This window comes from Sparus aurata, chromosome 4 (assembly GCF_900880675.1).
Source record: "Sparus aurata chromosome 4, fSpaAur1.1, whole genome shotgun sequence".
In the NCBI taxonomy this organism is placed as follows: domain Eukaryota; kingdom Metazoa; phylum Chordata; class Actinopteri; order Spariformes; family Sparidae; genus Sparus; species Sparus aurata.
Window position 1 is genome coordinate 35,843,411 of NC_044190.1, and position 60,948 is coordinate 35,904,358.

At 46.4% G+C, this 60,948-nt stretch overlaps 1 protein-coding gene across 1 annotated transcript; it reads right to left on the reverse strand.

The window, feature by feature from the left end:
* Positions 1-15,077: 15,077 nt before the first annotated feature.
* Positions 15,078-49,598, reverse strand: nkd1 (NKD inhibitor of WNT signaling pathway 1). Its single transcript, XM_030415362.1, has 10 exons — positions 49,364-49,598; positions 49,199-49,231; positions 48,828-48,967; positions 25,978-26,035; positions 21,446-21,549; positions 21,206-21,301; positions 19,179-19,326; positions 18,165-18,246; positions 17,549-17,676; positions 15,078-16,930 (listed from the first exon to the last, which is right to left on the reverse strand). Exons 1-10 carry the CDS (start codon positions 49,386-49,388, stop codon positions 16,401-16,403), a joined length of 1,344 nt encoding a protein of 447 aa, XP_030271222.1. The 5' UTR covers positions 49,389-49,598; the 3' UTR covers positions 15,078-16,400.
* Between the last annotated feature and the right edge of the window lie 11,350 nt (positions 49,599-60,948).

Below are 60,948 nucleotides of genomic sequence, written 5' to 3' on the forward strand. Positions count from 1 at the left end.
AGGCACCCCGCTGAGCACGCGCTGTCTGAGATGGGTCCTACTTGTTGGACATTCATTATCAAACTCTGTTTGCTCCTTTCATCTGCAGCTCTCTGCAGCACTCAACGTAAACTACAGAGGCACCTTGCAGCTTGACATCTCTCCATTCACTCTGTACCTTAAACAGCATGCTGCCACATCAAAGAGCCGCGGCTGCCTTTGATGTTGCAAAAAGAAAGAGCTCCAATGATCTGCTAAAAACCAATGCAACTTTCTGGAGCCTTGTTTTATTCATCTGCTATCTCTGGAAGTCTGGAGTCCGTCTCTAGAAGTCCACGCCGCGCAGAAGTTGAAGTGCGCCCTGATCGGTGCCAAATGAAGATGGATGAGCGACCGGTGAAAAGAGAGCCCGCTGACATTTATATTGCCGCGGTGGGGTTGTGTTCTCGGCGTTACGCGTCCCGCCGTGAATGTCGCATGTTATTAAGCTGAAGGTGAGTCTCGTTGAGGAGCGGTTTTAAAGCCAGGGGCGACTCTAGAAGCATTTTACTGCATGTTATGTTAGAAGACTCGACAGCAATCAATGAAGCACATGTTCTGCGAAAAGTCCAGTAACTGTGGTTGTTGCAGTTCCTCTAATAAGCCCATCAAATCAAGTATGAAAACACTGGACAGAGAAGGTTGGAGGCAGGGCTGAAACACATGCAGGCTGGTCCCTCTGAAAGACATGACCAAACTCAGGCTAGTGGGGTTAACAAAGAAGGAGGCCACCAAGTCAGTCACTGGCGCCGCAGAGGAGGCCACCAGGGGCCTTTGGCTGACGAGGGAGGCCCTGAGGTATACTGCTACTGGGAAGCGGGGGTCTTATCAACACTGTATGACTACAGAAGATGTGCAGTTGCGTAGTTTCCTCCTCCTCCTCCTCCTGATGGTCAGACTTCACCGGGTTCTCCAACCATGCACAGATCGTACTCATCGAGGAATCCATGCTCAGAGCAGTAACGACATTGTGCTTTTTATAGACAACTTCAACAACTTCAATTCGAGTCATCCTGATGTACTGCAGCTGGACAGAGGGGTGGGGTTTTCCCTCCATTGCCAGTGATGCACTTCATGATTTTGAGAATTCAAAGCTCACGGAAAGTCGTGAGGTCAAAAACATCAATGCGCCGGTTCACAGCGGGAAGAAAGTTTAAAAAGAGACCGCTGCAGCAGGAAACTTCGACTGCATGATCAAACATTCAATCCAGAGCACTTTCTAACTGTCTCTCTTTCACACATGCACACACACACATCGCGATGGCGCGCCACCGAGCTCGTCCTTTAATTATTCTGCACTAAATTGCACCCAGATAGTAAAACTGTGCCAGACACATTCATCAAGCCCACACACCGCCTGGAATGATGGCACTTGGGCGGTCCACTCCTGTCTGCCAGATCTCACGACAAACAGGCCGCACTGTGGACAGAATGTCAGCGGAGAGCGAACTAAATAAACCCGAACTGGCCCAGATCTGGTTCAAACTCGGTCCAGTTCTGGTTTATTTGGACTCATGTGCCTACATTCCACGCTCTACATGGGCCCTAATGACCACGCCAGGTAGAGTTTTGCTATCTTGGATGTAAGATGTGTATACCTACCTACATTAACTACATCATGTATAATTCAATTTGACTTGCCGCTGTTGTTAGCATCCTGTGCTGGTTGGTTTGGGACGCCCCTCACACACAGACACAAGGGAAGCAGCCATGCTCAGATTTAAAGATCACTAAAGGTTTCTATAACATCCAATAAAGCGAGGTAACACAACATTGTTGACCCTGAGAGTTCTTGGCTTAAACTTTGACAGAGGTATAAATCATACTGGTGCAAACGGCACCTTCTTACGCAGAAACCTGGTTAATCAGAGGATAAGGCTGGTGTTAGTATTTATTTTTCTTACAGTAAATAAATGAAAAAAATAAAAAACCATCTCTCGATACTATCTCATTTCCCCAGTGTGTGGTTCTCAGTCTCAAGCGTCTTTATTCCTCCTGAAGATGTAAATAATTAAAATGGCATTTAAAGGGGTAAAACTGTCTTGTTTTGTTTAAAAAAAAAAGACGCAGTAAATTCATAAAAACAGCGGGGCGCTGTAGTCTTCAGCTAAATTTACACTAACGTGAATAAACACTGCATTTTTGTGGGACTATTTTAAGCAGTGGAATAATACATGTACCGTATGTAACGGTGTATGAGGGATGAACTACAGCTGTGTTTATTCTAAGGAGGAAACACATCAGCTGGCGCAACACTGTGTCTCATTTATGTGTTGCTAGTCTTGCATAGCCACCGCAGAGCTCGAGAAAGGTGTGGCTGCACCGACTCTCATTCAGGTGTGAATTTGGGTTCTTTAAACCAGTTCCAGTCATCTGAGGGCAGCGCTGAGCCGCGGATGCAGTGACCACATCAGAATAATGTCAGGGGGACCTTGTTCGGCATGTGGGGAGGCGAGCTTTGGCACTAAAATGACAAACTGATGCATAAGAAGAGGTAAAAGCTGCTAGCTTGTTTAGATTTCTACCATTAGCACTCAGGTTAGCGTCAGGGTTGGTTGCCATTTCATGAAGGTCGCACGCCCGGAGGGTGTTATTCTTTCAGACACATCAAACCGACATCACAGAACAATCGGCGATGAAGGACAACTGCATCCAAAGGCATCGTGGGTTCTGACAATAACTCTCCACACCACCAGGTGGCGGTAGTCTGTATTGATCATTTAAAGAAGGAAAACCTCAGGACTGCAGACATACAAACCGTTGTTAAGACAAGTTAAGATTTTTTCACACTATTGGCAATTAGGTTGAAGAATATGTTTCGACAGGCTCGAGGGGTTTTCCCTTTTTTGACCATTTGTCTTCTCGTGCCACCAACAAAGGCCGACTAGTGCCAATTGGGGCCACAGGCGCTCACCGACACTCCAATCATTGGTCGATGAACAACCATCGGTCTGGTTTGTCAGATCCATGACATGCAGAGAGTGGAAGGGAGGAGAATGCCACCTGAAATAGTTGCACAGAGGAACAAAATATATCAGACTTTGGCTAAACAGACAATACTTGGTTGTAGGATGAAGCCCTTGTTGGTTTCAAAAGAAGGAAATGCAACAAAAGTGTTAATAACTGTTAGAGATACAATGTAGAAAGGACAAAGTCAAATTTTGGTTTAGGAATCAGACTCACCATGACGTGTGCACAACTTCTCTTTCTAAAATAAATGGTCTTCAAAGTGATTCTCTTTTTCTTCCCATTCTTGAAGTAACCATTCCTTTTTTTTTTTTTTTTTTTGCAGATGACAAATGTGTTTGTGCTTTTTCCCTTTCCCCAGCCGTCTGATACAAATGGCTGCTGAAAACGCAGCAAGATGAAAAATCTCTCCTGGACACAAACGGCCCTTTTGAGGCTCGGTTGCTTGTCATTAATCTGAGAGACCGAAAAAATTCAATTTGGTGTTTGCGTTTGCAGTGTGTGTGTGTGTGTTGAATCTCCACCATATAACTGTAGCTCTCTGCAAGTTAGGTGGTCGTACGCGTTGCTCCGTCGCATTGTTTGAGGAGACATTTGTCTTTCTCAGTGAAGTTCAGGCATATTTGGAGGGCATGAGATTAATTGTAGCAGCGAACAAACATTGGACCAACAGATGAATAAGTTCTACCCCCAGGCCCCGACCATCGCGGCATCAAGAGCCGAACAAAGCCGCCTCTCTTCCCCTCTCTCTCCGGTGCCAGCTCGGTGATTATTGGGTGGATTTAATCCCGCTAATTAGAATTTCATCAGATACAACAAGGAGAATGGCGACATTTAAAAGTGACATTTAATGCAAATGGCTACCGGGTCGGGCACGCTGAACTTTAGCACTTTGTCAGCTTGTTTCCTAATTGAATGAACTTGACAATAATTGGAGTGTTTTATTTTTGCCCTTCTTTCCGCACATAAAAGACCGCCATGCCAATTAGCTTTAATTCCCCCCCCCCCCCCCCCCCCCTCCCTCCCTCCTTTTCCCCTTCCCCTTCTTCCTTTTCATGCTCTTGAGTAGGAGGGAACCGGCATATTCTGATCATTTGCATTATCCAGAGCGAATCTGCTTTGAAGTTTCCGAGTTACTGTAAGAAAAAGGATCCACTTATCCCACATGAAAAAATGTTCAAAGCTCATAAATTCTCTGGAACAGATGTACATTATCATTGGATTTGCCTTTCTTTTCTTTTCTTTTTTTCCTCTCTCTCTCCCTCTCTTTGCTCCTGTATCGGTAATAGACTACCTCATGTCCTTCTCATCCTTTTTGCGTTTAGCATCTTGCCTTCACAGAAGCTAGCACCCCGCTGTGCCAATCCACACTTCAAAGCTCGCTGCCTATCTGCTGGAAACAAAGCACACAGAACATATTATGGCATCCTCTCATTTCCCCCCCATATTAAAAGGCAATATCAGCAGCACAGAGGTTTGCCTCTACCCCCCCCAAAAGAAAGACCAGCAACACAAATACAACACGGTTTTTTAAATGCACGGGGAAGCTTTATCCCATTTTAGTCCCATCAATTGTTGAATGTTCACAGCTTTGGGAAAAAGAAAACACAGAGATACGACTATTAACGTCTGATGAAATAAAACGTTCTTTAATGCCGAACTCCTCACAACCCCGATGTACTTTGTTAAACACCTGTAATTACACAGTTTGCACGCGCCACAACACAAAATGAATATTCTCACGGGCGCCGTCAGTTATTAAAGCAAATGAATGAACAATTATCAGGTTGTAGTCTTAAATCCCTCCGTGCTGTGCAGAGGCAGCGTGACTCCCCTCGGCGCTGCTCTTAATTTTCCTCAGCGTAGACGGGCGTGCACGTCTCAGGAGGAAGATGATTCCCACAGTAATTACTCGCTGTAATTGCTGCGAGAAGCGTTCACCTATAAATGATCACTTCTGCCCCTGACACGTCGCAACGCTGCTGACCTTTGCTCGCCTTTGCTGAATTTCAGGTAATCAATCAACACCAACAGATGGTACGTTCTCATTTATGTTGCGGCTTTGTAGATAAATATATATAGGAGATAACAGACAGGGAGTACAGAGTGGACCTTCACACTGTACAATATGTACGATGTTTTTGAGTAAACTGTAATAAAAGATTAACTGAATTGTCTCACAGTGCAATAAAACATAGCTCACAGTTGGCAGGTAATGTAATAAATCAGGTCGGGATACCTGGCGTGTGCTTTCTGCTTCCGTGGTAGAAGTTCATGTTCCTTAGCTTGAAGTTCAAAATCCGATAGAAGCTTCACGAGGCAAACCCTCAAACTTCAATAAACTTAGATTTTTTAAAATGTATCTATTTTGTTTAAGCGGCATTAATCTTTATTTCACAAGTTTTATATAAAAAGTTTAAACAGTTATTGAAGGTTCAAGTGACGCAAAATTCTGTATCGTGGCTTGAGGTTAAAAAATAAGTGTTATCAGGAAAAAAATGAGAACTAATTATAAAGAAAGGAGCCTGTCAGCGTTGTATTATTATGTATGATTCATTTGCTTCTGCTGATACATTACAGTGGGCTAAAACCTGCCAGTCACCAGAATTAAATGTTGGCAGTTAAAAGTGAAACTCTCGCCAAAAAGCAACCGAGGCTTTATTTGTGATTGAATATGAGTCAGTAGTTTTGTTTTCGGGCAAGCTAATTTTCAATGGGAGTGCTACAGGCACTTTTACGATAGCATCAAAATCTCTATTTTTAAAACAGTAAGAAGTCTCGACACAACATGAAACTTTGCTTGTAGTATCACCAGGGTCTCTACACATGAACACGAGCATTGAGAACATTGTTTGTGTACACAGAGTTTACCAAAAAAAAAGGTTTTTGGACAGCTCACGTTAGCAGTAGCATCTCCAGCGAGCCGCTGTCATGGCGGACATGAAGCGTTGATCCCCGAGTGCGACCTAACAGGCAGGAGGTCCACCATTACTCTCCTGCCTGTTAGGTCGTACGGTGAGTAGTTCAAAAACCTTCTTTTTAGTAAACTCTGTGTACACAAACAATGTTCTTAATGCTCGTGTTCATGTGTAGAGACCCTGGTGATACTACGAGCAAAGTTTCATGTTGTGTCGAGCCTTCTTAGTGTTTTAAAAATAGAGATTTTGATGCTATCGTAAAAATGCTCGTAGCACCCCATTGAAAATTAGCTTGCCTGAAAAAGAAACGGTAAATCTTAAAAGTGCCTCTTTCGTCGTAATTAAGCATTTACACAAAGGTTTGACTCATATTCAATCACAAATAAAGCCTCGGTTGCTTTTTGGCGAGAGTTTCACTTTAAACGCTGAAAGGCTCACATTTGTACTTGGAACTGATTTTCATTGCTGTATCAGGAGGCGGGGATGGTGGTGGCGTAAGGTGTTTCAACATCCGTAGGCGTCACACCACTGGATATTTGTTCAAGAGAATTCGGAACAATTCCCAGCAGAGTTTGTGCCAATCAACGCTGATCTAAAGCCGGAAACAGGATCTTTTCTGAACCTCAAGCAAGTGGTTTTTGTGCATAAACCTGACCGGACCATAGAAGTTCAACGTTGTCACGACATGAAATTGAAAACTGAACCTAAAGAAAGTTAAAGATGCAAACACACAGAAATGTTTCAACGTATCTGTGGTTTGCAGAGACGGGCAGTGCCAACATTTTGTTTCTCAAGAAAGAGCAACTACCACTTCATTGATTATCAAGGCCAATTAATGGATAACATGTCATGACACGGCTCTTAGGCGACGACAAAAGGAGGAAAAGGCACACGGTTGTAATGGAAAGAACAAACTTTCATATTTATCTGCAAGAATTGAACTGGATGGATGATTTCTCCCCCATTGAGGTGAATATATAGCTCATCTTTCATGCCACAGTTAGTAAGAGTTTCACTTTTTATTCAACTCCAGTTCTTACCTGATATGCACTTGTGACAGCCGCATGATGAGCAAAAGTTTTCACAGTTATCTTCCAATATTTTATGTGCAGGAGTGATCTGACAAGGAGACTCAGGTTTGCTGTCTGTGAAACAAAAAGGAGAGACTGATAGAGAGTAAAGAAAACCCCGCGTGCGCTTCATTAGAGCGCAAATAATCCGATGATTTAATAGCAGGCATTTCCTCACAACTCCAAAGCGAACTTTACTTTGAAGAACTTGTAAAACATGTTCTGCAGCCCGTCACTCTCTCACCTGACACACTTACGAAGAGTCCCAAACCGGAGAGATTGAGCAGGCAGAGACGGGCTTACAGATGAGAGGGAGGACAGTGTCTCCAGCGCTGTCATTTCAAAAGGCGTGAATGCATTATCCAACCGTTACTCTGCACCGCGGAAGAAAATCTCCATGAACACCAAGGCTATTACCAACATATGTGAAGAGTTGAAAGGAGTGCAGATCAAAGTCAAAGTAAGAAGAGAAAAAAAAAGAAATGGAGAAAATGTAAAAAAAAAAAAAAAAAAGAAAGTCTCATGCCGGGCTGCAGAGAAGAGAGGATGCAGGAGGATACAGTAGGAAATGGCCCCTTTGGCTATACGGCATCTCAGACGTGCAATGAAGATGCAAGGGAAGAAAGTTTCCGAGCTATTTCTTTTCTTCCAGAGATCACTGCAGAGGACAAAGAGAAACGCCGGGTTTGTAGTTCAGCAATCTGCATTTCACACAACAACAACAAAACAGTGCGTCGCCAGTTCGACGCGCGCTCAGTCAGAATCCTCTGATTTAGGAAAAGAGAGAGAGCGTCGAGCAAAGACGGTCGACGCTCCGACGTGGTTTATGAGCCGCTGGTTTGTGAACTTGCATCTCATAAAAGTTTCCTCGCGTCGACGTGTCAGATTTGATCCGTCAGAGGACGACGTTGCGCGTTTTCCCTGTAGAATGTGAAGCTTTTACGGCCTTCATTAGTTCTACAAAAATGATTGCAGAGCAGTTTAACGTCGAGCGAGCGAGGAATTTGCCAGACCTGCCAAGTGCTTGTGAAACGGAGCTCCGTCTTTTTTTGTGCTGAGTGACGACGCTCACTTGCGAAATCCTTAAATCGCTTCGAATATTTCTTTTCTATCGTCTTCTTTCAACAATGCTCACACAAAAACGTTCACACTGTCATGTTTTGCGGGTGTGTTGTACACAGAACTTGAAGATGCAATGCAGAGATATGACATCTTCCAACAAAAGGCGATACTGAAAAGTTTTGAAGATTTCACAGTCGATTTCAGGTTTCCTTTGCCGTTTAATAGACTTCATACTTCAGAGACATTTCTTTATTGTTTTGTAATTTGTATGCGATGGTACGAGTCAGACCGGGACTGAAAACTTGCTCTCGTGTCTTTGAAATAGAAAAATCTCCAGGATAAGCACAGGTAAGCCCCTTTTCTCATCAAAGTTGGTGACTTTAAAGGATAAGTGCACCCCAAAAAAAATGAAATAGTCAGTCATGTAAAGTCGGATGAGGTTTCGTCGCCCATAAAACATTTCTGGAGCTTCGCAGCAAAACGGTGTTGCAAGGTTCTCCTAAACAACTGAAGCAGATAAGTAGATTTAGAAAATAAATACATAAATACAAATTAAATGGCTTTTTCCATTCTTGGTCTGGTGTAATCCAAGTCACCGCAACAGTTGCTTTGCCTCAATTCAGGGTCTGCATCCTTCGGAGGAGCATTTGAAGGCCAATTACGTCACTATTCTGAGCGAAGGCTGTCCAAATTCAAAGGCTCCTCCAGATGCAGCCCACAAATGCTCCTTCTTTTCCCTGTTTTTGGAGGATGCACCGCTACTATCCTTCATGGCCTCACACATCCCGAGATTCTTTGCGCGCCCGAAAAAGAAGAAAGAGAGAAAAAGGGCGACATCACGCGGCGTATATCGACACTTTCGCAGGCCTGGGCGGCAGAAATCGTGACGTAAGGGTAAAACTTCTGGTGACGCAACCAGGAAATGCTCCAAAGGCTAGACCGTCACATTTAACAACGGCTGACGAGGTTAACAAGGTTTCTCTGAAGGACTCGCCTTCAAAGACTGCAAAGGCCGCGTCCTTCGAAGGATGCAGACCCTGATTTGAGACAATGCAATTGTTTTCAGCTGCTTGGTTCAAAGCTTGAGCATTCACCTCGTCTGAAGTGGGTGTACGAGCTCGACTACTAGTAGGTTGTAAATATTAACGTCTCTTTTTAAAATATCATGGGCTCGTGGGTCTTCCGGAGAATTGGAGTCGTATGGAGACTTTTTGTGTTCGATCATGTTGATCATGTTTGTTTAGACGCCTAATGTTATTATGTTGACTGAACACTTCATTCAAACGACTCAATATTTCAATTCAGAAGCCTTCGAGTTTGGAGAACTCAAAGATTTAATGTCCAATTAACTTGAAACTTATGTTTCTGGGCTTCCCTCTTCAAAGGTGTCGGCGTGTAGTTCGATAATAAAGGATACTGCGGAGGCAAGGCCGGGTGGATAAATAGAGCAATCTTTATTTAAAACAGAATCTAATGCCTTGAGTCCGATCAGAAGTGGCCGCGTTCTGATATTATCAAATCTGAGCACAAAACAATGCCAAAATGCTTGTCCTCTGCTCCATTAAAACCTCAGCCTTTTGCTCTTACAAGGTTTTTCCAAATGCCCCCCCTGTTCCTTCTGTCAGGGCCTTTTTTAAGAGTCTCGTCTCAAAGTCACCCACTTCTTCTGATTGGTTCCCTTGCCAAATTACTTAACAGAAGAACAAGGAGTTTGATCTGTGCTTAGTCATCTCCTATTATTCGGCATGCAGGTCAAGCTTAGCTAAGCACTTAATCATTTGTTACCTTTGACCCCTTACAGTTGGAAGCTACCTCCTGGACTTCTATTCACACAATGAAAATCAATTGGTCATGATTGAATTCAAACTAAGTGGGTCAGTCATGATTGAATCTAACTTAAGTAAGTCAGAATGTGTTGTCCTCCAGACCCCTCAAAACAAATCAAACTTTTACGTTAAGTCAGAGAGAAAAGATGAGTTTATTCCACACGACTTTCTTCTTACCGTAAACTCAAAGTATGTAACATTTGTACAAAAGCTCACAAACGCAATTGCATCACAGTTCTAATTAGCTATATTAAATATTCACCTTGAGAGTGAAATGTGATTGTAGGCACTCACTTTACACCCTTTAACACGGACGTCTTAAGCCTCTAATAGCAGAAACGTGCAGCAATAACATGATATATGCGGTCGGACAGAAAACCATTTGTAATGATGATACAAGTTCTGTGGGTTACACTGCCCTCGCGTACACAAATAGCCGTGTTCGTGAGAGGAAGGCGTATCACGTTGCCAAGAGGCAGACTCTCTCCACGGTTGCCCCGACCAGAGATAAGCTGCTAAGCTGCAGATGAAAGTGTGAGTGCATGTAGAGAGTGTGGCGTGGTGAGCAGCTGTGGTCAGCCAGATTTGGGAACCCTCTGTGACACGACCGTTAGGAGAAGAGCTTTACTTACACACACACAGAAACACACACACACACACACACACACACACACACACTTCCATGTACCCTTCACCTCAATCCAGCTGGCTTCCTGGAAATTAAAAACAAAAAGTAGATAAAAGGAAAAAGAGTCGCCGCGAGAAACTTGATCAGCACTGGAGAAAAGAAAAAACAGAACGGGTGACAAATGAATCTGGTCCGGATTTATACAAGCATGCCGGGAAACAGTAAACATGTCCCAAATAGTACGGACTGTCTCGTTCTCAAATCCAGTGTCATCTTGTTTTGATGCTAAAGGAAACATATGGTCATCAGCAGAGCGTTTGTCCAGAGGACGCCGCCGTCTTCTTCTTCTTCTTCTCCATGTGCCTGTGAGGGTTTGGTGTGAATATGGATTGTGAATGTTGATTTGTGAACCCTGCACAGATGAATATACAGATATGTGCCGTGTCTCAATTCAGGGTCTGCATCCTTCAAAGGACGCGGCCTTTGCGGTCTTCGAAGGCGAGTCCTTCGGAGAGACCTTGTTAACCACGTCAGCTGTTGTTAAATGTGACGGTCTAGCCTTTGGAGCACTTCCTGGTTGCGTCACCAGATGTTTTACCCTTATGTCACGATTTCTGCCGTCCAGGCCTGCGAAAGTGACGATCTACGCCATGTGATGTCACCATTTTCTCTCTTTCTTTCTTCTTTTTTCGGCACGCAAAGAATTTTGGGATATGTGAGGCCACGAAGGATCGTAGCGGTAGATCCTCAAAAAAGAGGGAAAAGAAGGAGCATTTGGAGGAGCCTTTGAATCGCGACAGCCTTCGTGCAGCATAATGACTTAATTGTCCTTCAAATGCTCCTCTGAAGGCTGCAGACCCTGAATTGAGTCACGGCCATGGTTGGATTTGTAAAGTCGATCTTTTGCCTCAAATTCTAATGAAAAAATATCTGTTGACGTGGAAGAAAATCTTGCATTTGACTTTTCAGGGAGGGCAGGTAAAGATTATCTGGTGACATCACGATTCCATGAGCCAGTTAATTTGTAGATACAGCCTGAAAGAGGCTGAGAACTACGCAAAAAGTGGTTTTAACACACGGAGTAACAGAGATTCTGTTCAATATATAAAAGAAGATCCATTCTGTTAGCAGGAATACAAATCTAGCTGAAGGAGAAGTCTCACTGAGAAATTCATGAGAGGTGAGTTACTGCAGGAAGACAACGGTGGAGACTGCCAGCAAAACTTTCTTTCTGAAGTCACGGCTGAATATTAAACTGATTTTGACGACCTACAGGGGGAACAACTCACCTCAGCTCAGAGCAAGACGTCACCTCGAGCCAGACGTGCGTTTCTGGATACAAAAAGGGTCTCACGCTCTAACAAAAGGTCTAATTTTGTAGGAATTGTTTGTTGTCAGTGGCAAAAAAAAGACATAGCTTTGATGCTCTACTGGGCCGATTCCAAAAGTTTGGTTAGTAAGAATCAATTACGCACCCAGATATATAAATATGCGGTGCAGGCTTAAAAGAACTGGAATTCCCCAACATCCTCCAGCACCTCTTCAGCTCAATTATTAATACTTTGCTCCTCAATTGTTAGGATAAAAAGGACACTTGTGGTTTTTATTCGGGGTTGTGTGCAGGCCAGGCTCAAAACATGAAAGTGGTATCGATCCTCTCATCTGAAATCTCAGAGAGGAGACCACGAAGTCTCCCGAAATGAAAGACTTGGTGATAGTTATTTCACTGTTAACACTAAAATCCTTTTTAAACCATTTATTAAATCAGTTTCAACTTCATTCTCGCCATCCAAATGTTTATAGATGAACGACAGAGTATCAATTAACCATTTACAAAGTACTATCAGTTGCAAAATAACTGTCAACTAAAGTTTAATTCACTATAAATTACCATTAATGAATGATGGTTATTATAAAGTGTTAGCCATGTTTTTTTTTATGTGCAACCCAGCAAATATCAATCAAACTACAGTTGGGCTGTTCTCTCCAATCCTAAATCATGTTGTTTTGTTTTCTTTGTGCATTCACTGAAATATCAATCATACCAGCGTTTAATTATTAAACGTATCTGCTGCAAATGAACCCTGCAAACACACGTTCTGTGCAAACCTGCACACACCAACACACACACACTGCGGTAAAAAACGAGGCCCACAAGTCAAAGTATTTATAAGGAACAGGTTCATACTTTAATAAAAGGGTATTTTTACCCCTTGGCACAGATCTGCTATCAAATAAATAAAGAAATTAATCAAATACAATCTATATAAACTAAACAAAGTCATGAGAAAACATTAGGAGGGAGGGAGGGAGGGCGGGAGGATACAGCTAGTGCTAAACAACAACACCGAGTGAGAGAAACAGCTCGTGTTAGAGACAGATAATCGCTCCTGCCTGCGAGGCGGGACCGGCGTGCTGATACTGGAGTGCTAGCTGACGGTAGGCGAGTGAGATAGCTTGACAGTCATTTCATTATAAATAAGCCGTATATTCTTTTCTACACGATGCTGGGGTTTTTTTTTTTTAAATCCTTTTCTGCAGTCCAACTATGTACATCAGATTTCTTCAGCATGTGGATCTAAGCGAAGCAAAATAAAATTAGTGGTGCGGCACAAGCCGCGGAGGAGTGGCTCTGAGTACTGACGGTTTCTGTACAACAGGACAGGAGAATGTCACGGATGAAGAGGAGATCGCGTGATTTAAAAAAAAAAAAAGAGGCGTTATGAAGAATTATGAAGAAAACAATAAACAGTTTGGTAGCTTACATGGACAAGCTGAAGACCCTTCTTTTATTATTTCGTTTCGCAGAGCTTTTGGTAAAGTCTGTGTGACAAAACTGCTTTTTTTTTTTCCTCCCCCTCCCCAACTCTCTGCTGAGGTGCTGTTAAGCAAGGCATATAACCTCCAGTTGCTCCGGCGATGCTGCTTTGAAGTCGACAGAATGAAAGACGGTTTTCTGGTGTGAGTTCAAGTAATTGTACGAATGTGAAGCGGGGCATTAAAAAAAAAAAAATATTTAAAAAAGAGGGGCTTCAGTCTGTTCAGTGAAAACTCTCTCCGGGGTTTTAAAAAGGACGTTTTAAAAATTGCAACCTGGCCGCGGGTCTTACCGAGCCCCTTTTTTCACCCACATTCCTTCAGAGGCTCTCCCTGACCGTGTCCGATCGGACCACCCTGCAGGACGAACAGTCGCCTGCACGCTGTCCGTTAACACGACCAGAGCGGCATTTCCACGCTACTTACACTCGGATTGCGCCACTGGTACCGTGGCTGTTTCGGGGGGGGTTGAGAGGGAAACCGCTGAAAGAGTGAGCTGCAGTGTTATGAGGACCTGTTGTCCAGGAAAAAAGCAGCGTGAGGTGAGGAAGCTGAGGTATGGAGCGCAGCTGTGACTCCCCCCCTCCTCTGGGGGAATGACGCCAGCTTCCAATGCCGGGTCCCGTGAGAGGACGCGTCTGGCCGGTGCCTCTGCAGCTGTGGGAGGACGCCGCAGGGCCGAGGGCCCGACTGGGCATACGCTGCATTCTTGATAACACAACCGAACTCGGTGGATGTGGTCTGAACACTCACTGGCACCGGGATCATTTTCTCCAACCCTTTACAAAGCTGGTCATTTATAAATACTTGAAATGAAATATGATCAGCCCTCACATGTCAAGGCCGCAAACATCTGCACGTCCCGTGCGGACACTGCGGAGCATCACGGGACAGGATGATCAGATGCTGGCAGGACAGCCACCGCGGTTGAGTTATGGGTCTAGTGGAGACTGCGGGCCGGGCCCAGTGTTATCCAGCACCAGAGGAATGGGACAGCTGAAAGAGCCCTCGCCCTGCCGCACCACAGACAAGAGCCTTGTTGGCTGAGCGCTGAGGCCACATGGCGGCACGGTGAAAGACCTGCTGACAGCTGAGGAGGGGTCGGGGGGAGGAGGGGACAGGAAGATGCCACTGAACCGGAGGGAGCAGCCACGCGACCCCCCCCTCAGACCAGGCTGAGGGCGGCTGGTCGCGTGGAGCGCCATCGTGAAAGCCCGAAAGGTAAAAGCAGCGGAGCCGGAGCAGAACGGTGGTGCACGCTCAGCAAAACACTTCCCTGCATAAAAAAAAAAACACTCTCTTAAAAAGGTCAGACTTCAGACTGATGAATGAACACACAAACCCCTCTAACCGGCTGGAGGTTGCAGGGTTTCAGTTGTACGCAGATACGCCAGAAGCTCTGACGTCACGATAACACCGTGTCGGATTTGGCTTTTCAAGTCCATCATGAGACCGAGGACATGAGATCTAACTGCTGACGATCCGCTAGTTCAAATTTCAAAAAAAGAAGGCATTGTCTGCCGTCAGGGAACATTACAAGAGTTTTATAATGGGCGCATTTTTAAACGGCAATCAGGGTATCTGGACCGGAACTTGTACACCGGTCCACATCAACAGCATAAAGGCCAATAAATTATAGCTTATAGCTCCTTCGTTTTTTTGTCCTCGTCTCCATCTCTGATCACGGTCGGACAGTCGAGCTTATATGCACTCGCATGCGATGCGAGGTCGAGCAGCTGGACAGCACTGTTGAGAGTTGGGATTTTTTTGCCATTCGAGGTGTTACAACGAGATCACAGTTTGGTACCCGAGACAAGTTGAAACAGGAGCGCGAGGCCGAGTGAGCAACACAGTCGTACATTTTCTGTTCAGAACGAGGCTCCTAGTGGTCTTGTAAAAAATGCGGCTGTGAAGGGGGAAAAAAAAAACAAAAAACAACAAACAAAAACGTAAAAGCTTCCCGATCGTGAATACAAAGATATCACATTATCAATAAAGCTTATAAAATTGATAACAATATATACCTTATGTACAGTAAATGTTGGTTAATAAAAGTAAGTGAGCTTTTTTCCATTCGACACTTCAGTACTGCAGATGTTTGAGACGATTTCTTTCCGGAAATAAAAAAAAACAAAAAAACAAAAAAAGTTTCGAAGTAATTTTTGAAAAATAACCTCTGAACGCTTTTTTCTTTTTCTTCAAAGTCACCATTACAACAACAATTAGGATACAATTAGAGGTAGCAGCGGATTTGGGATCTCGTCTTTTCTTTTTTCTTCTTTTTTTATAACGTTTCAACATCTTCCTTTCCCCTGTTTTTTTTTTTTTGCGTGCTTGAATCAGAATCTTCATTTTCATCTTCAAAAAAAAAAACCACACCTGCCTGACAGCCTGCTTTAAATACTCACGCACCCATGAGCGCACTTCAAGTGGTTTTTCAACAGACACCAGTGTCGTGACACTCACACACACACACACACACTCTTGCTACGCCCACACGTTCATACACTGTTTCGCAAACACACACAAGCATATACACACTATGCCCTGCTCTCCTATCACCTATATTCCTTCATATATTTTCATCTTTACGTCACAGTCTTTCTCCCTCTCGTCCCTCCTTTTCCTAAAAAAAAAACAAAAACAAAAAAAAACAAAAAAACCTTTTGGCTTAGTGGTCTGGAAAGGTTGTGGTGCTGGTTTGGTGCCGGAGAGTTCTTCAGGTGGAGGGTCACTGGGTGTTGGAGGGGGAGAGAGGTTGGACTTCTGGGATCTATTAAATTGTCCCTCTGTGCCTCCTCTGTAGCCCCAGACCCCGATCCTCAGTCCTGGCCGTGCTGCGGCCCTGAATCACTGTCCTCCTGCACACCCGAGCTTTTGTTTGTCTGACAAACCTCTCGATAACACTGATTAATAACCTCCCGGCGCTGGGACACCCCCCCCCCCTCCGATGAACCCTCCTCTCCCCGCGTCCTGTGTCCACTGCAGTGCTGCACAATGTTAAGGTAGGCCGGCGCGTGACCGCTCAGCGTCTGGCCGGCCTGGTCGGTGTTTTGTGGGGCCGCAGGAGTCGTCCCAGGCAAAGTGGTTAAATTCAGGACTGGTAAAAGTGGTGGTAGTGGTGATGGTGTTCGTGGTGGTGGTGGTGCTCGTGCCGCTGCACCACTTGAGCCAGCCCCCCGTCGTACAGCACCACGCTGGGCAGGTCCCTCACGTGTTCTTTCTCCACCACCGGTCCTGGAGCTGCCAGGGAGCCCAGGGCCCTGTAGCCCTGGCTCTCCTTGGACCGCTGCTTGTGCTTGCGGTAGGGGGCCGTGGACTGGTGAGGCGGGGTCTGGCTGGGGAGCGCTGGGGGAGGAGGCACGCCCCGGTTTCTCATCACCTTGCCGCTGATCTGCGCGGGAGGCGTGCGGCTGTGAGCCTTAGGAGAGCGGAGGGCGTGTTTGCCCGAGTCCTGGCCTCGCGTGCGGGGGACGGGGTGGAGGCCGTCCGGGGTCTCCACGGCGGTCTGCAGGCGGCGGTGGTGGGAATGGGAGTGTCCGTTTTCTGGTTCGTGGGAGCGAGAGCGGGTCTGATTGGACGGCCGGGTCTGAGGCTCGGCCTTCGTCGGCTCGGCGGCGGGGGCTGCGACGGGAGACAAGACACATGGAATTAGAAACGTCAAGGCTGCAGAGGAACAACAACAACAGCTCAATCGCAGAACCGGTCGGTGTTGAAAGTCTTTATCTCAAAACCCCCGAAAAGAAAAGGGAAGAAAAATAACCCATAATGTGCGTGAATTATTGTGCCAGCAGCTCAGTAATACAGATCCACTGAGCGGCTCCACGATAAGATCCTGGCAGCTTCGCTTCAGGTTCTTTTCTTTCATGCGGATAAGCGGGACGCGGCGTGACACGGAGCAGATCTCTGTTAGCACTTTCCTACATTAAAATAATCACATGTCATCACCGAGCGTCAGATCAAGGCCGCCCGCTTATTAGACCTAATATTTCACTTCTCAACAGCCCGTTCTGTTGATGGGCTTTAGCCTTGAACACTTGATGTATTGTACCTTCCCGGGCCCAGATGTTTGTGCTGGCCAGGAGCGCAGTGGGCTGCTAGTTCCACCTAATGGCTCCAAGCAGGTGCCGCAGTAATGAGGGCCCCTGGACGCAGCTTCAAAGGTGCCCGGTCTGTGTTCCCCCCCCCCCCCACCACCACCATACCACCCTGCCTCCACACCCCTGGCCCCGGTCCACTCACCGGCTCCGAAGCGGGATGTGTAGTTTTCGATGCCTGCCAGGTCCAAGTAGTGGTTCCTGCGTTCCAGGTTCTCATCCACACAGTGGCGCTGGCAGCCCGGCTGGGTGTGGTGGTCACTGTGGTGGCGCCTGTGGACACGAGCGGCACCTCTCATTAGGTAGCAGTTTGGGCCAGAGAGGCTCAGTGGGGGAGTGTTTGGAGAAAGTAAAACAAGTGCTCCTTATGATCAGGCAGCAGCAGGGTAATTGTTAGAGAAGTGAGATTGTGACTGGAAAATCACAGGTTTCAGAAACCTTAACTGGGAGTATTTGAGCAGACTCTCCCCCTCCCCTCCTCCCCCGAGCTGTTAACTCCCCCTCCTTCAACGCCGCGGACGCACATTTGGGGCGAAACTAAATTAAAGAGTAGAGGATGACTCTCAGCTCGCAAGTGTGAATCCTTCCTCAAACAAACCACCGCTCCTCGCCACTCGGACTGAGAGCGTTTTCCAGAAGAGGGTGTTACGATCTGTGACGTAATTAAAAAAATAACACAATCGCAATAAACTTCCTCTTCCCGTAACGAGAGTGAAGTGTGCAGGGGGGAGGGAGGGAGGGAGGGAGGTGGGATTTCTTACCTTAGGAGCGCTCGAGTCTTCTTGTCTGCACTCTTGGGGTCTTCTATGCACTTGTCACTTTTCTCTCTGGGGTGGGACATGTCTGTGTATGTGTGAAAGACAGGAGGCTATTATCAAAGAGAGCTGCATGCACAGAGCAGGCACACACACACACACACACACACAGACACACACACAGAGACACACACACACACGACAACAGTCACAGAAGCCTCAGAAGAAAGCAACCTTTGTTTCGGGGGTTTTACTTTGAAGATCTATAGAAAAAGGAAAAACAACAATGCTTCATTTATTCTATTTTCAACTCGCAGCCTTGTATAAGGCCTGGAATGAAATAAAAAAAAAAAAAAAAAAAAAAACAAACATGCAGACCTCAGAAATAGTTTATTAAAGAAGCGAGATCTGATGCGGTTTCAAATTAGCATGAAGGCAACCGGCGATATTTTTTCAAAGCTCGCTCTGTTTGAATCTCCTGACGGGTATTTATAGCCGAAACAATAGGACACAAACACACAGGAATATATACTTTTTTTGGAGATATTTTCTCCCTGACTGCTTGTTTACCAAGTCGTCAGTGAGAAAAGTTAAGTTGAACGCAGCTATATTTTCCCCGGCAGCTCTGAGAACGGAGGGGGGGGAAAGGAGAGGGGAAAAAAGGGAACTTTGGAGAAAAAGAAAAATGGCTGTGGTTATCAAAAGGACTCGGCACATCTCTTAAGGTTTCTTTCAGAGTATTTGAAGGCGCTGAGGAAGGGAGGGGGGGGGGGGGCCCTCTCTTAGCTCTGTCACTCCCCCCATCATTAAAAATGAACCCCATTGAGTGGGAGAGATGGAGCGACGCCGAGACTGCGAGGAACAAAGCTCTGACAGGCCCGAAGCAGACGCCTTTCTGCGTGACAACAAACACATATCTGGGTGAGCTGACAGCAGGCAACTCAAAGAGGGGGGGACCCCCGAAAATGCCCTCTCGTCTTCACCCCGCGACCCCACCCACCGCGCCGGCGCGAGCTTTACCTGCCGCGCCCTGCGTGCAGCTCCTCCACCGCTGGCTGGAGTCGGGAGCCACCGAGAGCTTGACCCGCAGCGTCTTGCTGCTGCTGGGGGAGTGGTTGACGGAGGCGTCCACGACCTCGTAGATGGTGTGGAGCAGGCTGGTGATGTCCTGGAGGAAGAATGGGAGGTGGAGGTTAAGTTTTTTTTATTTCATTTAAGAGAGATTATTTTTAGAACATCACTTGATCAAAAAAGCTTAAAAAAGGTTCTCGTGGAGACGTCGGCGCAGAGACAGATTTTCAATGAAGCTACTTTACAAAACAAAACAAGAAAAAAAGGGGGAACAGAGGGGGCTATTCTCGTCACTACGCCGACTGAACCCAATATTCTGTAGTTTTTACGCATTAAAACTCGGTGTGATAAACTTCACGCTAGCTAGGAATGTAAAGACAGAGACAACGGCGGAGAGAGAAACGCGCTGATGTCAGTCGTGTTAGTTGAGCCTTCTGAGCGGAGCGATCAGACGCGGCGTGAAGACAAGTTATAAATTCATGAAAAAGAAAAACGTCTCGGCGGTAACAGCGGAGGCTGAGCGAGATGTCAGGGCCCGATACGAGTCGCGGTACAGTCGTGTGAGCGCTACACTGTCTCTATTTAATCCCTCGATGCCTCTTCAAACTACATCTGCGAGAAAGCTGTGTACAGATTCTGCAGTCGCAGGCGCACAAAGGGATGCATGTGTAAACTTGTCCACGAGTATGGCGTCATTTTAGAAACCAAACCTAAAGAGGCAATGAAATGGAGTGATAGCAAAATGAAATTAAGATTATCATCATTAAATACTTTCAAATTAAAAGTGAATAAGGTAAAACTTCAGAATAAAGGTAAGCGCTTAAAGCTTGAAGTCTCTCGCGGCTGTTCAGAAGACTGGTGTCATCCGCCATACCGAGCTAATGACTCCCTCTGGGGTTGCTTCTGGATCTTTTCCTAGCAAACCAAATTCTAATGATCCATAAGAAATAATAAAAAAAAAAATCACCTGGTACAGATGTGAAATGGACCGAGTCCCACTGTATCTCATTAGTGTTTTACTAAAGCAACACAGCTTCATTACGAGCGCTCGTCTGACAGAAGTGCAACGAATTTAGCCACAAAAGGCTCCGACAGCAGCTCAGCTCTGAGTCATGACAAAAAGGACTGTCGTGAATTCTGCAGGGGACCGGTTCCACATACTGGTTTCAAGAAAATAGACACATTGTAAGGACAAAAAAAAAAGAAAGAAATGACAAAAATAGAAATAAAATAAAAGCTTCCCGCGTCATTTTTGGTTTCCTTCAGTTTTTTTTTTCTTCGTTTTTTTCATTTGTGTGAAGGGATTGAAAAAAAAAAAAAAGTTGGAGAAAAAAAAAAAAAAGCTTTTTCTCTCTCCCCTCCAAGCCGCCGCCTGACGTCTCATGAGCCATGGAGCCACAGGCGATGCCAAAAAACTGCACAGCCAACCGCACAGAGGACAGCTCCAGTCTCTTTGCGCTGTTTCAAGTTGTTTTTCATAAAAAAAACACGGGCCTTTCTGGATGTTCTCTCAGATCTGTACCAGGCAGACACAAGCCACAAGGTACCTCGCAGGAGCGGGAAAACGCACGGCTGTCGCTGGGTTTGGTTCCCAGGAGGCGAGATCGGGTTAGAGAGTCGTGACTGCTATCCTGGATTTCTTCTTTTTTTTTTTTTTTTTTTTTTTTTTGGGTGCGGCGATGCCAGAACTGGACAAAATTCTTTAAATGAGGGTGTTTTATAGCGTGTGAGCTGCTGACCAAAACAGTTTTCGGAGACTTCCAATCTGCGTGTCCAGAAAAGTACGATTCATTTTCGTTGATGGAACGAACTTTGACAAAACTGACTTGTTTTAAATGACAAACACAACACTGCAATACTTGTGTCCTACTAAGGTCTGCCACCGAGGAAACTCAATAAATACCTCCGTCTGCTCATTCATTCATTAAACCTCCATCCCTCCACATTAATCAGCGCTGGCAGCAGAAGATCGTTACCTCTCTGGTGACTTTGCCGTTGTTGTCAAAGTCATAAAGGGTGAAGGTCCACTCCTGCCTGTTATCCTCCTCCACAGACACGGCACACTCCAACTCCTGGAAACAGCACAGCGGCGGGATATTAGTATCATCCAGTACGAGTGTGTGAGTGTGACGCCGTGCATTTGTGTGTCCCGCCACTGCCCTAGTTTCATCCAGAGGGGGGAAGTAATAAACGTCCTGTTCGGTGTTGACACTCACTTCAAACTGGAGCTGTTTCTGCGGCCCTGCGGGAGATTGGCCGTCCCTCTCCTGCATCTTCTCCTCCACACAGCAGCTGTCTGTCTTCTCCGGGGGCAAAGCCACTGCAGTGACACACACACACACACACACACACACACACAACACACACAACACACACACACAAAGATAAAAGAGAAAGCCTGAGGATGAGAAACGTTGGGTGCAGTCATAACCTGAGGACATGTTGTCGCCTTCAAGTGTTCCTTGCAAAGCTTCTACTTCCGAGTTTAGCATCCAACAATTAAGCATGTGTCACGCATTCAAGTGCTCCTGGTTGGAAAATAAAACCTACGCAGACCAAACTCACAGGTTTTGGATCACCAGTGGCGTTCACAGACTTTTTGAAGGGCAGGGGCGAAAATAAGGTCACTTTAGCGCGTTTTGGCTCAGAAGAGGGCACTTTAGTGTTTTGCCAACCAAGGGGGCACTTTAGCATGCGTTTTGGCTCAGAAGAGGGCACTTTAGCACGTGTTTTGGCTCCCAGGAGGGCACTTTAGCGCGTGTTTTGGCTCCCAGGAGGGCACTTTAGCATGCGTTTTGGCTCCCAGGAGGGCACTTTAGCATGCGTTTTGGCTCCCATGAGGGCACTTTAGCATGCGTTTTGGCTCCCTGGAGGGCACTTTAGCACGCGTTTTGGCTCCCAGGAGGGCACTTTAGCGCGCGTTTTGGCTCCCAGGAGGGCACTTTAGCATGCGTTTTGGCTCCCAGGAGGGCACTTTAGCATGCGTTTTGGCTCCCAGGAGGGCACTTTAGCATGCGTTTTGGCTCCCATGAGGGCACTTTAGCATGCGTTTTGGCTCCCAGGAGGGCACTTTAGCACGCGTTTTGGCTCCCAGGAGGGCACTTTAGCACGCGTTTTTCAACAATTGGGCCCCTCACCTTGTGCACACCACTGTGTATCGCTGCCCGCATTCACAAAGTGCGTCATCGACATGTTCTTCAAAACAATGCAACCTGCAGATCACACACTCCTGATGTAAATGTCATCCGGCCGCTCGATTGCAGCGAACCTGCAGCGTGATTTTAAACCGCATTTGTACCAGAGCCGAGAGATCTGGTACTCCAATTGAACTTTTGAAAGAGCGCTCTTATTTTGCAGTGTTTTCACGTCGGTGAGTCGTTGCATCAGAGAGCGGAGCTGCAATCCAAAATGTCAATCCGAATGCAAACGGAAAATACGACTAAAGCTGTGACAGATTCTCCGATGGAGACACAAAAATCGCTCCATCAGTCACACGTATAGTAACAGTTCTGAAGCTCTTAGCTACAATATATATATTTCCCACCGGGTTCACGCTATGAGGGGGATGTCAAACATGAAACTGAATGCCATTAACATGTCTAAAACATGCGAGAATATTAGGCGGCGTTCGGATATATAAATGGTGGAGCGGAGAGACGGCGAGCCAACATCAAACGGGCCTATAGGAGACCCCAGAGTCCTCCGGCTCGGCGCAGCAGAGCTCATCATTTCACGGGATGACATTCACCGTACATTACAATCCAGACATACGGTGAAGACAGACGGTCCGGAGGGAGCGCTGATCCGTCACATGCGCTTAAACTGAGGACCTGCGTGGAGCCTGACAGCATTTCTACACCGTGTGAATCTATACTGTTTCAACCAATCACCTTTTTCCCTGCGCCACACTTGGAATTTACTAACTCATCCATTATAATAATCCAATTAACACATCTGCGTGGCCTTTCAACATGATTTGAGTTTATTATAACCGTGTCATTCGGGGTTAATTCGACATTAATGCCGGTGTATATTTGGGTTGTAAGGTGGTCCGCCCCGCTGGACAGAAATAACACGACCGACACCGTCTGGTTTCGCTGTTTCGGTTTTCAGCGCTGGACGTCGGCCCAGATGTAATGCCACCGGATATCCTGCTCCTGCTTTGAAATCCAGCGTTTGTTTGACGCATCAGACCGCAGACACACACACACACACACACAGTCAGCCCCTGAGATCTGAGAGGCGTGCACGTCGGCTCGTTTGTGAGTCACCCAGACACGCCGTGGCTTCGTCCTCATATATGTTAAGGAGTATTTTTTCGCAGCAGCTAGTGACACTGCTGGTCGCTTAGCATCGAACGGCAGCCCTCCCCCCCTCTCCACTCCTCATCCAATCGCAGCCCCGCAGGCCTCGCACACACCCATAAACCAACCGACGCAGACCACACCCCTCTCTCTCCTCACCCTCCCTCCCTCCCGCCACACTTTGAAGTCCCCATTCTCAAACCTTTTGGAAGAAGATCAGACCGGCTGTAAAACAGAATCACTAATTAATTAAGCCAAGTCAAATCTGAAACACTGTTTGTTTGCTCGCCAACGGAGCAGACACAACAGCCCAATTTCTTTCCTCCTGATCCAAAAGCAGATCAAAGCGGACCTGTCTCATCCCTGGGTAGGGGGGGGGGAAATGCCAAAAAATGAAAGGCATCATCCCAGGGAGCTTTTACCAACTTTTTGGAGAGGAGCAGCATTTGGGGTCCCGCTGTTTGATCATCTGAGGTGCTCAAAGGGAACATTGTGTGCGAGGGCAAATCTGTTCCGTAGCAGGCTCAATATGGTGGCGAGATGCTTATCTCGGAGCTAATGAAATGCCGGGAGGAGTAACAGTAATCTGCTATCACTCCTCCACCCCCCCCCTCCGACGCCCCCCACAACCCCCCCAAACCGCAGACATAAGCCGGGCTCTTTATGAGAGGAGCTGAGCCAGGGGATTGGCTGCACATCAGATCTGAGGGGCAAGACGAGGGCAGCCGAGGCAGGCACCCTCCAAACCGGGCCTGATCCAGCAGCACTGCCACACACAAACACACACACACACACACGTGCATACACTTGTACGCACACGCAGAAAGGAAGGCGGGTCGGGAGAGCTGCCACACACTGTGAACAATCACACCCAGCTTAGCTTGGCTTCTGAATGACACGTAACAGTGCCAGACACACCCCCCCCGGGTCATACATTCGGACAGCTCGGTGCCGGGTGCCGAGGCGATACCGGGACGGCCTCTTTGTGGTGATCGCAGCTTTTCTCCTTCAGGGACCGACACTGAAGTACTCATGAGTAAGGCAGCGGTAATCCAGCAGTCATCTTGAGACTCTTCAGCAAACTTTTTTTTCCGTGTCAACAAAAGACCATGTAGGGTGTATTCTCGATGCACGCTTGTAAAATATCCTAAAGACTCTTCCAGCATTGAGTCCGTCCCTCCTTAAACCCAAAGAGAGGAGACTTTAGAGCAAAATTTTCCCATCACTCACGCTCTCCCTGATTTATCTCTTATCTCCGCTTCACTCGTCTTTCACACCGCAGACGTACGGACAGCGGTTCACGCGGGGGACATCCGAAAATCCTCCACAGCTGTCTTTATTTTGGTTAGCGTTTGCTGAGGGAGGTACGGACCGGCCCCGCCGTGTGAAGAAGAGGGCGACTGATTCCCAAGAAAAAAATAATCGAGAATCGCTTGGATGACAAATTGAATTCATTAGAGGACGTTAACGCACGAGCCGCAAATCAAACATTTTGCAATTTCAAAAAAAAAAAAAAGCTCCAAGCTGTGACAGCGTTTTTTCAAAAAAAAAAGTGAGGCTCCACTCGACTTCACCTACACCGTCAGGTAGAGCAGGCGCCACTCTCCCTGACCGAGACCCAATTTAGCCCATTTTAGTTCTGGTATTGTGACATTTCTCCATCCACAAATGTGTCACCGCCGCCTCTCCTTTGCCAGCAGCCTGGTGAATGAGGTTGCCTCGGTAACTTGAACTTGAAAAACCCGATATTTCAGACGGCGTTGTTAAAGCAAAAACTCCCACGTGAGATATTAAATGTTTTATTTGGGAGAGATTATTTAGGCTTAATCACAGAGCAGCTTGTTTTCATTACCAACATCCATCAAGAGGAGGACAACTTGACCATCTTGATAACTTTCATACTCCGTTCATCAGACGTGGTTATCTCTCGTCTGCTATTCGGCGAGGCAGAGCTGAGAAATAAAAGCAAAAATTCTCGGCCACGCTTCTAAATTCTGGGCTTTTTTTTCTTTTTTTTTTATGTTCAGCTCTTCACTTCTGCCTCCACCTCACATCAAATCCCGTCTTTAAACGGGAGGAGGGGGAGAGACTTTTTCCTCCCGGAGCCCTTAATCCAGGATCACATCACATCGGGAGGGAGGAAACATGGAGGAATGGAGCACCGCTGGAGGGGGGGGTGGGGAGGAGCAGATGAGAGACGGAGGAGGAGGTGGAGAGGAGGGAGTGAAAGGTAAAGGGGACCTCATCGGCACATTGTTGGGGCTTAGAGGATGGGTGTGGAGCAGAAGGAGGTGGTGGGGGGGGGGGAGGGATGAACGACTGCAAGGGAAAGGAACCGCACGAGTACCTGGAGTGCAACTGCGGAGAGTATTTCCGCGGCTTTTGGTGCAAAAACAAAATAAAAAGGGGAGAAAGCGATGATGAAGAGCAGGAGGGGAGCCTACCTTCCAACCGGTAGTGTTCGTTTGCCATCCCTTCTGCACATGCTTCGTCCATGGAGTCCTGGAGAGAGAGAGAAAGAGAGAGAAAACAGAGACGCATACATCATCGATTCAACTCATATAACGTTAAAGCGTCGTATTTCTGTCACATAAAAAACAAACACATCTAACGGCGCGAATCCACAGCACGGCCGTCCAACACAGAGCGAATCCAAATTACAGCGTTTATATATCTATATATGAAAAGAGTTTGACATCTGTGCGCCGAGCTTACGCAGCGGCGGAAAAAAAAAGTTTGAGAGGACGGTAATTGCAGGACTTGGAGACAAACTGAGCATGAGACTGGCAGGCGGGAGTCGAAACTATGAAAGAATTGTCCAAAAAATCGTTGCCGCCGGCTCCTGCAAGGGGAATTTCGGAGAAACAGGGCTGGTAGTAGGGCTATTTTTGGGCGTGTGCGGGGTTCGTCGCAGCGATACGCTCGGCGACTTGTTTTCATGCCGGACTTGTCTTCAGCCGGGCCCCCCCTCCCGCCTCCTCTCCTCTCCTCTCCTGGCAGCTCTGTCTGTTAGTGCATACCACAGAGACTAGGAGGGACATGTGATCCCCCCGGGGGCTTCGCCATGGAAAAGTCTGGCTCAGGTATCCATGTGGCATTACAGTCATCTGGACGAAAAACCATTACTCACGGGCTGACAAACGCACGCACACACACACACACGTCTGCGCAGTCCAACACACACACACACACATTGGAAGACGAACCGCTGGCCACATTTCAAAGTCTTCTGCGCTGACTGACACGCTCTTATCATAACTGATGATTAACCTTATCGATTAAAAATTAACTCCATAAAATGCTTCGTAGGATATGAGAGTGTGTTTATTGTATACGTGCCAGTGTGTTCATAGATGTGTGTGTGTGTGTGTGTGAGTCAGAGGCGAGGCTGTGACAGCGTGAGAGGGGATTTCTGTGTAATCCACAGAGGTAGAAGGTCAGATGGTGTGATCCCACCCTCCTCAGACTAGTGCCGGCCGGGCCGCAGCGCTGTGGGTGGCCTCAGGAAGAGAATACAAAACCACAGGACTGACTGACTGGCTGGCTGGCTGGCTGGTGGGCTGGCTGTCAGACTGATACCCTGAAGCAGAGGCCTGGGCTAAACCTGTGTTTGTTGTTGTTATGAATGGGTCAACACACATTCTGATATGGCTTCATGACCCCGGTCCTAAGCTAAGACGACGGGGAAATCAGCGTTTTCTATGAGATTTGCAGGATAACATCAAAGTTATTGACGATGCAACATAATTACATAAGAACTTTGATATTTTGCAAGAGCTGCTTTATATAAATAGGCGACATTCTTCCGATATAATGCCTGCGCTCACTTAATGGCCAGTTAATTGGTTTGACACGGTCACACTTAACGAATCAGCTCCAACAGCCGATTCATTCATGCTAAATGAAAGGCAGCTACTTCTACGATCATTTGTAGGGTTTGTGATCGACGCCAGCCAACGTCTAATCAGAGTTTTGACACTTTTCTCGCGTCAACTGTGTAAAATCATGTAAGAAAATCCGTTTTTCACATCAGTTTTTCTCTGGAACTACTGTTTAAGTTGCAGGACGTTGGATTTGGTTGACTTTAATGAACGGTAATTCATCTTCCCTGACAGCTGATACTGTTGAACTGCTCTCCTGTTTACTGATGTCTTCACTTCAGTCGTTGGATGTTTGTTCTTCCGTTTCCTTAAAGATAAACCACTCATCCGACATCGTGCCCGTTCGTATGAGACAAGCCGTCTCGCGTTAATCGCTGGTTGTCAACGTCAGCAGAGGCGCCGCAGAATTACACCACTGCAACATAAAACCCACGGTGAGCTTTAACGTTGTTTGTCTGTTGTTTCCACCCCGCGCTGACCCGTTAAGACGGATGGCACACAACACGGGCATCCAAACGGGGCGTTAAGACTGTGGGAACGTCGACGCCGGCCTCTCGCAGAAAAAATAAAAAGCACTCCACAATAAACATTCCTTCAATTCCTCACACGTACGTGCACGCGCACACACACACACACACACACACGGGTACGGCATCTTGAATGTCTTGAATTTCTTTCTTTCTTTTTTTTTTTGATGAATGATCCAAAATTACTCAGGGGTTGACCAAGAACATGAGAAAAAGGGGGAAGAGGAATGTGCTAATTGGTTGTTGTCTGTGGTGATGGATGGGAGCCGTATTATTAGTCTGCTAGGGTTACTCTGGGGTTCGCTCTGGTCAGTGTATAAAATATCCCATGTTTTTTTACTTTAGGCGCACACACACACACACACACACACACACGTTCGCAGACACATCCTCCTCCTCCGACCGCTAAATAGAAATGTGACATGAGGCAGAAAAAGAAACAACAAGACTTTTAAAAACTGCTGCAGAAAACCCGCGTTTCTCACCGTTCCCGGCTCGTGCAGCCCCGCGACGTTACGATTATCACATTCGACAGTTTAGTTGTAATGATGACAGGCAAAAAAGTCTCAAATCTAACTCGCACAAAGATGAGAATATTTGCTCGAGCTTTCTGCAAGTGATGCAGCGCTGAACCAAAGGCCGCACCGATGTCTCCAGATGATAGCCCGATCCGACACGGACTCACCCTGGCAGCGCGTTCCGACGCGGTCTCTACGGAGCACCTCCACGCCGACTGACCCACTGACACCACCCTCCTTCGAGCTTCAGCTCTCTAAACTTCACTGGCTTTTGGCAGTGATTGATAAGAACGTCCTGTGCCCAAAAAAAAAATAACATCGAGGAGCTTCTAAAAATAGGCTCGCGTCCCACCAGTCAGTTGGTCGCATGAATAATGAAGCACACATTTCTGTTGCCCGGCTCCAGAAAAGTGAGGTTTTAAATGGCGAAAGCAACAGATGTGGTTAGACTATTCAGACCTACACAAAAAATTGTAATAAAACCCGTAACAGAGTTGTGTCACTTCTACTCAGGAAGGTTTGACAGAATTCCTGATCCGGTTTGGTTCCTCCTTGTTCGATTTATTGATTTAAATGAACACACAACCAGCGTTTGCCGGAATATTTGTGCCGTTGCTCATTTGTTTACTCACTGAATGTGGGCTTTCCCTCATTCTTCTGAGAGAGACCCTAACTAGCTAATTAAGTAATTAGATTCGCCTAAAAAGAAAGACACCCTGGGAGAGTCGTTAGGCCGGTGGGGAGGTCGAAGGAGCAGGACGACGCTCGATCAGACAGCTGGTCCACCTTCACTGAGCCTCGCTAACATTATCACACAACCTGCGCACTATTCCTGAAAGGCATAACTACTTGTATAAAACACTTAAACAAATTCACAGATGCTTTTGCCCAGCAGGGCACCAGTCTTGCAATAAACAGGCAGAAACCCTGCACACTAAAGGACAAATGATTCAGGCTTTTTTCTACAAGATAAAAACATTTATTTATAAAAATAGACACAACTTATGTTCAGTAAAGCATCAAATATTAGAATATGACCAAAACACTGAGGCAGATTATTTTACACTGCCATCAAAAGACTGAATATATTGACATTTTTAACAGAATCACCGTCTTTAACATTGAAGAGTATGATCAGCTGCACGTAAGCGCTGCTGTTCGTCAACAACGTAATCAGACGAGCGAGTTAAGCCACCGATAATGAAGAGAACTCACTCCCTTCAGTTCGATTTGAAATGAAAGAGCTCAAAGTGGATTTGCCCGAAAACTGCAACACTGGTCATCCCCCCCCCCCCCAAAGCAATTTCTTTAACTAAGGAGTAAAGACGAGGCTCAGCTGACGCAACGTTTGCAGATAGTTAAGGGAATCTCATTAAACTCCAGCCCACGTGCTGTGTGAGCCCAATGACCAGGATAACTTTGTGTAAGGAAAAAACGGAAGCTGCAAAAAGAGCCGTCCATCCCAGTGATGGGTTTTTTCTTTTTGGAGACCTTTGCTAATTGACGGGTCGGAGGTCAACGTGGGAGAGCGTTCGAGGCCAAAAGGAGAAGCCGCTCCACCGTCCCACCCACAGAGGATGAATCCAGCTTAAACAATGTCGATATTGGGATTGTTCTGATATGAAACCGACGGTGTGTAATCGCAGTGTTTGTTCGCCCTGTTTCTGCTCGTCTCTGTGTCTCGGGCGCCAAACAGATTCATTAAATCTCTGCAGAATTCAGTTAGAGGTGCCGGCTGCAGGGAACAAACGAGCGATCTTTTCCGGCACGCTTGGGACCGGCTAAAACAATTTCCCAGACATGATGTTAAATGTTCTGTGGAGAGCGAAGCTTTTTTTTCCTCCGCTTTCAACAGCAGCCAGGTCGTTCAGAGCTTCTTTCGGGGGGGCCTTTAGGACGCCGGATAGTACGGCCCCTGTGTGTTTTTAAAAAGTCGTTCAAGGCCCCTTCACAGAAGGTGATTTATTACCGGACTGGCAACACAGAACACAGTGTGCCGGCCTCATTACGACATCACGTCTGCATCACTCACGACTGCCCCCGAAGGTCTGTTTGGTTTGGACACTAAATAGTTGGCAAACCTCATCAATTGCACACTTCTTTTTTCTGTTTTTTTTTACAAAAATATGAATTTGGATATACCAGAGAGAGAGATTAGCATATTCAAAGAATGATAATATTTACTGAACAAACACCCTTTTCAACTCGTTCCTTTAAGAATAGGGGAACCGCTCTCCTCCCCCCCTCAGTTTGTTTGCTTACTGGTGAGAACGTCAGCATGACAGCGAGGGATGCTTACTCAGCAGCAGCTCTCTGATTGGTTAACGTCAACTATGGCAAACTCAAAGAATCAATAACAGTGCTGTTAAACTCCATCATAGTGCAACAATTACAAAATCAGTGAATAAACAGGAGTTAAAATTAAAAATTGATTGATTGGTTGGTTGGTTGACGTGCAGCTTCGTTATGGTTTCATACGGTGTTGCTAGTGGAAGACAAGAAGCCAAAGAGAAAGGGTGCGTTGGTATAAAATATATGGATAAATATATGTATGTGGAAGATCGGAGGAACTGACTCAAGCACAGTCTGTCAGTCTGAGGTCACATTCTTAAGGAAATTGCGTGAGGAAAGTGTCTCACCGCTCGGATCACATGTCAAACAGAGAAACCTCGCTGGCTTAAAAAAAGCTCCATCGTGTCGGGAGTTTGAATCATAAAGCCTTTAAAATAGTGTGATAATGTTAAAAACTGGAGTGCAGGAATTTTCACCCGTCATCTGTATTTCACAGTTTAACCAGAAGTTTTAAATCAGCATCAACTTTGATGCTCCCTTCGGTCGCGATGCGTTTTAGGTCAACCAGCGATGATTGGAGACGGAGCAGGGGGGAGCACGCCGGACACCGTGGCGTCACCAGCATCACTCTCAGAGAAAAAAAGCTCCGCGCCGCAAGTTTAAATCAGCCGACTCATCCCTCGGTCGCGAAACCTCGAACGGCATGCATATAAATGATGACATCATCGACTGAGTGCAGCCCTGAAATAATGTGGAGCGGGATGTAGCTCTGCTCAGCTAGCCTGAGTCAGAATAAGCATTAAAAAAAAGGAGTTTTTTTTGTACGTCAGGGTCCATATATGTCGTATGGCGATGTTTTACGTCTCATTCCGCTGGATTGAGAGCAAGAGGGACCGAGGAAAACGAAAAAGACAGTGAGCGCATGCTGGCACAGAACCGACGTGGTGAGTTAGGACAGAACGTTGCCTCCAGCGTCATCCTCGCTCCGGCTCTGCAGACACGGACCCACTGGGCCAATTTTTTTCCCTCTGCTTGCGAGTCTCCGTTTGAAAGTGAAAGGGTACATTAAAGTGCAAATAATATGTACTTGTATGTGATTGTGGGAAAGTCCCACAAGGCCTCTTGGTCTCTACGCTGTCTGCCTCCGCGACCCGCCACACAGGCTGACAATTTATGTGGCCGACGACAGCTCCCCCTGATCGCGCGCCAGGGCTCGGTGGAGGCAGGCCTCTAGAGCAATGGCAGCGCTACTGGCACTCCATCAAAACCCAGGAAAAATCTCATTAGGACTGCGGCTGGGTGCCTCCTGCTCTTTTCCCCTCCCTCTCCCTCCTTCCCTCCCCTCCACCCATGGCAAGAAAACACCTTCAGGACTGCGTTTCGGAGCAGCGGTGCCGACTTCAAGCGGAGGGCGACGCACACATGAAAGGCCAGTTTAGCCGAGTGGGCAAAAGGCAGGCAGCGACGGAGACGCGGGAGAACGTGGGAACAGCGCCGCTGCTTCTCCCGAGCGCACGTCTGGTTTCCCCACGGGCGTTTCAAAAACAGGAGGACGGCCGAGGTCACCGACACTCGCATTGAAAGCCACCCGGCACAGGAAGCGGGTGAAGCGCAGCGCCACAGGAACTGGGAAGCGATCGTTCTCACCTCATCGCAGCGACAATGTGTCCCGTTATCCTCTCACGCGCGTAGATCGACCGTCATAAAACACAGAAACAGTCCATGTGCACGTAACGCCTCGCTGTCCCCGTACCTGGCAAGTTAAGATACACTTAGCTTGTCATCGTGGCTCTGTACTTTGTCCCATAAATGTAGAGCACTTGGCAAATAAAAAAAAAAAACAGATTCTGACTGACTGCATCCCGCCTGGACAGCAGCCATTTAGCTCAAAAGTTTGCGAATAACTTAATGGTGAAAACAGCTGTGCAGCACGGGGGTGTTTCAAAAAAAAGGGCTTCAGCGCACACACGGCCCCGATGTTTGAAGAAAAAAAAAAAAAAAAACAAGAAGTGAAATAACACGCGAAAAAAAAAGAAACTCGTATTAGTTTTAGAGCTGCAAATTAGCTTATAGGTGTAGTGTTACTCGCGGGAGATCTCAAGAGAGGAAATACCCATCACCCCCCTCTCTCCTCCTCCTCCTCCTCTCCTCCTCCTCCTCCTCCATCATCCCAAAGAGTAAACTGAGATACACCGGAGGCACTTTCAAAAGCGAGGCAGCACAACTCTGCCAATCTGGAGCGGTGCCTATCCTGCGATGCGAGGTGAGTGTGGTGTTGTTGCTGTCAAGAAGAAAGAAAGAAAGAAGAAAAAAAAAAAAAAAAACTAAACGGACCACCAGTCATCATCTCTCAACTCTGAGTCCGGTCTTCTGCAAGTTCTTAACGCGGGAGTGCGCCGCACCTTCCGGCAGCATTAAAACAGTCTCATTCAAAGCCCCGGCGCAGCAGTAAAACACGACGCCCCCGAGATGGAGCCAAGATAGAGTGTTGATGTGAGCTGGCGAAGCGCTGCGCTGCCTCTGAGTGAGAGCTTCAAAGGGGGGGGGATCAGTTTTCACACACGAAATAAAGATCTCAGATAATCATATAGCATAGCAAAGCTGACGCAAGACGGTCCCATTTAGGGAGGGAGGAGGGGAGGAAGAAGGGGGGGAGACGAGGGCCAATTCTCATACAACACCTACACGCTGAGCGCCGTGGCAAATTAATGTGTCTGCGTTCCTCTCCAGCCAAACAAGATAAATCCGTTTGTTTTTTTCCCTTTACGAAGCCGTTATCAAGGCTCATCGTCGCACCAAGCGCCGGAGGTAGTTTTCTTTGAATTCGCTCCAGCAGAAACAGATGCCCGGGTCATCGAACATGTCGAAAGGGGGTTTACAAGGAAACCGAACAAATGCGTTAAAAAAAAAAAAAAAAAAAAAAACTGATCTCATGAGCAGTCCGCGGAGCCAAGAGGAAGTCATATCTGCACCGTTTTTTTTACAACGCGATTTTTATGCCTTTGATAAGACACGCTGCTGCCTTTCCAGAGGTCACAGACTGTAAATCTTTTCCACGTCCAAGCCGTTTTGCATGCACCATTACCGAAAACATACGTTTTTCTGGTGGATGCTTTTAATCTGAAGCAGCCTTGCGCGGCATTTTAAGTGCGCAAGTTTTATTTTTAAAATGTGACACATCTGATCGGCGTTATTATCGAAGCAAACCGTGCAACGCGTTCATGATTTAGGGGGTTTAATCAGATGGGAAAACTGTATAAATATCATCAAGTGGTTACGACACCCAAGTTTAAAAACCACACGTAGGTCCCAAATGACCACTTAAGCTTTCTCCTTTTTGCGTCAGGAGCACTAAATCTCCCCGGATTTCTCACCACCGACAGAAAGAGAAAGAGCGAGAGAGAGAGAGGGAGAAAAACTTGAGTTGAGCCGACACCAAACTGGACGAGTAACTCCGATGTGTAATTTAACGTTCTCAGGCGGCGCATCAAAGACAGACACCTTCTCTCCAGACGCCGCGGCCCCATACGCCTGACACCCCTCAGTCACGGCACACCCACTTCCCCTCCCCATCCCCCCCACCCCCGCCCGCCCTGCACCCCAGGAAGGAAATTATAGCCGTGGAGCGAGGAACCATCACCAGGCAGGTCGGAGGAAGCTGCTCTATGATTAAAGTGTGCACGGTCAGCAACACCAGGACTGCAGGGGTTTTTGAGGGAGGCAGCACATGCCAGAGGGCTTAACGTGTTAACTCTAGTTCACGACACGGGTCATGCAGAGATTCCTCACACACACACACACACACACACACACACACACACACTGACACTTTAGCGATGTGGAGGAGAAAGCACACGGAGGCGGTGCGGTTCAAGTGGCGTTTTGCGTACCGTATATTAAGCCAAATTACACCGTGCGTCTGCGTGAATGAACTCTCTGACATCGCCGAATGATAGGCTGTAAGAAAGATGAGTGTCTGTGCGGTGTGTCAAAGTGTGTGTGTGTGTGTGTGTGTTGTTTGCTCTCTGAAGTTGTTTTTTTTTTCTCTCTCTCTCTCTTTAACAGGACCCGCAAGGGCCTTGATTGGATGCTTTATATCCTTTTTTTTTTTTCGTCGAGCGATAGCAGCGCAGCCACCGCTCATTTCTCCGCGTCAAGATTTACATTGCAAACACTGCCGGTCACATTACCTCACCCACATCAAAGGCTGCCTCCTGAAAGGCTCGGTGGAATATTAGCAGAGATTTACAGCCCTCATCACTACGCTTCAGAAACATGCTGATCTGAAGTAATCTACCTCCCCCTCTCTCTCTCTCTCTCTCTCCCCCTTTTTCTTTTTTTTTTTGTGTGTGTTTCATGTGTGAAGTTGGCCAACACTTTTATGACCCATTTACAAAACTTTTACACCTGCAAAGATAAGCTTTTACAACTCAATCCAAGCGCCCCGAGGCACGAAACCCAACCTGTAACTCAAGGTAACGGCCTTTATTAGCTTTCTGGAGGGATGCATAACCGCCGCGGCAATCAGCGTTTATCACACTGTTTATCAGAGCTTTATCTCAGAGGAGACGGCGGGGGGGGAGAGAAGAGGAGAGGATGCAAGGTGTCGAGATCAAGAGTCGAACTGCGTGATCCGGGCCGACGGCGATTGCTGAGAGCGCTTTCGTTTTCCACGCACGGGAAAAAACACCGGCGCCTCGACGAGACGCTGCACTCCTACTTTCTCTTAAACTTGTCAAAATGAAACCGTTAGTTGTTCAGCCGGTGGACAAGAACAGATATGCGTGGCAGCAGACAGCTTTAGTTTTCAGGCTCTGTGGCCGCGAACTTGCGATGTCACAATACCCAAATTTTAAACTTCTTATTACCAAAAAAAACAACCAATACCTCTTTCAATAACACCCAAAAAAGACACAGAACACAAACAAAGTCATTGGCAATCAAGTTTGTATCTGTGAAGATATCATTAAGGGTTGAAAATCTGATAGTAGATCTGTTGTTTTTTGTTTTTTGGATCATTTTGGACACCGTATTGATTTTGAACAACCTCAACGATGCTCGTAAAAAGTCACAATGGTAATATCTGAGCATAAAGCCACGTCTGTTCTTATCCTCAAGTTTCCCTGGGAGTCGGAGAGTTAATCGGGGAGGGAATCTGAGCCCGGGGTGAATCCTTAAAAACGTACATTCTCCGGCAGCCAATGAACTCCACTTCGGGACTCTCGCATTCCCGAGAGGAAGCTATGGTTTGGAAGGGAATGGAGACAGCCTGTCGCTTGGCCTTGATTTACAGGTGGTCTCCGCCCGCCAAGAGCAACAAATCACAACATTATGGCCCTCTGAATTCAGAGGGGAGCAAGAATGAGAAGAAAAAAGAGAGAGAGGGGGAGAAGGAGGAGAGAGGGAGTCTTATGAAAATGACACACCTCATCTCCAAAAGCTTGCGCGGTTAGTTCGGCAATAGGATATCTCACCCTGCACGAAGGAAATGAGTTTGCTCCGGAGCCTTTGACTTCCTTGGCAGGGAAGGTGGAGCACGTTGTGACGTGGGCTCACAGCACGCGTGCATGCGTGTCAATCATTACTGCAAAAATAGGATGGATTATAGATTTAAGACAAACCTGGCTGGCAACACGCCCGCCTTCATGTGTGCCGTGTTAAACAGCGAACGCGCCGCGCTGTGTCTCGAGGGTCGTGGTAATAAGTCAAAGAGCTCTTTGAGGAGAGACAGTCCTTCAGTCGTCTGGGTGGCTTCAGACGCCAGACTCAAGTGCTGCAAAGTGCAGCGGGAACGAAGTTTTGTTAGTCGGGGAGTCTACCTCGAGGGCAGAGAGAACGTGACAGCCACTTCAACCTTTAACCACAAAAACCATAAAAGAAGAAAAGGCTTCAGTCGCTTGTCATGTCAGCAGATACGCCATCTGACTCCGGAACGGGCTGAGACAAGTGATGCTTCATGTTCCCACAGTATTCAGGTGCGGTTTAAATATTCAAAAAGGTTTCATTAGTTGAAAATTGCCGCTCACACGTGGGCTGACGTAGAGAGAAGACAGAAGGACTTTCACCACCTTCACACCAAAATTAGCGCCTACGCGCAAGTGTTTAAAACACGGGCAGAGCTAGACCCGCTAAAAATAGGCGATTGACTCCCTTTCTGTTTTTTTTTTTTTCTTTTCTGTTGTGTCAGGACGTCACAAACACTTTGGGAAACAGGGAACAATCGGAAGCAGCACGGAGGCCGGTGACAACGTTGAGGTGTTTACTTTTTTTTTTTTTTTAACATCTTTTACTTCAGTCTCTCTTTCAAACTGAGCGGATAAAAACTCTTTTGAGCACCTTAACTTTAACACACATCACAGCATTACGTCCACCCATGTTGTGTTTTTAATCACTGCAGATCAGAACCGGAGTTGAAAATGACCCGTGACCGCTGCAGAGTCGTTGTATTGTGCCATTTCCATCGGAGACAAAAGCCAGATCTGAGTGGGTGTCTGTAGATTTTATCAGGCGAGCCCTCGCGCTGGGTATGTTTTTTTTAATAAAGGGTATCTCAGTTTGGAATCAAAGTCTTCTCTTTAATGTGTTTTGTCTCATCTGTTCCAGTCGGGACATGTCGGGGATGCACAAAACAGACAATGGCTGTCAGCTTGCGATAGGATCTGATCCACTGAACCGGCTCTGTAGGTTGTCAGGTTTGTATTGCGGGCGAAAAAACTCTACAAGTCTGGATGCGATCCAGCTCCGGTAAACAATGAAACAGAAGCAAACTGCAGATGAGGAGACGTCATAAAAAAAGACTAATCTGTATAATCAGATCTCCATAATTCCTCCAAATGACAGAACCGGCCCCTCTTGTGTCGCTCGCAGCCAGCGACTGAACCTCGTCACTGCAATCAACAGCGGAGCTCCACGTGGTAGGTGGCAGTTATGGAAACCTCTGATGTGTGCGTGTCGGCCAGATGGGACTGACCTCAACACCAAGGTGGCCGTTCTTCCTCTCTTGTCTATGCACACAAACGTCCACACACACTCTCTCTCTCTCACACACACACACACACACACACACACACCATCGAACACACAGGCACACGCACAGCATGTTTGCAGCAGACATCCTGCCAGCCACAAGCCACTACCTCCAAACATCCCTCACATCTGACCTTTTAACTGCGGACCTAAAATTTCTGTAATTACAGAGAGTGTTTCAACTTTGCAAGTAAACACAGCAGCAGAAATAGACACTTCGACTACTATATACAAGTGTGCTGGTGCCAGGGGCAGGTTTCTATTCATAGCCGACTGGAATTAGTGGCTTGTGTCACTGCTCACCAAAATGAACTTGCAGCGGAGTGGGTTACTCAGCTGCACGCTGCTACCAAATCCGAGAGCCGATGCTCGAACGCACATCGACGCGCAGCGCACGCAGCGACAGACGAAATACAAACGTCTACACGCAAACAAGCAACAAGGAAGCAATTTATCAAAAGGCCAAAGCATTCAGGTTTTATATATTTACTCTTAAAGGGATATTCCGGTGTAAGTTTAATCCATGGTCTAAATCACCGTGAAACTGTGTTAGACTCCCTCTTGAGAGATCAAGTCAGCAGACCGCTAATTTATGGAGTTTCATCAACCTCAGAAACGACCGCACGACAACAATACACTGCAGTAAATGGATCCAAATATAAACCGCCACCAAAAAGCCACAAATAATGCTCAGAACAGCACCAAACTTCAGCAGCAGTACAAATAGGGTCTCAGCACAAATCCGGGGCATCTAACCTCCGCTAGCTTAGCTGGATTTCTACTGAAAAGCTGACTAAATTTACCACTCTTCTGCAGCAGCTTCCTATTGACGGGAAGTCCCGACGAGTCGATTACCGAGTGCAGTAGAGTTCCGCGGCTCATGGATGAAAATGTATGATTATGACTCCATGGAAAAGCAATCAAAGTTCATATGTGTCTTACCTGCCAGTTTATAACAGTTATTATCGAGAGCGGACAGGGAAAAGAACGGAATTGAGCATTTCTAACCGCACTCGGTAATCGTTGCGTCGGGACTTCCCCGACCCGGAAGCTGATGGAGGAGAGTTGAAATCTCTTTTTAGCTTCCCAATAGAAATCCAGCTAAGCTAGCGGAGGTTAGATGCCCCGGACTATGTGCTGAGACCCTATTTGTACTGTTGCTGAAGTCTGGTGCTGTTCTGAGCATTATTTGTGGCTTTCTGGTGGCGTTTATATCCCTTTAATCCCTGAATTCAATTGGCAGGAACATCGCTTCTGTTGGTTTCACAGCTCCACTGTGTCTGCCTTAAATATACAGTTGAGGTAATCACATCATCAACATACAGAGAGAAGCAGCACTGCGAATAGCGGAAAATTAAAATACCAGCAGACAGACGAAGGCATCAAGTTTGACATGTCGTTTCCGCTTTTATATAAAGCTCGCGCAACGTTAAGATCACTGTAAGAAGAGGAGAGATTCTACTAACCTGACACACCAGGTGGTTCGGAAAAGATAACTGGCAGGTGACTTGACAAACCATCTCTCTATTACCATCAATCATGGACTAACTCCAACCAATCAGATCAATAATGGGAGAGGGCCACCGCCAGCCGAGAGAAGAAAACACTGTTTCCATCGAGAAAAACCTTGAGCGATAAATATTACTCTGTTGTAACGGATGCAACAGCAGCATTATCGCAGATATTTTCAAACGAACAGTCGCTTCTCTCGCTGGTCATCCCATCTAAACCACACCTGTGGCGTCCTGTAGTTTCTCACAGGATGCCGATTGGTTTAACCTCTATGATCGGCAACAAACGCTTCAATCTGAAGCCTGGCAGGATCAAAGATTGTATCGTGGAACAGAAGAATATAGAAAATACAGGCATATGTTGAAGGTTTCCCCTAAAGACTTACAGAAGCCTTCATCCACGCATGGAGGTTTTTCAAACTTGAGCCAGAAATTGGGGTGGGGGGAGCGGTGGGGTTTGACGAACGGAGCAAATGGCTCCTTCGATTGGAGCGCAGGGTCGGCCTGCTTCATTGAGAGTCTACTGGGCGAGGTCCTCTTTAGGTTGTGGCACCTGTGGAGCATAAACACACCAGGGGGAGGCCAGCTTTCCTTTCAGCAGGGCCGCTCCTCTGTTTAGCTTTCCTTCCACCAAAAACATCCCCTAACAGACAATCCAGACCTCCTCCGGCCCTGGCGCCACAGGAAGAGCCGAAGAGCCCTGGAGCCTCCATCTGTGGGAGGCACAATGCTCTCCCAACTCTGTTTACCTAAATCCACTTCCTCCGTTCCCTCTACCTCAGGTGGCCTGAGAGCACCGGTCACGAACGCTCTCAAACACAGGGAGAATAAATACAACCGCATCAGCCGGCGAGGGGCTGCGGAGTCCATCGGCGGTGTTTCCCCCTCGACCGGCTCGCAAGAAAAACAAGTGGAAGGGGCATCACGCTGGGACCAGTGCGTCTGTTAGCGGTGATAAATGGATTCACGTATTAGGGTGAACAAATGGGGTGCGTGTATGTGTGTCACACGAGTGCGCGCGCACGATTCCCTCCAACGCACGCGCCCTCATGGGAGCTCGACGGCGGCTTTATGCAGATGTTGACTGCACCCTATCCGAGAGCCACTTTGAGCGCTCAGTCAAATTATTCAGCGCTTACTGCACGGGCCAGAGCGCAAAAACCCGCAGGGGAACCTGATAAACAAACAAGAGAGAATTATTCAGGGTTTAAACACTTAAACGCCCACTTCAGCGGAGCCTTTTAAGTGGGTGATTAAAATGGGCACTGAGCTTCCACAGGAGAGCTCGGAGGAGCTCGGCGCCGCCACGGGAGCCCGAGTCACCTAGAGTTTCCTCGCAGACCCACGCACGGGCCTGTCAGTCCCCGTCTACAACACGCGCTCAGAACTTTATTCTGGGGGTAGAGACACACGCGACTTACAGAAGAGTACAGACTGATGGCGTACTGGGACGGTTAACGCAACCGAGGCCTCACTGACACTCCTGGACACACCTGTGCTTCAAGTCTAAAGACGATTATGTAATAATAGAAAATATCGCCAACGCTACTGGGCTATTTTGCTATTTCAACGTGAATAAATGCACGCTGAAGATCGTCTCCTCCGTGTAAACTGCCGTAATAAAAGCCGCCAACACATCTCTCATATTTGTATTTCTTCAAGTGCTCCCTTTCATCCAAATCAAGATGAATCTAATCAGAGGAATTATATGAAATGTACATGTCTGGTTGCAGGTGTCTTTGATCTACCATATTGACTCCATGAAACCAGCCATTATCTATCAGCCAATTAATTGCTCTCCTTTTCCACTTGATATTTTCAAGTGGAAAAGAGGGGAAGGGAACATTTTCCTGAAGCTTGTCAGAGGGCATTAGCATGTCTGAGGCACATCAAAAGGTTGGAGATATGTAAGTATTACGGCAAAAGATGATGATGTCAGTTAAATTAACTCGACTTCTAGACGGATTATCTGCCATTCGCGGTATGTACGCGGCACACGCTAATCAACGGGAAACCGTTTCAGGCCATGTCCACTCGTACCAAACCGGTCTTTTTTTCCCCCCGTGTTCCTCGGCATCGTTTCAAGAACATTTGCATCCAAGCTCTAGTTCATATTCCAGGCCTATAGGTGGCGCTTGAAATTAACCAAAAACGAAGAAGAAGAGACGGAGCGTGCGCATAAAGCTTGCACACTGTATAAAAACAGAAACCAAACACAAGAAGAAGAAGACGAAAATGCCGGTTGTCCATTATCCTTTTTCGCTCAGCGTCGTGGCGGAGGAGCAGAATATTTTGCCCTAGTAACCCGGATAGGCTCAATATCTTCTGCAGCACGAACACAAGCATGTAGTCCGCCATTGTTGTTGTTGTTGTTGTTGTTATGAGAAGTAGCGGGGTTAAGAGGTCAAGGTGGGGCGATGGCGAGAACACAAGGGCGCCGTTTTCAAATTGTTCCACACACAAAAGCGTTTCCATGTGGATGGCCCCTCAATCAGAGGCCGGAGTCGAGACAAAGACAAAGTAAACATCCTAAAAAAAAAAAAAACGTACTACTTCTCAACAACGGTGAAATAAACGCCACCTTCTCATGCGTGGAGTGAAACCCTCCAGCCTGAATGTAGCTGTGAAGAGGGTGGTGAGAGACACTTTGATCAGCAGCCCTCCGTCGCTCCAAACTGAGCATATATTTGGGGAAACAAAGCACAATCTCAGCCGCTAATCCGCTGAGATTTAGAGCACATTCCCCCAGAAGCCTTTGATCTCTGGAGTGCATCCGTACAGCTGACTCCAGACCTGCTGCACGCTCAGCGCGCACGCGCAACCAACACATCCGCACAGACGCCGGCGCCGCTCGCCTCATCCTATTAAGACGCCGGATAAATGCTTTTTTACTCCTGATGACACGGACGAGGGGCAGTTTAGCTTTGCTCTTGAAGAAACGTTAAACATGTTGTGATCCAAAGTACGACCGGTAAGAGACCTTTACAACTAGACAACACGCATCCAAAAGTATGTTCTGTGTGATTGACATTGTGAGTAAACAAAGAGGAAGAAGATCCTTATCATGGAGTAAAAAAAAAATGCTCTAGCTCGTTTTGGTTTTCTTTAAACCAATCACAGACAGAGGTGTGACAAAATATGGATCCAGCAACATCTCGCTGTACTTGATCATTCATACGCCGGCGCCAAATTTAAAACGTGCCGCAGATTGGAGTGATGGCACACGGAAACATGGACAAGTTGCAGTCAGTGTGTGATGATGAAGAGATATTGTGATGTGTCATTAGACGACTGCCTCGCAATGTATCGATTAATGCAGAATCACTGTAGCGTGATGCTATCATCATCTCGGGCAATGTATCGTGAATCGTACCTTGAGCTGGTCTGTGATTTACGACCCTGATCACAATTTGCTTAAGCCGGTATAAAGGTTGGCAGATATCATTGGACGATATTATCGTATCGGCATGAGTGTTATCCACATATGACATTTGTTTAGAGATTACACCGCAGAAAAAGAAGAAGACTTTTGTTGTTTCACAGCACTTCAGTGTCATTTTCAGCAATAACGTTTGTTCCTAAACTGTAAACCATTCGGCCTCTATTACAAGTTTTTGCTACAAGGGTTTAACAATCACATTAAAGGCACATTGCAGAAGTGCGTGTGCTTCGATATCAACATTTTTTTATGGTATTGGCGTCAAAACTCACTCCACAACAAGCAGAGATGATCTCCGGCATTAAAATGGCAAAATCCCCACAAAAGAAAAAGGAACAACTGCTAGCTTGTCTGCATTAATACGGTTGGTGACCAGGTTAGGGTTTGTGTAACTTGTGGGTTGCTATCACACGTAGAGACGGGGATTTTAAAAGTGCGAACACACAGGAAGTGAAAGTGGAGGAGAGTATCGCCATCGACACATTCCACCAGTGGCAGGTTCCTATCTCCAGTCTACATCCGGTAGTTCAGACTAAAAAGAGAGACGAGATGCTTAAGTTTGAGAAAGAGAGAAAGGTGGATAAACCTGATCAAATGTCTGCACCCCACTGGAGCTTTCCCTTCACTCTAACCCTCCATCTTTCTCTCACAGAAATCCTCTCCAGAAGGCGCCATTCAGAGCTATCCGCTCCGCTTTGTCACACGGCAGAAACTCCTGCGAGCTTTTAGTAATCTATGTGACACACGATGCCGGACGTGACATTAAAGCCACCTGCACGTCCCTTTCGAAAAAAAAACCCTCCCAGTCCCCCGGCTATACGCTGACGTCAGCCCAAAAGATTTCCGCCACCATCTTCTCATGGGAACATTTTTTAAAAATTCACAGAGCCCCCTCTATGGCCAGGTGCTACCCCTCCTCCCCAAAAGGCTAAAGGCTTTTCTTCTCTTTAGAGTGTGGCTCCGAACTTTTTCTCCCAGCCTCTTCAAAGAGCAACAACAGGCTCCTCGGGTCCCTTGGGAGCACAGAGGGGGTAGAGCCCGGTGGGAGAGGGGCATACGTCACGCACAACAGGCCAGCCGGTGGGAAAAAGAAAACCGCGCAGGGGGACGACAGAAAGACGGAGAGAAAGAGGAAGAGGAGTCTGCATTTGAAAGGTGCTTTCAGCTTCTTTTTTTTTTTTTTTTTTTGCCAGAGACAAGGGCCCTCGCTTTGTGAGAAACGACAAGGAGAGAAAAAGCACGACGGCAGAAGGGGGCGCAAAAAAAAAAAAGAAAAAACCTGCCATGTCTTTTATCAGACTCTGAAGCTGAGAGAACGCGTTTTTTTTTTTTGTTTTTTTTTTAAAAAAGCTTTCGGCCGACTTCCAAAAAGACCTTTCTACAAAAACAGAAAATCAAAATGCTGGCAACCGACTGCGAGGCGAGGGGGTTGGGGGCAGAAGTTTCACCGTGATTCACTTTTTGAATCGCATTCTGTCGTCAGATGTACCTTTGCCTTTTTGTCTACGACTGCACACAAAGCTGACGGAAGCTCGGTTTGTGAGAAAAAAAAAATATATATATATATATGAGCTTTTTGGGAAGAAGGTGAGAGCTCGGGGAGGACTGGAGGTGGCTTCTGGAGGAGGGTGGGGCCTCGCGACGGAGGAGGAGGAGCCATCAGTTTCACTACAAACACCTCCCCGCGTGGCCTACTTCAAATGCAGTCTCGTTTCATCAGCCACAGCCGACACGGGGCCACAGGGTAAACTCGAGAAACAGATGGAGGCTGGGAGGGGAGAACCAGGAGAAGTGGGGGGAGGGGGATTTTAAGAATAGGAAAGGGGGGGGGTAACTCTAGGAGGGGAAAAACATTAATATTTGTTATTTCTTCCTACGCGACAGGCTTCGCTTTCATCTAACGCCAAGAGAAGCGACCTAATAAACTAACCAGCAGAAATCTGAACTTCCAAGTCATGAGTTACAAAAACCGCCCGCCCCTATCGATGTCTGTGTCGGCGGCATAATTCTACGGGGTAGCGCACAACACGTCAACTTGACGGGCAGGTGAAGACACCGCGGAGGGAGAGAGTGTGCCGGGGCTCGCATGACCCGGACCCTCGTCTGCTGGGACCCCCAGAGATCCACCTGCCTGCACCAGTCACTCACCGTCCTGTCCCGTCCTGTCCTGTCAAACAAACCCATGAATGGTTTTGCGAGAGAGTCTGCATGGAGACATCATGAAGCCTTCCGCGCGTGCACCCTCCAATCCTCAGTCCTCAAACCATTAATGAAGACAGCTCCCCCAAAACAACAGACCTATAGGAAACCGGCATTGTGTTCCTGCAGGGAATATGGTTTGGAAAAGATCAGATCAAAAGAATTCCAAGCGTGGACTCCCTACTGTTGACACCCGACCCACATTCTGCTGGACCCTGCTTCAGCTGGGAGGAGGAGGAGGAGGAGGAGGAGGGGGGGGGGGGGCGTTCAAAGAACAGCGTCTATAAATAACTGCCTCACCAGGTACTCTATACAATATAGACAGCTTTTAAAGCAAAGAGAGTTTCATTCACATTCTCTCACCTCAGAGGTTAGCTCCTGTTTTTATCTGAGAGCGCAGCGGGGTCGAGCTTTTCAGACTCCTCACAAAGCGTTAAGACTTCTAATGCTGCTAAAGCGCGTGTCGCAGAGGGCAGAGGGAGCGGTTCATGATTCAAGGTTTGAGATCATTTAATATTTTAAAAAATGTGTGTCTTCTGAATGTTTCTCACACATGGAATTTAATCCATAAACGCTCTGGAAGCTTTGGGACCTAATGACACGTCTTCACCGGGAATAAAATGACAAATAAAACATTTGCTCGAACTGTTCAGATATATATAAAAGTTGAAATCCTAATATTTGGTAAGGTGTGAAAAAACTACCTGTATAAACTAAATAAAGTTGATGGGGGGGTTTTTTTTAAACTTCAGTAAAAGCTACTGACAGTTACCGACTTTGTTGCATTTGGTATTCCAGCTCGAATCCCGGCAACTCATATCTTATTGATGAGAACATTTATTCAAGGTGCGGGTTCAAAAACACAGAAAGTCTCCGGCAACGCAGACGATCGTCAGATCAACTCATCACGACCCAAACTGAACAGAGACATCGCGCGATCGAACTTCAAACGCGACAAGAAGCAAACAGCTGCTTTAAACTCAATAATTAAGCGTAAAAAGATCTTTAATTCAGTTTGCGATCACAAAACAAAAAAGGGGAAAAGCACTCAAATAAATATTGATGGTGGAAACACCTTTCTTCTTCTGCGCATTTTCCCCCTCCGAGCCATGAAAGCCATTAGGCACAGACGCTTGAATTATTCATACAAACTGAGCTCCACTAACTCTTAATTTTTCAAAAAAAACCAAAAAAACATCCAACCCTTTCAGCGAGGGGGTTCCTCTTCCATCCTGGGCCACACACTTCACACACCACTGTCGTTGGGAACAGAAGAAACATGTTTCCAGGAACAAAGTAATGTATATGTGTGTGTGTGGTAGTAATAGATCATAATTGCGTCGCTATAATGCGGTTTTCAATGCTACCAAAACAACATCAGCCCCACACAACATACGCAACAGTGTAAAGCGTCAATATTAGAAAATGAACATAGTTTCAGGTGTTTCTCGTGGAGCCGATCCCCCCAAAAAAAACTCTCTCGTGCAAGAAAAAGATGCCTGGGATGATTTATGTTACGATAAATTCACAGCAAGTTGACTGTTTGGTGCACTGGTGACATTTAAGACGATGAAGAACCACAGATGGATGATCGTTGCGAAACAAATGTGTGTAAATCCGCCGGTACACCGACATCGGACTGTTTTGGTTTCGTAACATCGGCGCGATCGTTGTCTGCCCGCAAAGAAATCTGCCGTCTTTCAAGCACGAATGAAAGCTCGACCTCCCGACGTCTCGTTACCGCACTTCCATCGCCTGCACGTTACCACCGAATGCATCATCACCTCTCCTCGCTATCCCACCATGCAGCACCGTGACTATCAAAAACCACCTCTGCTGCACACCTCAAAACAATGGTGGACTTTAGACCGGATTTTTGGCGGGAATCAGGAAATATCTCAGTTGCCCAAGACTTCCTCAAGTCTGGTGTTTGCTTTCACCTCACCGACATGCTGATAAATCCTCTTACCAGCAGCTCACTTTTCTTTTTCCTTTTTTCTCCAAGAATCCCCCAAACCCAGCGTGTGCACTTTAGTTGTCTTACTTGCATGATAATCAGTTTTAAAATGCACGGCTACACGCGTGACCTTTACAGCAGAACTGCTGCATGCTGCAAAAAAAAAAAAGCAAAAAAAAGGTTTTTACGGTCGCGAAATAAACGAGAACTGCTCATTTCTTGCAAGGCGGCAACATGCAAACGACGATACGATTCTTAAATAAAGCTGTCAAGTGTAGTGAAGAGAAAGCATGCCACACAACATCACAGCAGAGAATTACAGTCGGCTGTCCGCCGTGTTGCAATGCGAGAGATCCCGGATTCCAGGCTGCCTTTCACAGATAGATGCCTTTTCTGTTCAAGGTGTCTGGATCGTGGGCGGAGGAACCGATTTCCCCTTTTTGTCTTGATGGATTCCTCAAACATGCTGCCTTTGAGGAAGGCATCGCTAACCAAAAGAGGCTTAAGGCTCCTCTGAAGCAATTCCAAAGGATTTCCTCACTTGACAACAACAGCGCAGTGTTTACGGCGATGCCAAAATACAGAACAAGCGTGACCTCCAACGTTTCTACCCAAGCCTTTTTTTTTTTACAATGCACACTTGTCAGCAGACTGTCACAGCGAAATGCTTTCAACTCCGGCTTGATCTATTGTTACCTTTAAAAAAAAAAAAACACTGAAAGAAAGAAACCTCAGATCACCAGCGAGGATGATACCGACATTTGTTGCCTTACATGAGCAGATGAGAGTGGTTCGACCAAAGCCTGTGGTTTCATTTTGTCAGCGTGAAACAGAAAAACAGAAAGACAAAGAGCGGAGACGACATGAAAACCGAGGAGCTGTGTCGTTCGCGTCAGGAGTGCCATCTTTGTGCACGCAAGACACGTACGAGCGGCCAACAGGAACAGATTCCTGCCCCTCAACACCACCGCTAAAAGTTTGAGAGAGTTCTGATGAGAGAGACTTACGTAGGGGGCACTACGTAGTTTTAGGGAAGAAATTCAAAATCGGAAAAATCTGCATTTCACAAGCTGTTCTCGGAGGGAAGATCACTGTTTGAAGCTAGAGCGGTGGCAGGGTCCGCCACACGTCAACAAAGCTTATCCTTTAAGGTGAGATCCTTTGTTAATTCTATAGTTTTTTTGTTTTTAAAACAAACACTCGATGGATTTCTTTTCCATTTCTTCACCCCCCCAAAAAAACTACATAGTGCTCCTTTAATCTGGAGACACGTAAAACTGAGACAAACCAAAATCAGGTGAGTTCAGAGAGAGACTTAAAGGGGCACTACGTAGGTTTAGGGAAGAAATTCAAACTCAGAAATCTGTATTTCACACTCTTCTCGGAGGAAGATCACTGTTTAAAGCTAGAACGATGGCAGGGTCCGCCACACGTCAACAAAGCTTATCCCTTAAGGTCAGTTCCTTTATCAATTCAACAGTCGATGGATTTCTTTTCCATTTCTTCACCCCCAAAAAAACTACATAGTGCTCCTTTAATCTGGAGACACGCAAAACTGAGACAAACCAAAATCAGGTGAGTTCAGAGAGACTTAAAGGGGCACTACGTAGTTTTAGGGAAGAAATTCAAACTCAGAAATCTGCATTTCAAGCTCTTCTCGGAGGAAGATGAAGTCCCAGGAACACTTTTTGAAGCTAGAACGATGGCAGGGTCCGCCACACATCAACAAAGTTTATCCCTTAGGGTCAGTTTCTTCATCAATTCAACAGTCGATGGATTTCTTTTCCATTCCCCCCCCATCTCCAAAAAAAAACTACATAATGCTCCTTTAATGTCAAACTGAGACAAACCAAAATCAGGTGAACATTTTTTTTTTTCTAATAGTCTCTTCTGCTGCCACCTATAGAATCCGTGCACAGCCTCGTGGGGCAGCCTCGTACTCACCCGTGCAGTCAGACCGCAGTTATTCTTGTGGTGACAGTCCCGCTGCTCGAGGCGAGAGCTCGTGCAGTAGTATTTCTGCTTGACGAGCCAGTCGTCGATCCCCTTTCTGGCCAAACAGGCATTGACTACAAAACTGTCGCCTGGAACAAAGAAGAGGAGCGTCATCATTACGTATATTATTATTATTATTATTAATATTATTATTATTATTAGAGGCAGCAGCTACAAACTACACGTCCTCATGCTACACTCATGTTTTCCATCTTCAAACAGTCGGACCGTGTGACTGTTCACAAACTGACCTCCCCCCAAATATTCAATGACTTTATTATAATATATATATATACGCTGTGAAAAAGAAGCGCGCTTACCTTCTGGGCTCTCCCTCGGTTTACAAATTGCGGCTTGAGAGAGAGAAAGGAAAAGAAAGTCAGAAGACAATGAACAGTGTTACTCGAAAGTATCGCAGCAGCAGCAGCAGCAGGAGGAGAAGAGGAGCTGTGATTTCTCTCAGGGATATAAAAAACAAAGCTTACCATGTTTCGAGTGCAGTTTACCCATTTTCTATGCATCGAGTTGGAGTTGAAAAACCATCAGAAGAAAATATAATCCCAAAAAAACAAAAGAAGGAGACGAGCAGGAGCAAGAAAAAAGAAGAAAAAAAAAAGAGTGGGGGAAGGCTGCGATATCCAGACAAGAGAGAGGAGCGTCCGTGGAGACCGAGAGCAGAGACTGCGCTCGGTGCCGGACCGTGTGACTGGAGGGGGGACGAGCGAGGGTCTGATCCGGAGCGCAGCCGCCGCCGCGCGCAGCACGCAGGCCGGGGCGCGACTTCCTGTACGCGCCTTCAGAATAAAACGCGTGATGGATGAGACGGTGAAAAAAACAGATGCCATGAGGTCATTTAGAGCAGTAGTAAACATTTTCATATAATTACTTTACCAGTCGAGCTTTGTTCGTTCGTAATACATGAAACCAAATATATAATTAATCACTAATATTATCCTCCACACTTTTTACTTAAGGCATTTTAACTTTCTGTGAACCTAAGCAGGTTTAAGCTGGACAATCTGACGAAACAAGGGACAGAAACAATCCCAAACTCGCCCATTTCGTGTCATATCTGTGCTTTTATTGTGAAATCTAAAACACCAGCTTCCGGTGGTACTTTGCTCGGCTCCCTCCCCCTCCTCTCTTGTCACTCTTCAAAGAGCAGAAGAGGCGTCAAGTAAACCTTCATTTTCAAGCGCCGGAAGCTCAGGATTTACACCTTCACCCCAGACTGCAGGCAAGTGCCTTTAAAAAGCGAAAAGACTGTCATTTGTTCCCCAAAAAGTTAAGAACCCGGGTCCTCCAGTGGGTCCTGCAGGGGCCACACCATCAGCTCACATGATTTCAAGCCACACCATGTAGTTTGAATCATCTCACATCAGAGCAAAATGAAATACACATCACAGAGAAGTTGACACACAGGAAGTTTTTAAAAATAATTGATTTATTGATGATTTATTGAATTAGTCTCACATCACATAGCATCAGCTACAAGATCTGTTCCATCTACAGACCAGCAGACAATTAAATCTCTCCCTGGCTCCTCTCTTGACCTTTAAAAATAAAAGTTTTAGTAATAAACCGCACCAGCGCGGATGCACTCAAGACAAAATCATATCGTATATTGGGTCGGCCCCGCGTCTGCCTCCGTTTGGGGGTCTGCGACATCAGGATAAGGTTTAGAAATCGCAGTCTTTGTTGGACTGAGGCAGCAGATGAAAGCCGGCTAAGATTCTTTTGAAGTCTTCAGTAATATAATAAAAGACAGAAGCCACTGTGCCACGTGTCCTGCCAGGCTCAGTGTGACAGTCATACATATACACACTGTTGGCATCATGAAAGCATCGCTAAAAAAAAAAAAAAAGGTCCAGAACTTCTTAAGAGAGGCGCCGCATCAATGTTTAATCGTCACCTATGCATTGATCCAAACGCGAGTGTGACTGCTGAATGATCCCGGATTAGCATTTTTTTCCCCCCCACTAGAAATGCAAAAAAAAAAAAATACCTCAAAGAGAAACTTCATGCTATGATTTGGAGAGAAAATAAATAAAAATGCATCTGAAAAAAAGTAGAGAACAGAACATTTATCAACGATTTCTCATCAGGAAAGGTTTTTTAGGTGCCGTCAGCTGGTGCAGGTGGGCGGTGCTGCTTCAGAAGAAGGTTGTGCTTTTCAGTGTTATCAATCAAATTTACCAAAAAAAAGAAAAGACAGAGAGAGAAAAAACACTGTGTTTTTCTGAAGCAATGTCTAAATTTAGAGCCAAGCTCTTCTCTTGACATTTCTGTGTCATGGTGCTTTTTTTTTTTTTTTCCTTTTGAAACCAAAAACAGCAGATTAAAATCTTGAGGGGAGGAAAAAGTCTGAGGACAAATCTTTGAGCAAATGAACCAGCGCTGCTCGATTTTCGTAGTGATTGGCCTCTAAATTATCACGGGCCTTTACAGCTCAGGTAGATCTATCTATCCAACATGTGCACCAGGTATTTCCCACATCGGCATCACGTTCAACAGCCGTTAAACTTTCATATAAGTCACGCCAGCAATTTCCTCTAGCGTCCCTAGTGTGCAGTTGCACTGCTAGCAATCTCCGAACGCAGCGGCGATCATCAGTTCAGCCTCTGTGGTCGACACTCAGTGTTTCTGGCTTCAAGTGTCTCGATTCGGGAATCCTTTCGAAGGCTGTATTTGAAGAGCAAGCAGCGCAACAAGGCCGTCTCATTTCGAGGGCTCCTTCAAATGCAGCGTACGGATGCAACTCTCGGATCCTACGCTATCCCGAGATGCACTCTTCACTGGTGACGGTTGGATTTGTTTTTCCAGGAAGCGACTATGACGGACGCACTTTTAAATGCAAGTCTCGGGTTTAAAGTCGCTCGATAAGCTAACGATGCAAATGTTCACAAAACAAGGAACTTCCACGCCTCTTCTTGGTATATCGCGTCTCTTAAAGGATGCTGCCCCAAAATTTAGACACAACTACTGAATATAGTCAAAAAAAGTAGCACAAGCTGACCAGACACATTAACAGTTGCCCCAACGTGGTAACTGTCGTCGCCGCGGCCTCACTTGAAGTCACTTTTGAAGAGGCGCGCTGAAGTTACGGCGTAGCCTGAAGCTAGAACCATCGACCCGCGGACGAGGTCCTGTGAACTTCTGCACATAGTTAAGCAGCTAATAGCCGAAGGCGCCATATGCAAATATAACAGAGTCGGGGTGATTTCCGTCAAAGTCAAGATCAAAAATGTAATCCGTCCGGGATTTTCTGGGAAGGATTTTCACATCTTTTAGGATGGTGACTAACCACTGGACACATGCCTCTAATGCAGCCCTCCAGCCGCATTTCGTACTAAACAGTGGTTTCCGCATCCTGACTCTATCATCACATGTTGTACCAAGAGGAATCAGGCTCCCCTTTGAACTAGTCTGCCACAGACACACAGATGAGCTTGTTATTATAGCAACTCGCCTGAATTTGCTGGGAAAGAAGGCCTGTCCCTCTGACACACTTCCTGTCCTTTGAAGAGGCCAACGGAGAGATGGCTTTGCGGGCCCTATTTCCAAGCTTCGCCTTTGATGCCTGCGAGAGAGGAGGTGGCGGGGGTTTAAAGCCCGAGTTCCATCTCATGGCCGTGAACCCCCAAACCTCCAATCAATCCCCATTACCGTGGGACGCGGCTCTTTTAGCTCGACACATCATCGAATCAGAGAATAAATGAAGTAAATATTTGGCTGTTATTGAGGCATTTGTCAAATCCGCTGGAAGTCTGTCTCCTGATGTCTGTTGTGTTTTTCTTCTTTTATGGTGGAGAAGCTTCATAGAACAAAAGCTAAATTCTTTAGGCACCTGCCTGATTGATGTAGGTATTTATTGACCTGGGGGAAGCGCCTACCTTGGTGGCCAAGCCCCGGCTCATTCCACCATAAAACTCGGCCCTCTCCTTGGAAACAGGCATAATGGGGGGCATTCAGACAGCCAGATTCAGGGGGATCTAATGGTTTGTCCGTGTTTATGTCCTTGTAACAATGTTAGAGGCCTGACGCCTGGAGAGCCCACCGGAGGGAATGCTGCCTGGTGGTGAGGAGGGGGATGTGGAGCATATAGAGGGAGAGAAGAGCAGCTGCTGGGCGCTTAAAGCTCAAACATGTGACTGTTGCCTTTATCTGGAGGAACAAAAGGGCATAGATGTTGTAAAGGGCAGAAGACAATCGTGACTGAAGTACAGTGTTGATTCCTGCAGCGGCGGTGACTCAGCCCATTGTTGGTGGCCCAGCGTGTGATGTGTCAGGCGAAGGGTCTGCAGGGAGGGAACGCCAGCCGGGCATGCGTTTGGGATTCTGCAAAGTGGAAGTGATGGAGACAACCTGGATGCGCAGTATTCCCTTTTTGGGAATTCGACGTCCAAGCAGATTGCAAACGCTGCCAATGCTAACGGTTTAGACGCAGTCATTCCAACAAACAGCTCCTTCCCTCGAGATGCACCACAAGACCAACATGGTGGTTTTTAAATTCTAACTTACGGGTTGTATGAGTTTGTAAAATAGTGAAGTTTCAAGAAAATTAAGTGCACAGTTAATCAAACAAAAGATCAAGAACCGCACGTGCAGAGTTGACGTCTACGAAGCTTGTTTTGGGCAGTTGATGTTTCCGGTCATATTAGCAAGAAAAACCATCAAGCGGCGCAAATTACAGTGAAAACTGCGAGACTGCGAACATCAGAGTTTAGAAAAAAATTAATTAAAAAACATCTTGTGCATTTGAACTTCCTCAGACATCCAGGGCATCTGATCCCACACTTTATATTATTGGTCTGTAGTGTGAAATAGGGGGATCTTTACCATCCCACTTAAAGATTCCTTTTCATCTGAAAAGGAATTTAAGATAAAACACAAAAAAGGGCCTTAAGCCCACTGACGCTTCCTTTCTGCAAAAATGTGTCGACAGCGAAATAAACACACACACACACGCACACACACACACAGACACACACACACACAGACACGTGCAGACTTCTAGGCGCGCCGCTGAACGACTGGTAATTTTTCCGACGTCAAAACCTCTCCAAATTTAGGCCGGTATAATCAATACTTTCTGCTTCTGTACTTCTCTTTACTATCTGCACTCGGCACTGGCAGCCTTTTTTTTTTGAAGCGGTGGGGGTGTAGCCCCATCCAGAACGAGGACACAATTAGTGTATTCAGCCGAAAACAGTGGGGTTCCCCCTTTGATGTGAGGATCAAATGAAGGAGCTGTGTGTTTTTGTCCAAAATGACAGGCTTGCCAGGTTTACTAATGGGTAGCTAATAGAAAGAGAGGTTTATGATGCTCATTAATTACACAGTCTGTCATGTGTTGGAAGGGTAGAATAGAAGAGATAGAGAAAAAGAAAAAAGAGAGTGGGGTGCAGCAGAGGGGAAGAGAGAGTGGGGGGTGGCGGTGAAAAGAGGAATGGGCGTACTCTGAAAGGGGGAAATAGGAAATGAGCGGAGTGAAAGAGCAAGGGCGCAAAAGGAGGAAGATCTGCGGCGAGATCCGCACAAAACCTGAGTTGAGGGAAAGCGGGAGAGAGATGAAGACGAAGAAGAAGAAGAGAAAGAAAGGAACAGGAGGAGATAAAATAATCCTTTCCCAAGATAAGAGCAGCCACCAAGACAGGAGCTTCAAAGAGCAGGAGACACTCTCATGGGAGCGTGCCATAAACCTTTTCCTCATCTTCAGAGGAAAATTCAGTCCCTGATCCAAACACGCCCAAGCTCTCAGCACCCAGCGCTCCGCAGGTGTCCGAGGCCCGGCGACTCCTGGGGTTGCGCGCACACTTCCAAGCAACGCCGCCTTTGAACTGCTTGGACCCATGTCGAGTGGCGATGGTGATCTGCACATAAGGTGCAAATGTGAATAGTTAATGAAGAGAGGAAGGGAAAGAAAATAAAAAAAAATCAGAGGCTGTCACTCCCACCACAGGGAGGACCAGTGATCTCCGCTATCAGCGTCAACCAGCACAACTCCTATGAACCCACCGGAGACGCAGTTTGTCATTTCAAGCTGAGCCGCGAACAATGCCCTTCGCCAACAGTAGCCTATCCTCTGTGACGGAGACGGAGGTGTGACTTGTGGGATGTTACCAGCGCACGGAGAACGGTTAATTTAGGGTAAATGAGGCTGTCGTTAACGCCGAGGCCGTCCAGTGACCTGTGAGAAACCAGGCTGCTCTCGTCCCCACAGGGCCGGGCACCAGTGGGGCCACTCAGCCAGACGAGGTTTATTTAGCTAAGCTCAGAGTCTCCCACACATTGAGGCCCGCGCTGCCATGGAATTCATTATCCCGGGCCGTTAACGGGCCGCTGGTGTTTTGAATAGTTTCTGCAGGCTTTGAAATTGCACTCTCTGCTTGGGTTCAATCACAGAGGCCACGATCGAATTGCACCGAGCGTTATATCATCTTCAGGGCATTCGGCTTGAGACGCGAGACGGAGGTCCACACGGGAAAACAACGGCGGGCTAATACCCAAATATTTAGCAGCACTCTCCACAGCGAAGAAGGCTGTTTTGGAATAACACGGCCGTCAGGCTCGGCGTCGTCAGGCTCTGATGTCAGGGAGGCTTCCTGTCCCGTCCAGAAACCTACAACCTTTCACCTACAGATACACAGGAAAACACGCAGGACAGTTTTTCTTTTTTTTATTTCTTTTGGGAGATTGGAAAATCAAAACACATTCGTCAGAGTAAATATTCAGTCTGACGTTGAGGATAAGTTATCAGATTTGCTAAAACAGGCAAAATCTCGTCCACTGTTTGGAAAAAGAGCACAGGACCTGTTGTGCAACCCAGTCACCAGAATAAAGGCTGGCAATGTATGTTTCTGCAAATCACTTATATGTTTGAGCTTTACATTTCTTATTTTAAGATCAAGTTAGGAAAAGATCATTCTTTTGACCACAAACACAACATGAAACAAAACAATGTCTCCTTAAAACTACCATTTTTTTGGGCTGCAAAATTGTCCCGGCAGCACGTTCAATCATTTTTGTCGCCACTCACATCTCTTCAAAAATATCCAGCAGCCATCTTGCCCAGCTAGCATGCCACCACGATCCCTTCCACCTCACGTACAGCATTTCACATTTTATGTTAACGACTCGGCTTTGTTTTAAATGTACGTTCTTCGTGAAGATTTCGAGGCTCAGTAGAAGCCATGAAGGTCAACATCAAGCTGTAATGCACATAACGTTCCAGGTCGCAAGTTGTATAAAAGTAAGTAATCTGACAAATTGTTGTAATTGGAGTAAATTCAGCCTAGCTAGCATCACCATTTCATTACATCCTGGTCGTTTTACTTCATTGGTTTGGACAAATGTCTCCGAGATGCACATTGATACTCCTAAATTAATCCAAACCTTTCCTATAGTACAGTCGAACAGCAACGTTAGCTAGAATGGGTTTGAATGCTAACGTTAGCTGCTGTCTAATGGAAGCTTATCAGTCAAATCTGTAGTTTTGCCTCGAAAAATTGTCAGACGTCCCTCCAGAATTAACTTTCCCTCGTCTTTACAGTTGCTAATCAATCAGTTTGTCGGACCGCCTGCGTTTATATGAACTCAGCAGTGCGACATTTGAGCTCTCGGCCCTGAAAACAGCCCAAATCTTTGCAAAAGTTTTTAAAACTGCAGAAATAATGACTCGTTTATTTGTCCAACATGGTCAAACGCAAAAAAAAAAAAATTGCCGCATAACTGGACAGTAAGCATTTGCGTAAATCTGTCCGTCACCTCGGAGGTTCGTGCAGCTTTTAAATGTGTCTCGACTATATACACGCTCGTATTTTTCACCAAGCAAGACGTTCAGCCCTTCATGGATAAATAAAAATGTGTTGTTCCTGCTTGAATGAACACAACAAGGCACTCTCCCACAGAGCACGCCGTGTTAGAGGTGATCAGGCACATTTAAATCCTCCGTCACTGATCTCGCTCGACAGAAAAACACAAAATATAGAGCGTTTTTTTTTTTTCTCTCTCTCTCAACAGACTTTCTCCAAAGAGCGTTTCACAGCACACAGTTTTTTTTTGACATTGTTGTTTTTATGTGTTTACTTAAAAAAAAAAAAAAAGAAATCTTGTAAAGCATATCATTTAACCAGACAAACGCTACAGAGCGCTGTCAGCGCAGGCAGGCATGCCTCAAGCAGCATTGTAAAGCAAGTACTTAAAATAATTTTTCCACAACAATAAAACATTTCTGAGCTGGCTCGTGGCCACCCCCACAGACTTCTGCCTGCAGCTGCTCGGAAAGAAAGCAACCAGGACATTTTAAGAAGAAAAGCAATAAAAGCAACACTAATTCTTTACTGGCTGGTTTTTACCTCTATTAAATGTTTCAACGACTGTATGTTACAATGAACAAATAAATAATAAAGCATATTGATTCCCTTTTATAGCACTATTTCTGGCACAAGACAAATTAGTCGGGTCCAAGCGCCAGCTTCAACATTTGAAGACGATCTGACTGTAATGAAAGAGCAAAGTCAGACATCCAGTTTTGCTTTTACAGCAACTTTTCGTGGTTGCAATCATTTACGTTGTTGAGAGAAACAGAGAGAACAGCAATACAGCCTGTACTTTATGGATGCTGTGATAGCAGTGGACAGCTCCATGAAGTCGTGTAGGCGATCTCGCAGCATGGTGCAGGTTAGTGCTTTGCCTTGCTTACTAACTAAAGCAAGAGTTTAACAAGATAAGTCTACAACCACGCAGGCAGTCCTGTGGAGCTGCACAGCAGAGCTCAGAGCTGGAGCTGCTGACTGAGTATTATGGCGACCATGTTTACCACGCTGGTTTGGCGTGTTTGCATGGTCAAAACACAAGCTACAGCTGAGGATGATGGAGGTGTCATCAGGTTTTACAGGTATGAAACAGGCACCTGCAAAATACTTTGCAGTTGTTGAGCAAAACTTCATATTTGTGCTAAAGATGCAACACGGTCCCGTCGGCAGAATAAAATGTTGGTAGTTTATGATTCTGTAAACCTGATACTTTCACATTTGTTCACACAGTTTGGTACTTTGGTAGCTGCAAAGACAGTAACTGCGCTGTGGCATCGCTGGAAAGTTTTAAGGAGACCTCACGACAGTTTCCAGCTGTGTTCGTGCTGACGGAACCAGATGTTAATAATGAGACCTCAGGACATCTTCAGCTCTGGTATTTTAATCCAAAACGTTATATTTCCTAACCTTAACCAAGTGTTTTTTATGCCTAAACCTGACCAGGGCCGAAAATAGAAAATTCAACCTAAAAATATGTTCAACAACATCCATATATATCTGTGGTTTGCAGAAACGTACATAGAAAACGTTTTGTGTCGTGACTTTGGTCGTTTGATGAACCGGACCAGCTGACCCACAAACATTATCGTCCCAAAGATTTAAACCAAAGCTGGTTTGACTCTGCTGAGCGTAATGGACGAGTTTATTTGCAAAAAAAAACAAAAAACACATTTCTCTGCTCTGACTTGTTTTCCTTAATCAGGTTTTTTTAGTTATTTAAAGAACGGCCTTTTTTTGCTGAAAACGGCTTCCTGCTGTGTCCAAGAACGCAGGAAGGGAGCAGTGAGAGTGAACCAAAGCTGTAAAGCCGCGGAGCTGACGGCTCAACAATGAGCTGAACTCACTATAAAGCGCCGTAAAGCCGAGGGGCGGGTGGGGAGGGGGTGCTGCTGATTCAGGTGATAATTTCTCTGCAGGTTCATCGCTACGAGAAACTGCTTTTAAATTGCCTTATTTTTTTCAAAATCGTTAGAAAAACAGCCTTTATAGCAGCTTAGCTTCAACGGGATTATGTATCTGTCGTTTTCATCATCCTGTTGAGTGATGCACGCGTTCAGTTTACAGCGACATACGTGGACTGTGTCCTCCACGAGAGGAAACTGCCGCTTCCTCCAGGAGCCGATCAAACAGCTCTCCGACCAACCTGACTCTTCATAACTCAGTCCACAGATGTCTGCCTCCGAGGGTTTTGCGTGTCTGCTGCCTACTTTGCAGAAAAGGACGTACACAGCGTATAAAGCTGGCTGGACCTGACGGTGCACATGCCTCGCGAAGAAAATGCGCCCTTCCCCTACACAATGGTGACCAAGGTCAGCTGTTAAGACTTCAAATAGACCAGCATCAAAGACGTTAAATTCTGCCTGTGCCAGTAAATGACCATCCACAAACTCCTTTCATCCTGAGAGGGGCCAGTTTCTTCAGGGTCACACTGCAGAGCAAAACCAAACTCAAACTCAAAGTGCAGGAATTGAGGTAATCGACATTTTTTTTGCACAAGTAGAGAGTGAATGACTCATACAGAACTGAAAAAATGTGAAAAGTTTTTATGCATTTTAAAAATTGGGGTGCTTTTTTGTCACGTGAAGTCATATTTGACATGTGCGGTTGCAGCGCTCTGATGCCTGGCGTGGCTGTGAGAGGGCCCTCGGCTGAGAGGAGGAGGGAGTAGGGGGGGGGCGGTCATCCAGTGATGCGTTACGTGAGATGCTTTTCAAACAGTGGGTGAACTGACCCCTGAAGCCGGGTCACCGCACGATGCCCCGATGTCCAGCGAGGCCCAACCCTCTCCCGCAAAAGGGGGCAGTTGGGTCTTCACAATAAGACAATTCATCTCTGTAATGAAGTCGTGTTCCCAGAGAGAGAGAGAGAGAGAGAGAGAGAGAAAAGCCGGCCGGATGGATGGCTGGATGGCTGGCGGTCCAACGACTGGCTCTGGAGGTGGGGGGGTTGGGGCGGAGGGTCCATAGGGGCCAGTGATGTCATCCTGCCTTTTGTTGCCTGCTGGTGCAAGGAGAAAATTTGGAGTGGAATAGGAACTGGATCCAGCGACTGTTAAACTCTGCAAGACAGGACACACAGGATCATAGTTTCCCTGCTTCGACACACCTGATTGAAATGAGTGCGTCGTTATCGGGCTGCAGCAGAGCTCAATGACAAGCTGATAGTTTGGGTCAGGTGAAACATCTGGAAAATGCTGGACTGTGAGTCCACGGGACTCATCGCCACGCCCCTTTTTTGGAGGAAAACCCTTTCCTGCATAGACGGCAACAGCGTAAACTCTTAAACAAGCTAGTTTAAATTAATAACCCAGAAAAGTTTCCATGTAGTTGGATGTGTTTTTGCAAATCTTCTAATGGTATCAGGCGATGCGTTCAGCTTTACAACAAAACAACTTTGGCTTTTGGCTCCTTTCTGCACCATAGCACAACTTATTATGTCTAAAATGATTATGCTAATGTCGCCTTTTGACAGGAGTGGACGTATATGGACTTGACATGTTGTCTTTGGATCATTTGATGGTTATCTATTTGTTTCGTTTCTAACTGCCATTTTACTTATCTAATATTTGTAAGATTGAGAAAGGTGCTAAAACTCCACCTCCCGAATTCATGATTTTATTGTTCTCTTTAAGTAATTTTTCTGTTTCTGTTGTGAGACGATTTAAAGGGATATTCCGGTGTAAGTTTAATCCATGGTCTAACACACCATGAAACTGTGTTAGACTTCCTCTCGAGAGATCAAGTTAGCAGACCGCTAATTTACGGAGTTTTATCAACCTCAGAAACGACCGCACGACAACAATACACTGCAGTAAATGGATCCAAATATAAACCGCCACCAAAAAGCCACAAATAATGCTCAGAACAGCACCAAACTTCAGCAACAGTACAAATAGGGTCTCAGCACATAGTCCGGGGCATCTAACCTCCGCTAGCTTAGCTGGATTTCTATTGGGAAGCTAAAAACAGATTTCAACTCTCCTCCATCAGCTTCCGGGTCGGGGAAGTCCCGACGCTGACGATTACCGAGTGCGGTTAGAAACTGCTCAATTCCGTTCTTTTCCCTGTCCGCTCTCGATAATAACTGTTATAAACTGGCAGGTAAGACACATATGAACTTTGATTGCTTTCCATGGAGTCATAATCATACATTTTCATCCATGAGCCGCGGAACTCTACTGCACTCGGTAATCGACTCGTCGGGACTTCCCGTCAACAGGAAGCTGCTGCAGAAGAGTGGTAAATTTAGTCAGC

Bases quoted from the DNA above. Each gene is read 5' to 3' on its own strand.
- nkd1 (XM_030415362.1), bottom strand. From the start codon at position 49,388: ATGGGTAAACTGCACTCGAAACATG. The intron at 48,968-49,198 runs GTAAGCGCGCTT...TCTTTGTTCCAG, and splicing joins ACCGAGGGAGAGCCCAGAAG to GCGACAGTTTTGTAGTCAAT. The intron at 16,931-17,548 runs GTGAGTGGACCG...CTCCCGTCGCAG, and splicing joins CACATCCCGCTTCGGAGCCG to CCCCCGCCGCCGAGCCGACG.